The 60,948-nt window shown below is 48.7% G+C and overlaps 1 protein-coding gene across 2 annotated transcripts; it reads left to right on the forward strand.

Annotated features, from left to right (window-relative positions):
• The first annotated feature begins 23,275 nt into the window (after positions 1 to 23,275).
• On the forward strand, positions 23,276 to 58,601 carry JAG1 (jagged canonical Notch ligand 1). Of its 2 annotated transcripts, none has more exons than XM_057528571.1 (26): positions 23,276 to 23,825; positions 24,265 to 24,570; positions 33,142 to 33,193; positions 38,334 to 38,588; positions 40,255 to 40,315; positions 44,144 to 44,274; positions 44,509 to 44,628; positions 45,065 to 45,178; positions 46,561 to 46,674; positions 47,258 to 47,371; positions 47,784 to 47,830; positions 48,166 to 48,339; positions 48,741 to 48,840; positions 49,696 to 49,860; positions 50,340 to 50,453; positions 50,971 to 51,084; positions 51,167 to 51,280; positions 51,420 to 51,536; positions 52,026 to 52,053; positions 52,515 to 52,600; positions 53,723 to 53,836; positions 54,483 to 54,592; positions 54,677 to 54,910; positions 55,122 to 55,253; positions 55,443 to 55,593; positions 56,373 to 58,601. In XM_057528571.1, the coding sequence occupies exons 1-26, from the start codon at positions 23,745 to 23,747 to the stop codon at positions 56,828 to 56,830; spliced, it is 3,606 nt and encodes a 1,201-aa protein (XP_057384554.1). In that variant the 5' UTR covers positions 23,276 to 23,744; the 3' UTR covers positions 56,831 to 58,601. The 2 variants fall into 2 exon arrangements, with proteins under 2 accessions (XP_057384554.1, XP_007165320.2); XM_007165258.3 differs by having other exon boundaries at positions 23,278 to 23,825; positions 48,741 to 48,891.
• The last annotated feature ends 2,347 nt before the right edge of the window (positions 58,602 to 60,948 follow it).

A 60,948-nucleotide genomic window follows, 5' to 3' on the forward strand; every position in this document is an offset into this window, starting at 1 on the left:
CCTGTGGAACTGAGAATGGGTCACTGAGAAGGATCAGGGCTCAGCCACTCCAGTGGGCGAGACCCAGGATTCTGAGAAGGGGCTCTGGCGGCTGGTGCCAAGTGTCTGAGGGGGTGCGATGAAGCTGGTTCTGTTAGTGGGAAATAAACAGCAAACTGCAGTTAACTCCTGCTGCCACAGAGAACGAAGGATGCTCAGGTGATGCTCACCAAACCAGGAAACCCCTTCTCCCTCCTCCAGCCTTGCAGTCTCAACCTATCACCCCCTATTGGCAGCAACTGGCAAAGCTGAACCGGGATTAACAGGGTCTGAGTCCCAGCATCACAGAGTATGCAGGGGAGCTTAGAGCTGAGAGACAATAGCCTGATAACTGTCAAGGTTATTTTGAGCTATTGTTTCCAAGGAGTCTTATGTGGTCTCAGGAAAAGTTCTCACTTGGGACAGGCTGCCCATTGCCTAGAAATGTGACACCCACTGTACATTGAGCAGTTGGTGGTGACTCACTGATGTGTGTGTGTGTGTGTGTGTGTGTGTGTGTGTGTGTGTGTGTTGGTGGGGTGTAGGGTGAATTTTTGTTGGCTTTTCATGGCAAAATGGCCAGGGATGCTTTCCCCAACTGCAGAGGATGAAGGCTAGAGAAGGAAGAATGAAAGGGGCAGCTGAACGAGCAAGGATCCTGGGTGAGGGGAAGGAACTGAAGGATGCTGGGGACTCAGAGCCTTCTGATGGTTTTGAGAATGAAAAGTGCAGCAGGGTTGCCTGTTTCTATCTTCCTGGAACATCAACATTCCCAAGAAGTGATAACTCCTTGGATTTCCATGGAGCTGGGATGGGCCTGGCAAGCATGCTTTGTGGCTATTTCAGAGAGCGGTTTCCTGAGCTTTAAAAAGAGAAGATGGCCCATCCTTGAGGCCTCCTGGCAGCTGGAAGCCACAGCTCCAACCCCTATTGCGCAGGCCCTGTCAGCTCCCCCATCACTGTCAAGGCAGCACTGCCATGGGAGCTGAGATATGTCTCTCTTTCTCCCATGCTCTGGCTCTTTCAGGAAACAGAATGCATGATGCTTAGTGGAGAAAAATGCATAACTTTCAATGAAATTGAAAAGAAATTTTGAGGGAGAAGAAAATAAATCACTTGTCGGGCAGTGGAGAATAATTAGAACTTCCTCCTGAGGGTCACAGACCCCTGGAGATCCCTTCATATTTCTCAGTCAGCTCTAGCCCATGCTTCTACCATGTCTCAGGAAACCCCGAGAAGGTGCATTGGGAAATCCTGGCAATAATACACTTTTTACAGAAAGAAAATGATGGTAAAAAGAAGATACATTGTATACTGGGCCTTGGGCCACACTTCCTTGGCAATTCTTAGAACTCCAGGTTTTCTTAACATTTGAGATCAATGCCTACTCTAAAACTTGTCTTTAAAGAATTTGATTACATGTAGAACAACTGCTTTGCCTTAGTTCACACCCAGCTCTGAATCAAAACGAATTTAAAAGATTTTTTACAAGGAAAGCCTACTTCTCCTGCCTCTTTGTGGGGAGGGAATAATCAAACTATTATGGTTTGACATAGCATCCAATTTTGGAAGGCTCCCTATGGAGAAGAAGATAAAATTCAAGACATTATCCTGGCATTCAAGTCCATCCAGAGTCTGGCCACAATCTTCTCTCTCACTATCCCCAAACCTCTGTCACCCAAGCCTGTGTTTATGTTCTAGGCTTAAGTTTATATTCATAGACTTTCTTCCAATTTATACATTTTATCTCTTTATCAAAATGCTAACTCAACCTTCCATCCCCACCTCTTTTATGAGACCTTCTCCAACCAAACACTCCACCTATTGCTTCTTCCCTCTTCTGTACTACTCAGCATCAACTAGCTCTGATGATGATTGGCACTTCATCTGTCTTGGTTCCTCAGTGAAAATGTGAGATCCAAAGGCAAGAACCATGTTTTATACAGTTCCCTGAGCACCTAAGGCATCTTCAACTGGGAGCATATATGTGAATGCGCATGTCAGAGTTCTTGGTGGCAAACAACAGAAATTGACAGCAACGAAAATATAAGGTACCTAAGAATCTCACAAAAGATATGCAAGTATTTTATAGACAAATACAATATAGACAAATTCTTTATTGAAGGGTGTTAATAAATAACGTTAATAGACAAAGGAATATGCCATGTTCATGGATAGGAAGACAAAATCATAAAAATGTTAATCAGCAAATTAAAATACAATTTTAATGTAATTCCAACAAAAATGTCCATATGGTTTTTCATGAACCTTAATAGATTATAAAATCTACATAGAAGAGCAAAGGCCCAACACAGCCAAGTCATTCTTTAAGGAGAAGAATGAGGATGAATGGAGAAACTCATTTCCCAAATATCTAATATTTGTATGTGTAGTGATAGCGATGAATGCAGTGTAGTAATGCACAAGGATAAACAAAGGTCAATAGAACAGAATAGAGACTCTTGAAGCTGTCCCATTCATGCATGAAAATGTGGCATGTAACAGATGAGGCACTATAGATTATTGAGGAAACAACTATTTATGTTGCAGGTAGGACAGCTCATTACACACAAAAGTATATCCCTGCTCTACACTGTACACAAAAGTCTATTCCAGGTGGTCTAAAGGCCTAATGTTGACAATATCGGAGAATCTGTTTACGATTTGAGGGTAAGGAAGATTTTCCTAACAACATACCAAACCCCTCCACACAAATCACAAAAATAGAGATTAATACATTCAACTACATTAAAAGTTAACATTTCTGTATATTACAAGACACCATTAAAAAATAAAAAAGTCAAGCCACAGATTGGAAGAGGATATTTGCAGTGCTTGTCATGGTAAAGGATCACTATCCGGAATAGATAATTCACTCCTACAAATATGCAAGAGAAAGACAAACAATTCATAAGGGAGAAAAAAGTGGTCAAAAGATGCGATTTCCTGAAGAGGAAATTCAAATGTCCAGTCATCATCTGGAAAGGTAATCTTTTTTACAAGTAGTCAGGAAAGTGCAAATTGAAACAAAGTACCATTTCCCAGCCATCAAAATTCGGTAAAAATAAATAAATAATAAGTATGATATAGGAAGAATACGAAACAATAGGACACAGAATTATTATTACACAGTGGCAGGAGTGGAAATTGAGGCAACCACTCTGGAGAGCAACTTGGCACCGGCCAATACATTTGAAGATAAATATGCAGGGACCTGAAATTCTGCTCTGAGGAATAGACCCCAGGAAATGCTCCCAGGTGAGGCTAATGCTGCTAAAGGGGCAAGTTACTACAAATTACCTTAACAGTCATTGTCAACTCCCCTTTCCAAACAGAGGTAGTAAATGAGTTAGAAGCTCAACTAAATGTGCACTTAACACCTTGAGGTCTTTAAAGAGGATCCAACACCACCAAGCATTCATTCCAATGGTTCTCAGAAAGCAGAAGACACTTAACACTGACAGTTACTTTGACTTTTAAATAGTGAGTAATAGCAACCAATAGCAGTCCAGGTCTCCGGTAGCCACTCAGCACCTCACTATCAGAACACAGATAGGATTTTAAATGAGCTTAATTCCCAAAGATAAAATGTCGTAAGACTGGTTTTGCACCTTGCTAACTATGATTCAACTGAGACTTTGACCCAAAAAAACTTTAACACCAGGGAAGAGGACAGCCTCTGAATGAAGATGTCATCGGGTCAACAATTTTAAATCTGCACCTCACCTGGGAACACTCTTAAAAAGAACCAGGTTTGCCAGAGTGAAAAGGCCCAGCTTTTGACATGGAACGCTCAGAGATCACTGTGATTTGGGTTCCACCTTTACAGCTAGAACGGATTCATTAGTCTGTCCACTTTATACTGAGAAAGAGAGAGGCCAAGGCAACCGCCAAAAGGTGGGCTAAGCAAGGTTTCCAACAAGGGGCCTATCTTTTGTCCGTTGCTTTTAGTGGCTTCCAGTCTGACCTATTAAAGGTATACCCTTGGCTCAAAAAAAGGGGAAAGAAACTATAGCTTTGTATTCCCAACTCATGTATCTTTGCCTGCAATCTTGCATTCAATTTCAGTGTAATATGAAGAGGCCTATTCTTTTACAAAAAGTTCTCTCTTCCCACCAGGCTTGTTTGTTATTTTATGTCTTTCTGCATCATTTGTAGACTCTGCTTTGATCTGCATTCCTCCTGGATGTGGGGTTTCCTTTTCAGCTACCAAAAGGAAAGCTGGTTTGTTTGAAAATCTGTTTATTTGGATTTTTTTTTTTTTTTTTTGCTAGCCTAAAGTCCCTATCTTTATCAGGATGCGCAGAGCTCCGTGTCTGCCCGGCTCGAACATCACTCATTTTCCCTAAGGAAAAGGCAACTTGGATATCATACAACTTGCCCGGTTGTCTTTGGAATATTCTGGGAAAGAATATTCTGGGTTTAGAGGTTTCGGTTTAAAGCTTAAGAGAAGTGATTCTTTACCAGATGTATTTAATCAGCAGTGGAACTTTCAGGTTGAGACTGAGGGGGAAGAAAAAAGAAGAGTTTCCTCTCGTTATTTCTCAACTAGGAATTTTCTCAGCAAGCACTGGGAAGAACCTGCAACCTCCACAGAGCAAGGAAATCTAGAACTGGATGGCATCGCTCTCCCTGTCTAGGTCAGCATGGTCGTGTGGACCTATGGAAAAAGAAAGTCAAAGTCATACGAAGGTGACGATATCACTATATCACTGTCTCCAGAATATTTTCCTTTCAAGAGAAAAGTCAACACCTGACTCAGCATTGGGCTACTAGGTTGCAACTAACATCCGGGCTCTGATTAATGAACACTGGCTACGTGAAGAATCTTGGGTACATTAGGTCCCCTTGGGAAAAAGGAGCCACAGTCACATGATTAGGGATGACTTCCACAGCGTGGAAGGATGTGACACACATAGGGCATCATCAGAGAATGCATCTAAAGGTACCATGTGAGCATCAGATAATTGTCTTTAATGTGTCTGTCTGGGGGGATGGTGGAGGGGGATTACTTTTGGGGGACAGGGCAACCAAACCCATAGTTAACTACTTATGACTTATAAATGATATTGGCTCTCGACCAATATTTCTTCCCAGGGACAGTTCTTCGGAAGACTGAAGCAGTCTATAGACAAAACACAGGGAGGAAATAAAGGCTGTCTGAACAGGGAATACAGGAGACATTCTCCCACATCCTCCAAATGCTTCTTTGATGGGGAAACAGGATGTGTTCCCCAAGGAGCTTATGAGACAGTCACCTCACAGGATGGCAGTGGCCGGGACCCTCTCTTTGGAGGGTTAGCCAGCAGGATTCAATCTGGGAATCCAAACAAACTTAGGAAAACAATAGGCAGGACAAGGAAGGAATGGGAATTATTTGTCTGTTTTTAATAGAATCCTGCCTTCAAATTGCAGCTTTGCTCTAGGAAAAAAAAAAAAAAAATCACAGTTTTCTTTAAAGTTACACATGAACAGTTTCTGGCTTCAAAAGACAGAGATCAAAATAAACTCCAGTTGTTGCCTAAGAACCACCTCTTTTTGCGGGGACACTGGGCCTCACTCCATTTAGGCCACCTTGGGACAGGTGGTAAGTCTACAAAATAAGACTGGTTAAGTAAAATGACTCCACACTGAGATTTCTCAGCTATTCAAGCAGTGACAAACCCCAAATAGAAATTAAGATGAACTTGTTTATACCAAACTCTGGGCTGTTCTGATTTCTCAGCTTGGCCATCTGTAGAGGAACCTTTGAGTCTCCGAGAAGCAGCAGAAACTTACACCCCCCTTTGGGTACCAAACCTGAGAAGTCCACATGATTGAAGAAACTAGGACTATTTGTTAACCCAGAGAGCTTTTTTTAAAACAGAACATTGAGATTAGACTTTGCTCCTTAAAAAAGACATTCTATTCACATTATAAGTGTTGTTTGTCAGGTCCAGAAAGAGAGTGGGATGGGGTCAAACTGAACTGAGGATTTCATCCTGGCAGATCCAGGAGAAACAAGAGGATCTCCTGTGGAAAGTTTTGGTTTTGAGATACAAGCTACAAAGGAAGCTCAGCAGAGTGGACAAGATGGTCAAAATTTTGTTAAGAGCAGAAGCCTGTCTTCCTCTCAACCATCCCCCAGATGCGAAAAATATATATGTGTCATTGGCATACAGACTCTAAATTTACAAAATTTTATAGCAATTCTCATCCTCATCTTATGCCTTCATATCTCACGTGCTAAGATGTGACCCAATAAGAAATGGTGGCTCTCCTTGGAAGAACCTTGACATCACACACTGTGGTTTCCACAAAATCTCCTCCAGAAGGACCAACATCTGAGTCCTATTAATAAACTTCCACTGAGAAGCCCCAATGTGAGGCCAGAATTCCAACCCACAGTCCCTAGAGAATTTACTAAAGTTCAACCCTTCTCCTTGGAGGTAAGCAAAGGCACACACTCAGAAATCCTGAGAGGGGCTGGGGCAGGTTGCACAGAGTGTGGACCTCAGACCAGCAGCGACAGCATCTGGAAGCTTGTTAAAAAGCTGATTCTCAGGCTCCACCCCAGCCGTGTTGAATCCGCATTGCAGTGGGAGAGGGGAACGAATCTGTCTGACAAATTTTCAAAGCGATTCTTCTGTACATTTAACTGTGAGATCTTCGGGAGCATTTTGGCAGCTGTCGGAGAGATCAGCCCTGCAGGACTTTATAAATGCAAGGGTGTGGCAGGGGGGCAGGGAGAAGAGAGTGGGCCCCCAGGCCCCCTTTGGAATCGCCAGCGGGTCCTTAGGATGAGGCCATCCGTCCAACAGGGATGCATTAATTTTGATCTTTAGTGAAACACTGGACCCTGCCTGCCAGCCTTCTCATTTTTCCGGTGGTAATACAAAGGAAGTGCAGGTTCAAGGCCGGGAACCTAAACAACCCTCTCACATGAGAGTGGGCTCTTCACCGGCCTCAGGCTGAGCCTGTCTTGACTTCACACACACACACACGCACACACACACACGCTCAGCTCACTGTCCTTCCCCAGGTGCGTCCACTCAAGCCCAGGATGTGCCCACTGTCACTGACCATGGCTGAGCCCCCCACCCACTCTGCTGTGCTCTCATGGAGAATCGAGCTCCATCCAAAGGTCCCTGTTACTGCTACTCCAGACCCTTCAGTTTCAACTCAAACCAACCCAAGAAGTTCTTCATGCAGCAATTATTACATCACCTCCTGCCTCCCGGCCTGGTTACATTCTACGTCACTTCCTCTGAAAGTGCCAAGCAAACAGACTTCCTCAGAGAGAAGAAGTTTCTCGGAGCTCAAACATAGCCATCACCATGTCTTTCTTAAAGAGCTCCACTAGCCCTAGTTTCTGGAACTTTTAATATTTTTAGTTCCTACTCTACTCAATCAGAAAAACTTCACTATTTCTCATTCCCCTCTACCTCTTGATTGACGTTGACCTTTGGTCCCCACACCCCGTGTGTGATGATAATTGTAACTGCAGCTAAAACACATGGGGAGCTTACCCTGTGCCGAGCATTAAGCTAAGCATTTTACATACGTTCTTTCATTTTCCCAACCACCCTACTGAGAAAGCTACTATTATTATTTCCACTCTACCGATGGGGAAACTGAGGCTTCACTTGCCCAAGATGACAGAGCTAATCAATAGCAGAGCTGGGATTCTACCCCAAGTCTATCTTTGATTCTTTATGCTTTATTGCCTCTAGAGGCATAAGAGAAAATACATGTGAAAGTAAGTTGAACTTGCAAAACACGATCCACCAGAAACACATTCTTCTATGGGCACTCCCACGCTTTTGGAGTCCTCCGCTATTCAGTCCCATTCCCCATTTGACAAGTGTCAATGTGGCATTTTCTCAGTTTCTCTCTCACCACCACTGCAGATCCCAGTTGTTATGTGTCCTAAAGCTTCCTCTCACCTAGTTTTCCTGACCCATCACACCATAGGACACACATCTGATGGTCCCTCCGTGGTAGAGAAGGCTCTGGTTATGTCATTCGTTCATTTGCCTGCTTAGTAGATAGTTCGTCCAGAACCACGTTTCATCCTTGGCTACACATTGGAAGATTTAAACAGTCTCAGTGCCCAGGCTGCAACCTACACCAATTACATCAAGGTCTCTGGGGGTGGGACCCAGGCATCGATACTTTTCAAAATTCCCCAGGTGATTCTAATGTGTAACAAAGATCGGGAACACTGACTACAGGCTTCATCTTCCTGCTACTGTCCTAATATTTCTCAAGTACCTTATGATGACAAAACTCTCCAGGATGGCCCTTACACCTGTGTTTCTCCACTATGCCTCCTGGACCATCCTACATACAGTGGAAGCTTAATAAATATCACCTGCCAGGGGACTGAGTTTTTTCACAGGGGTCTTATAATAATTTTCCTCATAGGGAAGTCATCCTAAATTAGCCACCTGGGATCACTTATTCTCCAGATCCTACTTGGGTCCCAAAACAAACCAGAAGGAATTTATTCTTTGAAATACGAATACAATTTCCTATGTTATTTTCCTTTCTCTGTAACTGTATGAACTATGGAACTCTTATGAGGAGTTTTCCCCCAGCCTGGAAAGACCAGAGAAGATCTGGGAGCCTGTTACTACTGATAAGTATGAATGGGTGTTCTAGAATGAAAAGAGTAGGTTTGTTGATCATTCTGGATGTATCAGTATCTTAGGACCAAATTTCTTAAAATTAAAGAACTTGGCTCTAAGATCTCACACTTCTTGGTGCAGGAGAGAGACCCAAGATACATGGATGTGATTGGCCATGGGTAAAATGGTCTTAAGAGTTTTTTTTTCACCATGGTTAGGATAAAGTGTAAAAAAATTGGTAGATCCTTAACGTGAATGAGCTGTAGGTGAAAGACTACTCAAATCCCCTCAAACCATCTTTACTTTGCCTCTGCAATGTTGCTCTTTTCTGAAGTGAATGCACAGTAAAAGAAAGTCCAGGTGGTACTTTTCCTTGAAGACCTTATTTAACTCTCAAACAGGGGTTATGACTGGAGGCTTCTAGATTAGGGGAGAGTCAGCCTCCTGGATAGGATGTCAAATCATGTGACACCTTTCATCTCCCTTCCAACATATGAATTAAGCCCAGGTTTACCTCGGCCGACCGCACCTCAGTGAAAGAGCGAAGAGGATTTTCAACGGGATTAAATGATATGAATAGCATTCAGGTTTCTACTGGGGCCAGAGCTGCAGGGCGGGGCTGCTGCGGCAGCTGCTCCAAGGGGAGAATAAAGGATTTGCTGGAGCTTTGTGACTCCATGTATCTGCTGGGGATTGATCTGAGAGCCTTTCTTAGCCTCCTTTTGGGGGGAGGAGAAGGGCTTCTTTTCACAGTCACATTGTCTGGCAACAAAGCCTGACCCAGGAGAGTGGTGTTTGAGGGGCTGCACACTTGCTGGGGAGAGAGGTGGGCTCAAAGCCTCCCTCAGAGAGACGGCACAGAGCTTCAACAGGCGGGTCTAGAAGCTGGGGGGTGCTGGTGAAGGTAAGCCCAGCCTCCCTGACTTTCCCAGAGCCTCTGACCTCAGCCTTCTCCTGGGTGGCTCGTGCTCCTGGCAGTTCCCTCCCTGAGATCCCGAGGTGAAGGCTGTCTATACTGTGTGTGTCGACAGACTGGGGGCAGTGCCTGGCATGCAGCTCAGAAAGATCACTCAGCTATTGCTGCGGGCAGTGCAGAAACGGTGCCACCACTGTGGAAAATAGTTTGCAGTTTCTTACAAACATACACTTACCATGGAACCCAGCAATCCCACTCTTAGGTATTTACCTAAGACAAATGAAAACAGGTTGACACCAAAACTTGCCCTCAAATATTTATAGCAGCTCTCTTTGGAAGCGCCAGGAACCAAAACAACTCAAAGATCTCTCAGCAGGGGATGGATAAACACATTGCAGTACGTCCCTGCAATGGAGCATCACTCAGCAATAAAAAAGGAACCAACTGTTGACACACGGATTAACATGGATGAATCCCAAGTGCATTATGTTAAGTGAACGAAGCCAAACTCAAAACGTTGCCTGCTATGTGGCTCCGTCTATGTAACATTCTAGAAAAGGGAAAGCTATAGGGCTTGGGGGAAGGGGCTGAATACAAAGGGGCAGCACGAGGGGATGTGGGAGCTAAGGGAATATCCGCATCTTGACTGTAATGGTGATTACACGACTGTGTGCAGGAAAAAGAGTGAACGTTACAACTCCATCATGAAAGATGGGAAGAGAGGTTCTAGAGACTGTCATACAGAGTGAAGTAAGTCAGAAAGAGAAAAACAAATATCGTATACTAACACATGTATGTGGAACCTAGAAGAATGGTACAAATGAAACGGTTTGCAGAGCAGAAGTTGAGACACAGATGTAGAGAACAAACGTATGGACACCAAGGGGGGAAAGCGGCGGGGGGTGGGGGTGGTGGTGTGCTGAATTGGGCGATTGGGATTGACATGTATACACTGATGTGTATAAAATTGATGACTAATAAGAACCTGCTGTATAAAATAAATAAATTAAATTAAATTAAAAAATTAAAAAAGAAATACAATAGCAGGTGAAGTGATCTTTTTGTTAGATACCAGAACAATAGTAAACCTTGAGGGGAGTCACTAGAATGGGATCAGGGGGCCTCTGAGTGTCTGGCGATTTTCTGTGTCTTTATCTAGAAGCTAGGTATAGAGTGTATTCAGATTCTGAATTTTCTGAAATTTGTCATTTCCTTACAAACCGTGCAAGTTTTTAGTTGTTTTTTATACATAACAAAAAGTAAAAAATATAGACTAGGGAAGGTAATTATAAAAAAAAGAGAGAGGTTTTAAAACTCTCTGCCCTTGTAGCAGTTTTCACTATAATCCCACCCTCCCTCTTCCTGTCGGTGGTCACCAGGGATTGTTCTAGATTCCCATCACATGTTCCCGCAGTCGGTGACCAGGTGACTGTATCCCTGGTTGCTTCCGGGAGGCGATCACTTTAGCATACAGCGGTGGGTTTTCTTACTCTGATGGTCCCAATTCCTTCCCCTCAAATCTCCCTCCTTTCTCTCATGAAGAATGTGTGGCCTCGGCATCCCTCCTTGGACTCATTCTTTTAATACATCTCCCCCCTTTTGTTCCCTCTTCAAATTCTTCATTGACAAAATGAAAGGCAAATTGTATTGTGTGGATGACACCATTAAAGGACCATTCAGGACCTCTGCTTCCTGCCAAGGGACATCTCAGGCTTTGTGCTGATGCCAATGGCGTTGAGAGCATTGTTCCTCCAAGTGCGTTCTGGGACCAGCAGCATCAGTATTACCTGGGCTCTCATGAGTAGTGCAGACTCTCAGGCCTGCCCCAGGCCGATGAATAAGGAAGGATCTGTCTTTTAACAAGATGCTCAAGGATTCCCACTCCCTTTTAAAGTTGTCTTGCTCATATTCACTCACCAAGAATTTATTTTTAGCTATTCACATTTATTCTCATCAAGCTATATTCAATTTAGTTCGACTAGAAGCGACATCTTTCTTTCAGCACTCATATTTCATCGGTTTATGTAATAGTGAATTAAATGATGTAATTACAATAACAACTGGCATATACAGTTTTGGGAACTCATCCAAACTGACTATTGGAAAATATAACATCCTACCCCTCTTTGGAACAGAACTTAGTCTATTAGCTGCCAGAATTCTCCATGCTGTGGGTTACTGTCAGTATTTATTAAAGAAGGGATGAAGGACATAGGTCAATTCAATGACTAGGTTAAGCAAAGGATGTTACAAGAGTCTCTGTCATGACTTTTTTAGGGGAGCCTGCAAATAACTTATTTTTTAAGATAACTTGAGCAGATTTAAGGTTATTTGTACAATAAATGTCACTTGAGCTCACATTTCAGCTTGCTTTCTGAAGTGGAGGCTGCTGAGTTAAGCTTGGTTACCTCAGGCTATGCTTAGCTCACAAAAGTTTACTAGTGGCAATTACCACTCATTGCATGCTTGCAAGCAATTTCTGTGGTTCTGTTTTCTTTAAAATTTCATCCATGGCAACAGAAGCAAAAATAAACAAGTGCGACTACATCAAACTAAAAAGCTTCTGCACAGCAAGGGAAACCATCAATAAAATGAAAGGATAACCTACTGAATGGGAGAAAATAATTGCAAATCATATATTTGGTAAGGGGCTAATACCCAAAAGAACTCAAGACAACTCAATCGCAAAAAAAAAAGAAATCCAATTAAAAAATGGTCCGACGCTCTGAATAGACATTTTTCCAAAGAAGACATACAGAAGGCAAACAGGTACATGAAAATGTGCTCATTAATCATCAGGGAAATGCAAATCAAAACCGCAATGAGATATCACCTCACACCTATTAGAGTGGCTATTAATCAAAGAGACATCAGAAAGAAATAACAAGTGTCAACAAGGATATGGAGAAAAGGGGACACTTGTGCACGGTTGGTGAGAATGTGAATTGGTGCAGCCACTATGGAAAACGGTGTAGGGTTCCTCAAAAAACTAAAAATAGAACTGCTGTATGATCCAGCAACTCCACTTCTGGGTATTTGTCCAAAGAAAACAAAAACACTAATTCAAAAAGATGTTTGCACCCTCCAGGATCACTGCAGCATTATTTACAACAGCTAAGATATGAAAACAACCTAAGTGTCCATGGATGGATGAATGGCTAAAGAAACAGTGATATGTATATGTGTGTGTGTGTGTGTGTGTGTGTGTGTGTGTGTGTGTGTGTATATATATAATGGAATATTATTCAGCCATAAAAAAAGAATAAATCTTGCCATTTGTGGTAATATGGGTGGACATCAAGGGTATTATGCTAAGTGAAATAAATCAGACAAATACCATATGATCTCTCTTATATGTGGAATCTTAAAAAGCTCTTAGATACAGAGAACAGACTGGTGATTGCAAGAGGAGGAGTGTGGTGGAGGTAAGAAATGGGTGAACTGTTTTGGGGTTTTTTTTAGTTTAAATAAACTGAATAAAAATTTTTCAAAAATTTCACCCATGGAGGCCAGATTATCATCTACCGCCACAATAGTGCTGTATAACAAACCAGCTCCAAACAAGTTGACTTAAAAAGGAAGCAGTTGTTACTTCTCACAAGTCTGTGAGTCGGCTGGGATGTTCTGCTGATCTGGATCAATTAGGCTGAGGTCGGTTGGGCTTCCTGGTGTGTCTGGAGTCAACTGGCAGGTCCAATGAGACTGGTCAAGGAAGATCTTGGTTGGGACCACTCAGTTCTCCCACTCATAGTGTCTCATCCTCCTGCTGGTTAGCCCAGCTTGTCCCATGACCATGGCAGAGTCTTGAAGCAAGAGGGAAGCAAGTTCTCTGGGCCTGGGCTCCGAGCTGGCGCACCGTCACTTCTGCATTGATTCGTGGCCACAGCAAATCATGAGGCCAATACAGATCCACAAGGTGGGGAAATGGGCTGCAAGTCATGAGGCCAATACAGATCCACAAGGTGGAAAGGGCTGCAAACTCACATCCCCAAGGGGTAGAGATATGGGGCTGGGACAGGGGGTGGTGGTAAAGAGTTGGGGCGATTTTTTGCAATTCACCAGTCATAGGTTAATTTGTAATTTAAAAAAATATCCTAGAGGTAATTGAGTAATTTTCTAATTGCAACACCTTTGCTAAACAGGTCTACATAGAGTCTTTATTTTAATGAATATATATCAAATGTTTGCATAAGAATATACTGGATTGTTTGTATGACCACCTTACTCTAGGTGTTACTCGTGTGATTTTGATGTCCAGTTTATTCTCATGTCGCTACTAAAGGGTACTGCTTTAATTATGGGCTAATACGAAGAGGATTTAAAAAAAGAAAAACAGAACTGGACATAATATATAATGTTGGATTTGTGCCAGGTGAAGTATAAATGCAATTTTGAGAGCAGGAGAGGCTAGATGAAAACAGCTTGAGAAGTAAATTTTTTTCTTTTTATTGGTGTATAGTTGCTTTACAATGTTGTGTTAGTTTCTGCTGTACAACAAAGTGAATCAGCTATATGTATACATATATCCCCTCCCTCTTGGATCTCCCTCCCACCGACCCCCCCCATCCTACCCATCTAGGTCGTCACAGAGCACCAGGCTGAGCTCCCTGCGCTGTACACCAGGTTCCCACTAGCTATCTATTTTATACATGGTAGTGTATATATGTCAATCCCAATCTCCCAATTCATCCCACTATCCCCTCCCCTCCCCATGTCCACACGTCCGTTCTTTATGTCTGAGTCTCTATTCCTGCCCTGCAAGTAGGTTCATCTGTACCATTTTTCTAGATTCCACACACATGCGTTAGAGAAGTAAATTTAAACTTCCTGGGTCTAAGCTTATAACCTTATTACTATTATCTGCGGAGTGGAGGTCCAGGGTGGAGACAGGGGGAGGAAATCAAGATATTTAAAAAACATGAAGTCTAGTATCTTTTGATAGAAGATTAGTCATATTATCATGTCTTCTCATAAAATTTACATTTTTAAGAAAGCTGAATGGCTTATTTCACTACTTATTTTTTTAAAAAGGCTTTTTATAAGTAGCCTCCTTCACAAAAAATGGTGCTTATATCCCATTGGTTTTACTTCCCAGAGAAAGTTTACTGAGTTCATCAAAATCAGCACAGCACATTTACATGAGAGGAGAACTCCAATGAAAAAAAAAAAATGAAATCCACCGTGCTACTGACCTGGGTAATTACAGCCATGTAAACTGGAAGATCAGAGATCTCAGCAAGCTGTGTTGTTAGAGCCTACATTGGGTCAATCTTTGGGCAGGGCGTTTTGTGAACGTTTTTCTGAACAAGAACAATTAAATTGCTAGGAATTTAATCTGTAATCATCTCCCACACATGAGTTTATTCGGTGATTCAATAATGGTTGCTGAGCAGCTATTAAAAAACAAAAACAAACCAAAAAGCCACCGCACTAGATAGTTGGGGATCATCTTTGGATTAAGCAAAACTCTCAGAAAGACGTACACTTGGGACCATGTCATCTTCCTCCCTGGCCCCACCCCCATACCACTTTCTCTGAGCAGTGCTTTGGTGTCAGGCCCTCAATTTTCAGGTGCTTCATTCTGAGAAACAGTCCAATTTTTCAGAGCTCCATAAATGCAAGACCCAAGCCCCCCTAGATATTCGTAATCATACACTTCCACCTATGGGGATATCTTTCATCACAAAATGCCAGGAAAAGCTTTGCTCCATCTGAGGGACCAGCTTTTTGGCACTCTGAGATTAAAGTTAATCTTGTAGCTGACTCTGTTTTCTTGATCACTTTGGCTGTTGGCAAGCTCATCATCCAATTCTCAGCTCAACTCAGGTAGTTGTGCTTGACCCACCTGTCTTCATTTATTATTTTTCCTTCCTGATCTTGGTCTCCTACCTTCAGCTCCATTTTCCTTGGTCCTGATATTTATTATCAGGTCTTGATACTATTATATATTTTACCTGAAATCTTTTTTTAAGACTAGGCTGTTGTATATATACTTGGATAAATAAGTGAGAGAAATTCCCATTATGACTCTGAGCTCATGATGGGACCACCAAAATGTAGATTTGACTAACCAACACTTCCACCCAATGACACAGTGTTGCCACCATTCAGTGGAAAGAACATCTGATAACTTGTGCTTAACGAATGTGTAGACTGTTTCGGTTTCAGTGTGGGTTAGACCTTAATGTGCAGACGAATTACCTAGGGATCTTGTGAAATTGCAGATGCTGATTCGGAAGGTCTGGGGCAGGGGCCTGAGAGTTCGACTTTCTCTCAAGCTCCCAGGTGAAGCCAATGCTGCTGGTCTCAGGCGGCTTTCAGAGTAGCAAGGGAGAGAGTATAGTCACGGGCCAGAGCTAAGATGACCAACTCTGTGACACAGTTGACTTATTTGCTGCAGCCATTATGTAAATATGGGTGTGATTGAGCCTAAAAAGTCAGTTCAGGAAAGCAGATGGGTCCACGCTGTTCTCACCCTTGCACACCAGTCTCTGCTGATCCCCAGTCAGTGGTATCAACATCATATTTGTCTAAAACCAGCTCCTAGATTCTCAGGTAGAGACCTGAATTCCCACCCTACCTGTTTATTTTGTCGTTGCCTCCTAGAAATGAGGTTCCTAGGAAACCACCTAGTTCAATGTCCCATCCAGGATGGGGAATCCTCCTCTCTCCTGCTGCTGACAAGTGGTCCCAGCAGCCTCTGTCTAATTACCTTCAATAGTAGGGACTCACTACTTCCAAGGCAGCTTGTTACATTGCGGAATAGCTTTTATGGAAACAAAGTCTGTCATTCTGCTGAGTCAAAATCAACTTCCTTGTAACCTCCACCCACTAAGCTGACTCTGCCATTTGCAGCAGCCCAAGTCTGCTCCCTCTGACTCAAGTCAGCCTTTCCAATATTGCAGACAGCTGCTATGCCTCCTATTCCCTCCTCTCCAACTAGACACACCCCCAAAGTCCTTCAATTGCTCTGCTTAAAGATCTGCATATTTTGACCTTTCACCACCTTTTGGGTATGACCCAATTGGTCAATATACCACTTAAAATGGTTCCCAGCATATACCCAACATATTTGAAAGCAGGGTCTTGAAGAGATATTTGTAGACCCATGTTCATAGCAGCATCATTCACAATAGCCAAAATGACCGAAGTGTCCATCAGTGGATGAAGGGGTAAACAAAATGTAGCATACACATACAATGGGCCATTATTCAGCCTTACAAGGAAGGAAATTCTGACACATGCTACAACATGGATGAACCTTGAGGACATTATGCTAAATAAAATAAGACAGTCACTAAAAGACAAATGCTGTATGATTCCACTTACATGAAGTACCTAGAATAGTCAAATTTGTGGACAGAAAGTAGAGTGGTGATTGACAGGGGCTGGGGGAGGGGAGAAATGGGGAATTTTTTAATGGGTACAGAATTTCAGTTTGAGAAGATGAAAATGTTCTAAAGATTGGTTTCACAACAATGTGAAGGTAATTAACACCTTTGAACTGTACACTTAAAAATGTTTAAGATGGCAAATTTTAGGTTATGTGTATTTTACTGCAGTTTTTAAAAGATGGTGCCCAGAGCTGGTCAGAACCCTTCAGTCGTGTTAATGCTAGTGCAGAATATGCTGGGGCTATGATTTCTCCATGATCGCTAACCCCCTGCATTTCTAGTAATTCAGCCTCATACTGTGGCCCTACCCTTCTTAGTAGGCTGATTATACAATTAGGCATGTCACAGGTGTGGTCTATTAAAATCCCCACCTCCTCTGCACATGAATTACTGCCAAATTATCCTAAAATAATGTTATTGGCTTCCCTAGCTTTTACCTGCCTTTGAAAAAAATTACCACTTCACTGGATGCATCTTTTGGAAACTAAACTTTCACCTTTACAATCATTTGAAGTTTTCTATGTCCTAGTTTTATTTCCAAAAGAAAAAATCATCTTTGATAGGTTCTGAAATCGTTTCTGAATGATGCTTATGAAAATCTGTGTATCAGTAACCTATGTTATGATCAGTATCTAAGGATTTAGAAATTTATAGGTAGTCCTTGTGCCAGTATTTCTGTGCTCAAGCTAATGTTTCTTTAGCCATTGTTGACTGCTCTTGGCATAAAAACAATATGAAAAACAACAACTATTTACCTTCCAAATAAAAAAAAAGCTTAAGCAATGCAATTATCCACATTTTATGTCCTTAGTAACTTCTAATTTCGAGAAAGCCATCTGTAAAGAAATCACTGGCTTGAGAACAAAAATGTCAAACACAGACACAATCTTGTAATTTATTGAGAACCATTAACCCGAACATGAAATACTGGGATTAGAAGCCCTGTGGCTTTCGTGCTGTTCGCAGGTGTAATCACCTGTCTTTGACTCTCACACTTATGTATGTTTTGAAATTTTCTCAGATAACTGGATATATTTAGCTCTCCTTTTCTTGAGTTTCAACAACTACTTTGAATTTTTTTTTTTTTTCTTTTTTTGATATCTGGAGGCAGATTTGGGTTTGCACAGGTTTGGAAAGCTGAGTGCAAACAAGATGAAATGTTGCTCAAGAATGAATTGTATTGTGGTACTTTCCAAATGCTATCTCCTTCTGGAAGTGTAATTTCCAGAGCCTTTTAGGAGATGAAAAGGTTTGTAAGAGTTCAGTTACACTTTCAAATTATAGAAAATTGTTAGTTTCATTTAGATCAGTCAACTATACAAATGGGCCAATTTGGTTTCAAAAATATGATCTCAGAATATCTGTGGGTCAAGTCATTCAGGTGTCATTCATAGAACAGAAAACTCACTACGTCATCACCACAAAAAGGAGGGTGGATGAATCATTTACAGTTGTTTGAGAATGCCAATTTAACAGGAATTTACACCCAAGATTTTTATTTGCAGAGAAGACTCTCCACTGTAAGAAAAGAGGACATTTTATAAGTACTCTTTTCTCCCCAGTAAATTATGAAACTATAAAACTATATAAAACTATGAAAGGTCATTTTAAAAATCTTTGGTTTTAATTCAAGGAGTGAAATGAGGAAATTAGTCCCACAGTTCCTGGATTTTGCATCTTGGGTTTTTTGTGACTTTCTGTGATTGGCTTGTTAAAGGGGACGTGGACATGTAACTCTATTTGTCCTGATAGATTTCCAGATAATAACTGTGAAATAGGGTTGGGGCAAGACAGGCAAAATTATAAACACCTGAGCTCAAGGCAAAACCAGAACAATGTTTAAAACGAAGCTCATACAAAATTACTGTTGAAGATGCAAGAAATTCATAGTTCTAGTTTCCAAAGAAAATTAATTCAGATCTCTTTTGTATGTAAAATGAAGCTTTGAAAAAAAATGGTTGGAGCTACTCAATTCATACTTGGATGTATAAACCTGTGGCCTGGTTATGGTAGCTGTGGGAGCTATAACTTTATCCTGAGTTTTTGATGTCTAATTTGTTGCCCATAGGTGGTTCTTTTTTTTTCTTTTTCATGACTTCTTGTGATGTGGAAGAATAAGAATAATCCACGGAGGTGGCTGTATATTCAGATGCTGAGCTTCTCTGGGGAGTTGGCTAGACAGAGTTTACATTTTCTCACATAGTAATATGGTAGAGAGCTTGTAGGACACAGAAGTGTCCTTTGGATATATATACACTAATATGTATAAAATAGGTAACTAATAAGAACCTGCTGTATAACAAATAAATAAATAAGAAAAAAAAAGTGTCCTTTGGTCCTGCTGGAAAGGGACAGAAAGCTATCACATCTGCTTTTCTGTGGAAGGAGGCTCGTGAACTTGCACTAACTTCATCCTCAAAGAAAAAGGAAGATATTGAAGGATATTTTACATGTCCCTTCTCTATATTTGGACCTTTCTCTCTTACTTATTGGAAAGAAGAAAGGAATTACGGAGAAAAGGTGTGGGGGAATGGAACTACCTTCCTTGGGTTCACTACTACAATCTAAACTGTCATCATCCCTTACAAGCATGCCCTCTACTTTATTAAGCCCATTATTTTGTGTTATCCACTATATTATTGGCATCCTACACAACACCTGACACATCAATAACTATTTTCCTCAACATTTTATAGTGAAAAATTTTAAACATAGAGAAGTTTGAAAGAATTTTACATGAACACCAGTATGCCCACCACCTAGATCCTATCACTAACACTTTACTATTTTGCTTCTGCATATACCTATTGATCCAGCCATCCTTTATCCATCCATCAGTCCCTCTAATTTTTTATGCATTTCCAAGTTGAAAATATCATTTCTCTTCCCTCTAAATACTTCAGCACTCATGTAACTACTAACTCGAGTATTACATTTTTTTCTCTTTTGAACATGCAATGAAATGCACCAATCTTAAGTGTGCTGTTTAATGAATTCTGACAAGTGCAGACACCTGTGTAGCCCAAAGCCTTATCAAGAGACAGAACCTTATCCCCCCCCAAGAAGAGGCCTGAAGCCCATCCCAGCTCTTCTCCACCCTCCCATCTCCCCAAGCAATCAGTCTTTCGATATTTTTTTGACCATAGATTAGTTTTGCCTGTTCTACAACTTCATAGAAATGGATTCAGAAAGGATGTAGTCTTTTGTGTCTGGCTTCTTTCACTCAGCATGATATTTTTGAGATCATCCATGTTGTTGCATGTCACATAGTTCTCAGTAAATATTGATTTGCTGATTTTTATCACAGATTTTATTAACTAGAGATTTAAGTCAACTAAATGTATTTAAATACAGTTAGTATAGTTGAATGTCTTTTATTATGCCTTGGTTGGGGGGGGGCGTTCAGAACTGCTGTGTGTTGATGATTCAGCAAAGGTAGGGCAAGTTTTGTAGAAAAAGAAAAATGAGACATCATCTTTCTAAAATTAAAGAAGAAAGATACCCAAAGATGCTTACGATTTGAACACGTGAGACAGGCTAGACAGGAACTGGCCACCAGCCTCTGCCCTTCTTGCAGGTGTAAGTGTGATGGCTAAACGTAGCAGTTTTCACAGGAACATTTTTCTGGAATGGTCACTTACTATAGGCTACACCCAAAGGCAGGATGCAAAGTGGCCAAGGCGGAGTCTGTATATGTGAGTTTTTTCTGCAGTAGTTCCCCATTCTCCAGGGAGGGAGGCTGAGAACTGGCTGGGAGGAAGTAGAGGGTAGAGTGTCCACTTGATGTCTGTTGTGGGAAACGTGACTGGCTTTTTGGGGGAGTACCAACTAGTTGCAAGAGTCTCAACTGAAAATTTTCCAAAGAATCCCCTCTAGCCCACAACTGTCTTCTCCAAAAGTAGGTTCCCAAGCTCAGGAAGGGTGAGGGGCACCATGCTCTTTGGCATGAGAATTTCGTGTTTATTAGTGATTTGACATTTCGGTTAGGGTTAATCAGATAGTTTCCATCCCTCACAAATCTATGTTCTCTTATTATTCAAGGGGGCTAAACTCACCTGTGGCCTGGAGCTGACCTCGGCTTACATGCGCACCAGCTCCCTACCTGGAGGCATCTGCCATCTCAGGTAGCCCTCTCGAGTTAAGTCGGGTGGCTGGATCTAAACTCTTCAGCTAACCGCCTGGCTCCTTCCTGAGGGGTGTATGGGGAACAGGCCACAGGGGCACAGAATCAAAACAGGTTCAAATATGGGGAACTCCAAGGAGTGCACATTTGAAGACCTTACCAGCCCTTTGTGAATTTTTTTTTCCAGTACCAGCATTTTGCTTTTAAACCATTCCTTAGCACCCTAATTAGGGAAAATTTGGGGGTAGAGGTGAGAAGGGGCAGATAGGAGGTAGGGGAGATTGGTTTGTATGGAAACGTTGGTGAGAAAAGTCTAGATGGGATTACATATGCCAACTGGATGTCTTGCATTTAGTATAATTGGGAAGAGTGGGGACTGGGGTACATTAAAACACCCAGGTTGCTACTGCTTATGGTTCTGCTCTTGGATACGTCCTTTCCAAAATACGGACTAATTCTCTCATCAATGATCATCAAGATGGGACACATCACCATTAAGAAGGTGCCTTTCTGGGAATTCCCTGGCAGCCCAGAGGTTAGGCCTCGGTGCTTTCACTGCGGTCGCTGGGGTTCAGTCACTGGTCGGGGAACTAAGATCCTGCAAGCCACGTGGAAAGGTCAATAAATAAATAAATAACAACAAAGAGAGAAGGTGTCTTTCTTAGGCTGTTAAAATGCCAGAATTCCTAAACCATCCTTGGTGACTTTGAACCAATGTCAAGAGGTCAGTTAGCTGCTTTCTTTTATTCCCTAGCGTGATGAGATCTAGTACTGAAAATATTGTCCATGTTGATCCACCCATTAAACGCAGTAAATAAATAACCACAAATTAGCCAGTTTTATTTTCTCATAACTCAGCATGTTGGAAAATATTTTCCTTTCACCCTTGCAGCCCATCATGCCCCACGGTTTCGGAGGGTTTGAGCCACGATCCGGCCCCTTTTCCTCAGGACGTACCCAATATAGGGGTCAAAATTTTGTCCACCTTTCAGGGGAAATCAGTCTTTTCCCTAAAGAGATCTTCTCCAACACAGCAGCAGGTCCTCCCGCAGAGGGGTTGGCAGAGGCGTCTGCCAGCCCGCAGGTTTCCTTCGACCTTGGTTGTGACCTAGAGTGTCGCTGTTAATTGCGAGGCTCGCCTCAAGGTAGAAAATAGCATCGGTTTCCACTGCCACCCCAGAGAAGCCAAGTTCTGCTGCCGGGCGACGGCGGTGAGACAGTCTTCCAGGCTAGTCTCCGGCCACCCAGAGCTGCTCGGAGGCCGCCTACAGGTGCAATCCCGGCACTGCGGCCTGGGCAGCGGGACGGGGAGGGTGCGAGCCCCAGCCCATCTGCATCTCTGCCTGCCTCTCGCAAAGCCTGCGCAGGACCCTCCCTCCCCGCCCCTCGTGCCAGCCGCCCTCTGCCCCCGGCTTCCCCTCCTCTGCCCCGGCGCGGTTTGGAAAGGAAGCTGGGAGCCCTCCGAGGCTCCGCAGACTCGGGTTTGGGAGAGGGTAGGGCGCGGCCGAGGCTTCCCCTCGAATCTGCGGCCAGCCTGGCTCCGGGAACGTTTTTCAAAGTTCCCAGCAGCGCCTGCCCAGGTCGCCTCCGCGGGGCGAGCAGACGGCGGCCAGCGCGCCAGCCTCGCCGCCGCCGCCAGCCGCGCGCTCTGGGCGACTCTCTCGCTCGCTCGCGGGAAGCCGGCCCGGCTCCCGGCGGGCAGGCCCTCCTCCCGGGGCGAAAGCCGCAGCTGACGCAGGCGGCTCGGAAGGCGGAAGCTGCCCAGCTCCGACTGCTCAGGCAGCGCCGCGGGGCCTACACCTGGGGCCCCGACGGGCGGCCAGAGGCGCCCGGCCCGAGGTGCCCGAGGGGGCGGTCCGCGCGGGGGGCCCCGGGCGTCTAACTGGCTTAGCGCGTCCCAGAGCGACGGAGACCTCCCGTTCCTCCCCGCGCCCTACCCCCTACACCCTTCCCGCCTGGCCCAAAGCGCCCGAGGGCGGGGGTCTGCGCTGGGCCCCCCAGACGTCTACGCGGCCCTGCGCGTCCCTGAGCCCCCTGCCCCTTCCAAGTTCCTCCCTGTACTCCCCCACCCCATCCAACGGGAGGGAAGGGGCGTGTCGAGGGTGGACACGCCCCTCATGAATATTAATAAGCGCGCATGCGCCTGCCAGGCGCGCTGGGTAGAGGTGGCTAGCCCCGGCCGCGGCTCCCAGACGGGCTCTCTGAGTCCCTCTCCGAGAGCCGGGCGGGCACGCGTCATTGTGTTACCTGCGACCGGCCCGCGAGCTGGGTTCGGGTTGTTTTTTTTTTTCCTCCCCTCCCTCCCTCCTCTCTAAGCAGCTGATCTGAAAGGGAATAAAAGGCTGCGCATAATCATAATAATAAAAGAAGGGGAGCTCGAGAGAAGGAAAGAAAGCCGGGAGGTGGAAGAGGAGGGGGAGCGCCTCAAAGAAGCAATCAGAATAATAAAAGGAGGCCGGGCTCTTTGCCTTCTGGAACGGGCCGCTCTTGAAAGGGCTTTTGAAAAGTGGTGTTGTTTTCCAGTCGTGCATGCTCCAATCGGCGGAGTATATTAGAGCCGGGACGCGGCGGCCGCAGGGGCAGCGGCGACGGCAGCACCGGCGGCAGCACCAGCGGCAGCACCAGCGCGAGCAGCAGCGGCGGCGGCGGCGGCGTCCCGAGTGCCCGCGGCGCGCGGTGCAGCGATGCGGTCCCCACGGACGCGCGGCCGGCCCGGGCGCCCCCTGAGCCTCCTGCTCGCCCTGCTCTGCGCCCTGCGAGCCAAGGTAAGAGCCCGCCGGGCCACTCTCCCGACCCGTCCTCTTCTTTCCCTCGCGGCGCCCCGGACGCCTGCGGTTGAGCGTCTGGGAGCGGGCTCGGTAGCCCTGGGGCGCCGGCTCCCGCCCCGGCCCCTGCGCCCGAGAAGCTGCACCTGGGCTGGGGGAGCCCCCTGGCTCCTAAATGTACCCTCCAGGCTGGGCAGAGCGCGCGTTCGCTCCGCTCTTGCTCCCGGGGGGGGGGAGGGCAATCGTATCGGTTTGCTCCCACACTCTAGCCTCTCAAGCCCGGGAATCACGTTGAGTCCTTGCACCTAGTTTTGTAAAATTATTTTCACTTGGCGCCAAGGGCTCGTCGGGGCGGGCGGGGAGGGAGTCGCCACTTCCACCCTCGAAGAAAACAACTTTCCCCTGCGCTGACCTCCCTCCCTCCCTCTCTCGCCGGCAGGTGTGCGGGGCCTCCGGCCAGTTCGAGTTGGAGATCCTTTCCATGCAGAACGTGAACGGGGAGCTGCAAAACGGGAACTGCTGCGGCGGCGCCCGGAACCCGGGGGACCGCAAGTGCTCTCGCGACGAGTGTGACACGTACTTCAAAGTGTGCCTCAAGGAGTACCAGTCGCGCGTCACGGCCGGGGGGCCCTGCAGCTTCGGCTCGGGGTCCACGCCTGTCATCGGGGGCAACACCTTCAACCTCAAGGCCAGTCGCGGCAACGAACGCAACCGCATCGTGCTGCCTTTCAGTTTTGCCTGGCCGGTGAGTGCCGGCCGGGGGGCGGCCGGGCCGTGGTTTGCACCCGTGGGCCGAGCTCTGCTTTCTCTTGAGAGAGGAGAGGGGATTTAAAGGGCCTTGGCTGGAAGCTCGGCACTAACCCGGGATGTCTCTGTGGTGGCAGGGTTAGGGAGCCGAGGCTCTGTAGCTAGATCTCGGCAGGCCCCAGCCCCAGAGCTTTTTGCTAAGCGCTCGAAAGTGGGACCCCAGAGCGGGTGGTGGGGCAAGGCTCCTAGGAAGGCCGGTTGAAACTTGCAACTTGAAGGCCCGAGAGTAACCGCCCGAGCCAAGAGGTCATTATAGATGATCTTTGCTCAACCTATTAAACCTGATGCGCCGGGGAAGGCGGCTCGGCACAGTTCTGGCCTCCGAACGCCGTCCAAATTGGCACCCTCGCGTTTCCCGTGAGCAGCCGGGAGGGCGGGTGTGTCCTTCCTGGAGGGTGTGGGGAGCCCACTTCCCGCTGCTCCCCGGGAGATTTCGGTGCGTGCGGGGGCGCGCTCTGGGCTGAGTGTAAGGCCCGGGGACGGCCGCCGCCGGGGGGCGGCCGGGCTTTCCCCAGAGCTGTGGGCGCGAGAGCCATCCGCCCCCTGCCGGCCCCTTCCTGCCCTCGCCCCCGCGCGGCGTAGCCCTTGTGGCCTCAACTTCCAGCGGTTCCCGGGCTCTGGAACAGCTGTGTTTGCAAACTTCCCCGGGAAGGGCGGGGGTGCGCCCTCGTCCGGTGGGCGCGCGGGCCCCGCGAGCGTCGGGGGGCGTGCCGAGGCCTGGAAGGGGCGGCCCGAGCGAGGCAGCCCATGCGGGTGCAAGTGCACAGACCCACGACTCCGGAGCCGCTCGAGGCCCGGGCCCCGCTGGCAGACCCTGCACCGAGGCCCTGGCAACGTCTCGAAATGGGTGGAAGGAAGATGAGTGTGATTGCAGAAGGGGAGGAAAGGGGAAAATGTTGGTGCCCTCTGCCCCGCTCCTGCCGTCCAGGAGGCGTGACTCAGTACCAGGACTGGGGCTTGGCCCGGTCTGTGCTGGGCGGGTGGGTGGTGAGAGGGGGGAGGTCGGTGCCCTGGGGAATACTCTTCGCCACGTGCTCTGATGGGGCGCACTCTGCTGCCTCCTATCGCGGGCTAGGGCTGGAATCGCAACTGTGGGAAGGGAGGGGAGAGAGTCGGCCTTGGAGTGTGTGAGAAGCTTGGGGTGGCTCTCAAGGCCCGTGTTGACTGGGGCTGGCGTTATAAAGTGCCCTCTGCCTGGGTGAGATGAGACATTTATCAGAAACATACCAGTAAAAGGGGCTTATAAAAACCTGTGGTTTGTGGAATTCTCTGAGAATGGAGGACTGAGTCTGTTGTGGGATCTCATTTTTACAAAGAGTGTTTATCTTGTTTGTTAATCCCCTTTAGGGAGAACTTTAAGCTAAAGAGGTTGGCCACTTTTTAATCTGGCTGGGCCCAAGTTGACTGTGACGACTGACTGCCCTTGCCCGTGTCCGAGTGTCTGGAGGTAGGGGGAAGGGGCCTGCAGGTGGTTCCACCCGCCTGGAGGATCAGTCCGGAGCCCCTCGCTTTTCACAAGACCATAAAAGGAATCTTATTACTGATGTGGAAAAGCTGCAGGGCTGGCTGAGGTTCATCTTGGAGAGGAGGGTCAGAGAAACGGCTGGGGTGAACACAGGGAGGCTTGCTCTCCTGGCTGGCTGGGGAAAGTGACCCAGAAGGTGTGTCTGCCTCCTTTTGACACTTGGCAGAGAGCCCGAGATGGGGAAGAGCGGCAGTGGTGTGTGAGGGCAGGGAGACGATTGATTTGCTGGTGCTCGTCTGTGGTTTCAGGCCCCACGGGTCACCAACCATGAAATAGACTCTCGGCTTTTCTAGAATGGGGGAGACGGCTGGAGCTCACACTGAGAGTGTGGTTCTTTTGAAGCTGGGCCAAATGCCTGCGTCCCTCATAAACAAGTCCCCACCCCACTGCCCCAAAAAGGCCTGCTGTGCAGCGTAAGCTTGACTTCCCAAGAGAGAGTGGAGGTGGGGTGTGCCGTGTTATTTTCCCCAGCACGGTTGGAGAAACACCACTGTCTGTAACTTTCAAGAATGATTCCAGTGTGAGTGTTAACTGAAGTGAAAGCACTTAGGTAGCTGGATTAGTACTGAAGTAGATCGCACAGCTTCATTCAGTTTGGCAATTAAATATTAATGAGTGTGTATTTAAAGCTGATGTCTTAAATAGGTAATAGCTGAACTTGGTATAGAATTCAAGATGGAACAAGGAGGATACAGGGTTTAAAAAAACCAAAAAACAAACCACCTTGGACTTCCCGGCCCCTAAGCTTCTAACCCTTAGGCAGCCACAATTAGCGTCCACGTGGTTCCTCCCAAGTTTGCTGACAGTGGCAGAGAGGTGGTTCAGGGTGCACAAAAGAAGGTCACTTTAGAAGGTGGTGTAATTATGTGTTTTGTCTGGAATTATGACCCCAATCAAACAACTGCTTGTGTTCTGAAAAGGAAGAGGAGAAAACGATTTGGTCAGATATGAAGTGTAATCCACAGGCCAGTGTCCTTGTGAGAAGCTCTGTGCTGTGGGCCTGCCCTCCAGACAGTATCTGATTGTGTCCCACTTGGGGTCCACTGCCGCAGCCTGGTGATGGTTTTCTTTCGTGGCTTCTAATGAGCATAGCGGTACTGCTCGGAGGGGCTTGACTTGAAGCAACTAGCCTGATTTATGATCCTCCAATCAGGGGACCCAGTGATAAGACCATACATTATCGGAGGTAATTAGGCTCAACAGGAAATGATTGGGGAATAACCATTTAGAAATCACTGAAATGGTTAAGTTGCACTTCCCAAAATTAGTACTAAATCCCAGGAGTGCCTGCTAATTAAAAATACATTAGTGTAATTACCACTACCCAGCCCCAAAAGCTTTTTAGGAAATCCAGAACCCCAGTTAGCTGTACTGATGCTTTGCTGGCCCTGGAGTGAAGTGAATCTGGAGAAATTTGGGGGGAAGCAGTTCAGGTACCTGGTCTCTCGGCCTCATATTTAAATGCCATTGACATTGATAAAAGGCTTGCTGAGATCAACTTCCATCTTTTAGGAAAACGCAGTGAAGTGTGATTCTTGCATACCAGAGGGATGCCAGCTTTGGCCCCGTTCACACTTGAGGCCTGAATGACCAACGGCCAGGGGTTTAGGTAAATTGGATGCTATAAGGTTAGTCGCAGACTATAACTGACATGCCCTTGCCTTTATGCCTTCCTCTGTGCTTTCGGGTCCCTAGGCCTCCGCAGATGGGGTAGCCACGTGGAGGGATGGGATTCTCATTTGAACTGGCTCCTTTCTGCAGTCAGAATGTGCCACCCACGTGGTCAGCATGCGTGCATACAAATAGCACACGTGTGTACGTGCTCAGAGCAAGGGACTTTCTGTGTATGGGGAAAACACCCTTTGCCCTAAGATACCTACCTCGAACTAAAGTGATGAAATGATATGTCTGCATTGCAAAACCAGGCTGGAGAGAAAGTTGAGTGATGCTTGCTTTGTACTAAGTGTCTGCAGAATGGCTGCTCCCCACATGGAATCCCTATTCAAGGTACTTGGTTTCTAATAGTTCTTTCCTCTTCCAGGTGTAACCTCTGTGTGCTCGTCCTCCTTGTTGTCTTGTTTCTTAGCAACTTATTCAAACCTCCAGTACTTATAGGAGTTTACAACCCACCAGCTCCACACCCGTAATTCTACAGGGACTTCAAACATTTTTCAAGAATGGTGAAGCTTTTGGCATGGAGGCTCTTTGGGGGAGTTGGATGGGTAAGGAGGAGAGGCAGCAGCTACTTACAAAGCATGTAGCCTCCCAGAAAGCCAGCAATCTGAGTGCTGCCTAAAATCTTTACAGCAAATAGTTGTAAGGGACCTTTTGGATGGAAGGTATGTGGAAAGTTTAGCATAGAGGAGAAATGTTATTCATGAAAAAAACGAAGCCAAGGCAACAGGGAGTCTTCACGTCCTGATCTGAAAACAGGAATGCAAACAGAGGCCTTGGCCGGATTCATGGCAGCCACTGGCCCATTGTAGGAGGGCCAGAACCTGGTTCCAATGCCAGACTTTCAAGATTAGTTACAGTGTAAGAATGCGTAATCTCTGGATGTGCGTACAGTCAGCATGGTCATCCATAAAGGCAAATATTCCTGAGAACTCCCCCTTGGTAAATGTTCAGAGACATGTTCCCTCTGCCCCTTCAACCCCCATGGTGAGGTTCCAAGCTGCTCCAGCTTTTAAATGCATTAAAAAAAAAAAAATTAGCCGTAAACAAACCTAACCTAGTTTCCAACTTTAGGAAGATGCTTGTTTTAGTATGCATGGGAAGTGATGATTCTTGTGTTTTCTAGAATGGTAGAGGCGGAGGGGTAGGGTTCTGGGTTCAGAAATGTCCTGCCTCTAGCTTGGCATGGGGCGGGGGTGAGGGGCTGTGTTGTGACTTCTTGCTGGTTTCTGATCACCGCGTGCACTACCCTGCCCTGTGGCCCTTGTTTCTGTGGCACCAGTGACATTTGTCTCTGGTGCATTGCATGTGCTGGGAGGACACAACAGCGTGGCTCGCGGTGGTTAAAAGTGGCACATAAATAGTCAAACATTCAAGGCCCTCTACCAGCTCAGCCCAGTCTTTATGCGCTTCTGGTAAATGAGTAGAAAGGCATCTTGTTCAGGCTTGCTCTGTGTGAACCGGACGGTTGTGCTTGGCTGGTTTCTCGGTATTCTATCTATTAACCTCGCCACCCTTTTGTAACTGGTGCATTTAATTATCAGTGGGATGCTTTTCAAACAGGTAGGGGTAATGATGGGAAAGGGGGTGGGGGGCCTCTCATTGAGAGTCTCAAATCTGGATATGAGCTTCGGGGCCCCGCTTGGTGAGTCTTTGAGGTGGGCTTTCATGAGAAAATCACCCTTTGTTACCAGATCAGACTCTATTGAAATGTCAAGCCCTGCAGACTAAATTGCTTTCTGTGACTGAGGTCTCAGCTGGGATGCCATGGGGTGGTTGTCCTCCCTCCGTGCCTCACCTTGCCCAAACCCTGCAACACTTGAATCGTCGGGGCGAGCGTGCATGTACCCACTCATGACATCTCTGGAGCCTTTATTGAATATGTTTGTGCTTGGAATGTTTTATACTCCGGCCACCCAGACGCAGGCAGGACAATAGTGTGGCCGAATTGACTGAAATGAGGATTACAGGGAATAATGCAGCCTCTCCACAAATAATGCAGATACAGGGCCAGCCTCAGGAAGCGACAGTTGAGTCAGCAGAGCACAGGGCCCCAGACCGACCTGGGGCCGATGACTCTGTACAATGGCCCTGTGGGCGCTCCCAGGGCGCGCTCCCTGCCGCCTGCCCTGCAGCCCAGGCTTTTGGATGCCGCACGTGTGCCGTTTGCATGGTGGGCTGTTTGGCAGGAGGGGAAGCAGCAGCTTCTCAGGGCTTGGTTTGGCTGCCACTGTTGCCAGGAAGAGGAAGCTCTCAGCTGCCAGCACAATTACCTTTGTTTCTCACATCCCCCCTTCTTAATATGGCAATTAAGTGCTTACCACTCCACCTGGTGCCAAGGTAACCACCATGGGGCTGGATGGGCGCGGAAAACAGGCCTCCCGCAGCCCCAGTGCCAAGGGCGGGAGGAGGCGCCGGGGGCCCTTCGATGCCAGGACCCTCCTGGAGGTAGAATTCCATGGGTGTCCTCCCCAGAGGTCCTCCTGAAAGCTGACCATTGCTCCTTCCTGCTGCACGAGAGTGAGAACCAGCTGCCGTGTTGCCAGGTTTCCCTGGAGCTGGGAAGGACAGAAGCGATTCACACTGTGAACCCAGACTGAAGATCTGCTGGCCGCCCATCCCTCCTGCTTTACCCCCAGTCCATTTTTCTGGAAAAATTTAAGGAAAAATAGATGAATGCCAGGTAGCTTTTTATAAGAATCCTGTTCTCATAGTTTGAAACCAAGAAAAATCCAGGTGTTTGCTGTCTTTTATGTTTTTTGCGGGTTGGTTTTTTTTTTGTATGAACTTGTTAATAAGTTGAAACACCTGCCCGTCATCTCGCCTGCACCCCTTCCCAAGCTGTGAGAAGGGCCCTGGGACTTGGCCTCTCTAGGGTTAGGTTTGCATGGCCGCTTGGGTGTGATGTGATTGTAGCGGAATGCCGGTTTGGGGCCTGGTAGCCGGCCTTGATGGCATAAGGTGCGCGTGGTCTGGATCCCGGAGTCTGGATGTACATTCTGGGATGTACAGAGGTCAAGCGTGGGCCTGGGAAAAATTAAAGTTCCCTAGCAACTAATAATCATTGCCAAATTATCTCGATTGTTGATCTATAGTGTGGGGATGGAGTGGGAGCTTAAGAGCGCCTCCTAATAGGAGCCTTGGAGAGAATCCTTTTCTCTGAAGGCTGGGTGGGAGGAATCCTCCTGCCCCAGGAGGCGAGTCCTAGAACCACAGTCCCTTCTCTGAAACAAGGGAGAGAGACGGTCCAGGAATGCCGCTTGACTTTTCTACCAATGCCTCGTTGCCAGCGCCGCAGCCCCCAGCCCCTGCCCCACCTTCGCCTCCTAGAAGGCCGTTCATGGGGAAATCATGATGCCAGCTGGTGTCAAGGGCTCTGTACTCCTCTTTCCCCTCAAGGTGGGGCATGTTGGTCAGCGACTTCTGAGGTCTCCCAGTTCTGGGAGGATGAGTCCGGGAGAGAGCGTGGCCTTCTAGGATCTTGTGCAAGAACCAAGGACGTCCTCTCCCTTGAGCTTTAAGCAGAGTTACTGCTGTCACGCCAGCTCGGTCCCGGGATGCCTTCCCTTTCCGTGGGGTTGTGGGCATTATGTGTTTAGTGCTCGTACAAGTCTGAACAAACTCCCGGGTACCAGTGCATTTAATCAGAGGATTAATTACAACAATATGTGGAAGTGGAGAACGTGGGTCTTGACGTGACCAGCAAATGAAGGGCTTCATTATCCAGAATCAGCCCCACATCTGGCCTCATTTGGACTTGGCTCTCATGTCAAATCAGTAGAGAAACCTAACTTCTTGGTGCTCTCAGGGAAGAGTCCGGTAATTTGTAGGAAGTCCTAAGAAACACAGAGGCAGTAAATAAGGTGTAACTTTCACTAATAAAACACCAGTGACGACAGCAATGAATTTGGACCTCTGGCCACTTGCGGGAGAGGGCTGGGTATGTGCCCCGGCTTGCCCGGTTTTGCTTGCTTTTCTGAGCATTTTCCCACAGTTATCAGTGAGCGAAATGGAATCCTACTCTGCTTTGAGTATGAAACATATTTCGGCTGAATTCCAAGGCGGGGTCTATCACAGGATATTTTTATGTTCAGAGACCTGCTGGGTCGCTGTGTGAGCAGTAAGCTTGCTTTGAGTTATGAATGAAGTTCCTTTTTTTTTTTTTTTTTCTTCCCCCCTCTGTTTTTGCCTTCACCTTGTAGGTGGCACGGTATTATTTGATCAATATACGCTACTATTTCCGACGTACTGGTACCTGCCATTGACAAGGCGGGGATACATAAAAGGGTTCATGTGCCTTTCCTCCCTACCCTCCACCCCTTCGGATACATTTCCCCAGCACCAAGATAGCAGAAGTTTTCTTGAAACCCTGGTGTTTTGTGAGACTGACCTCATTCTAAATTACAAATGAAGATTTGAGTAAAAGTGGGAATTTGCTAATGGCTTGGATTTGGGGGGGGGGGGGCGGGGAGGAGGTGGAATTCTGAGATAAGCCTGGAAGATAAAAGGTACCTTCAGTAGAATGGCTGGCATCCCGCCAGTGTCCAGGGAATTTGTTTAGTTAGTGGACCCTGATTATTCCTGGAATGTTAGATCTTATTGACAGATAAGTTTATCAATAAATACAACCCATGGGGTGCAGCTCTTTCTTCCTTTTATACTGTGGTCCCTAGAGTCTGCCCCCCCTGCACCCCCAAGTTAGGTTACCGCCTTTGTCTTCAGAGTCTATTTGCACCTACCCACCCCTCCTGCTTCCTAGAGTCACCTGATACTTGTGGGAGCCGAGATGGTCTCACACAGACAGGGCTTTCAAAGGGGTTCTGCAAAGGAAAAGGGGCCTCCCTGGGGACCTCCCCACCAGGGCCCAGAGTGTAACAGCAATCCCCAGCCCTCCTCACTGGGTGAGCGCCTCCACTCCCAGGTACCAACACCTGGTTAGGTTAGCTTAGCATCAATTCTTTGTGTGGTTTTCTCAAGCACCAGGGTTAGAGTCTGGAAAGTTTGGGAAAAGCATACGCAAAGTGTGCACAAGTATAGAGAGGTGGCATTTCTTGGTCGGGACTTCAGGCTGCCTGCACGAGGACCACGGTGGGCCCGGTGTCTTTTGCCACCCTGGGGTGGGTGCTAGGGGGAGGGGTGGGGAGTCGGTCTGGACCTAAACGCCCAAGACCTCACTTCGACAGCAAATACAGTTTCCATTTTGGCCGCATGGTTTTGTTTGGCAGGGCGTGCAGGGAGGCCGAGAAGGCCTGACCTTTGCGAGCTGACCCCCGTTTCTGAATACTGAGCTGTTGTTTATCTGTGTTACAGAGGTCCTACACTTTGCTTGTGGAGGCGTGGGATTCCAGCAATGACACTGTCCGTAAGTATCACAGCCATGGGCTGAGCGCGTGAGTCTGGAAGCACAGAGCTTGGCACCCGGTGCTTGTCAGAGCTGGATAGAGCTGTCCCCAGGCTGCTTCAGAGCTCTTCTGCCACTGCCCCCGCCCCCCCCCTCGCCCCCCCCCCCCCACTACCCAGACCTCAACGTGGAGTCTTTTTCCATCACTTCCCCTAGAATTTTCGCTTGGAATATTAAGTGGCCAGGACAGATCGCCAGTTAACTCAGTCCCTGAATACAGCCCCTAGATTATTTTTGGGATAGAGATCTTAATGGTTTTACAACTCTAAAACCTTGTAGACTCGCGAAAGGATCAAAGTAGTGACTTTTTAAAAGTCCATTTAAACTTTAAGTGAGCATTTAATCTCTCATCGGAAAGATAAAGCCCGCAGAGGTGGCTTTGGGCTCTAAAGACCAACCTTGAATTTCACTCGTTGGGCAGGTGAGCCCCCAGCCGGTCAGGGTTTCCCACACTGTGCGTGACTGGCGTTCCAGTGCCTCACGGCCATCACACTGGCCTTGTCCCCTTCTGAAAGGTGGCTCTGTTCTCAGCGCAGGCTGCTTTTCAGGGCCGCTGGGGGTGGGCGGGTGCTGGGGTCGGGGGGAAGCCCTAGAGGATGCTGGTAGAAACGGCGGCATCTGTCTGGCTTAGAACGGAGTCTTTGCTCTTGGATTGTAACTTCAAGATACGTTTCCCCTCCCTCGCTGAGACTGCCAGCCAGTTCCCTTTTTGCCAGCAGGATCTGGGTGGTTGTCATGGGAAAACTTGATTCACGCTGAAATCCGAGTCTGCGCAAGAGGAGGGGTTGACCGGCCTGGTGTCTCTGTGCGCGACCCCCCACCCCCACCCCGATCCCATCCCTCTGCGTGTCTCATCCTCTCTGACCCTTGGTGTGTTTGCTGCTAAGAACATTACCCCCTCTTCTCGCCTTGCTTTTTTCTTCCTGACTCTGGGACTGGTGAATGACCAGAGAGGGCACAGGGAGGGCCTGGAATCCAAGAGGCAGCCGCTGCCCAACTGTCTCGCTGGCCCACCTTGAGCCACACGATCACTGCTGAGCCCCTGTTGCCAGAAGCTCCAGGCCGTTTGGGTCACTCCTTGTGCTTTGGCATCTGAAGTCCAGATCCGTGGACCTTCCTCCCCGAGTGATACCCCCGTCCTGCTGTTGGTGGAGGGAGGGGAGGCAGTGACCTGCCTGGGCTGTGGCTGATGCCAGTCAGGGTCACGGGCACCTGTTTGTTCTCTGTTCCCTCCCCTGCCACACGCGTTGGGGGCTGGGTGAGCGTTATGTCACTGACCTGCTTACAGTGGTAACTGTACATTGGGAAGATGGGGGATGGGGAGGGGAAGACAGGCTCTTCAGATGTCCTGGTGCAGATGTTAACACAGTCTGGCTGGTGGCGTGAGCATCCTTGAGGTTGACCCTGGCTCCTGGTAAGAGCTGGGTTAGGACACCTGTCAGGGTGTGCAAGGGGTCCCTAGTGTTTGCAGGGCCCTTCCTGGGCCTTCCACCAGCCCACGGGTCAGGTAGCTGTTCCTCCGGAAGCTGGTGCCCCTCCAGAGCTGCCCACGGTTGTCTGCCCCATTTTGGGGTTCTGGAGCCTCTCCTCTCTTCCTGGGAGGTAAAATCACTGGAAGGACACAGGAAGACTTGGGGTAGAGATAATAAAGGGCTTTCAGACCTCTACTCTTGAAGAGAGGGGTTGCCTCAAAGTCACGGAATGCCCACTGCAGGGCACTGAGCCTCACTTCTGTGACCCTGGTGAGGAGGAATGGGGGTTTGCTGGGAGTGGCTTATCCACGTGCTTGTCCAGCCTCCCTTTTGCGATGCTTCCAAGGTATCTCGGATTCCAGCGTATTCAGAACCAAATGTGTCATCTTCCCTCCCCAAAAGCAGAGCCTGCCTAGGGCCCTTTATGGATGACTGGCACCAGCATTTGAACACCCAGTACCATAAGCCAGAAATCGGGACAGCACCCCCTGTGTACCACCGTCTCTTAGCATCCGTATCTAATCCACCTCCAAGTTCTGAAAATCTTATGTCCAGTGCCCCACACCCAATCCTGATGCCTCCCTCCACCTCCCCTGCTGTTACCCTGGTCCATGTCACCATCTGCTTACGCCTGAATTCTTACAGTAGAGGCTGAATTAATGCACCCCTATCTACTCTGGTCTACCTCCAGCGCTTTCTCCATTCTCCTGCCATCTTGATCTTTTCAGAGCATAAAGTTTGAGTGTCACCTTTACTGAGAGCCACTTGGTAACTTCCTGTTGCCCTTGGGACAGATCTTTGTGTGGCCCCAAAGCCCCTTGCATGGCCCAGTCTTGTCTCCCTGCCAGCTCCATCTCACATGCCACATCTGTCATATCTATATTCTCTCAAACCCCACCAGTCAACTTTCTGTCCTCAAATGCATCACATTCTCTCCTGCCTCAGGGCCTTTGCACATGCTGTTCGCACTACCTGGAATGTTTTGCTTTTACTCCCTTCACCCTCTGTCCCTCCCAAGGCACTGTCCTCCATGAGGGCAGACGCTGAGGATGTGTAGCAACCCAACTGGGGTTGGCTGCTCCTTGGGGACCAAACAAGGCTTCAGATTAGAGGGAGAGCCCTGAGCTTGGGAACAGAGAATTCCTTCTCACGTCAGCTCTGCAATGAACCCTCGGGAGCAGAGCCTGGCCCAAGTGAAACCCAGGTGATGTACATGTGTTAGAAAGTATTTTCTGAGGCCAGCGCTCCAAGGTCATTGCTATTGCATTTCAGGACTGCACTATATAAGGGTGCAGATTTTACTCTCTCCCCCAGAGCAAATGATTTCAGTTTCTCGTTCTGATCAATAGATATGTAAACACAGGTTGGCATACTTAGGACCAGGTTTTCCTTATACTGTAGCCTTCTTGGTTAAGCCTTCTTGGTTAAGGTTTGTGGTTGGCGTGGTTCCAGGATTCTGCTCAGACTCGCCTCTCATCCCCTCCTGCTTGGCCTGCAAGGCTGTTGTGGGTTCTTCGTGCTCCATCTTCATGCAGTTCGAGGTTGTAGGAAGGCCTGGTAATATCCCCTTCTAATCTTAAAGCTGGGCTAGCAGCTGACTACCCCAGAAACACTGGTAATGCCCTGAGCTGATAGGAAGTGTGATTCAGGCGACAGCAGCTTAGAAGAAGCATCTCTGTAACCCAGATGCCAGAAAGCGTGTCACAGACACGCTCAACTCCCTCTGGGCCCTTAGGAAAAATCTGTCATGCAGGTGTGAAGTTAGTTACACAGACCTGTTAGCCCCATTGAGGATTCTGAAATGATGTCTTCACACCATTTCCCGGAAGTAGAAAGCATACCAAACTACTGACTGACATGTCAGCCTGTGCCTTTAGGATTACCCCGGACTCTTGTCTGAATTGTTTGTTGTTGTAGCCTGCCTGAGAAGGAGCCATGGCTAGTGTGTTTAAGTAATCCCTTTATTAAGATCTCATCATCACATGGTAATAGCTCACTACACTTTTTCATTGAACCAGCAGAGCAAGCACACAGTTAATGCAGGGACATTTTTGTCATTCTTTGGCCTGTGTTTATTTGCAAAACTCAGGTTAGGAAAGCGTCCTCTGCAAGTGCTTCCTGCGTGCCGGGAGTGTAGGTCTGCAGGTATGCGGGCTTGTTCAAGGCCCGTCTTGCCCACAGGTAAAGAGCCCAGAGGGTGAGGGCTGGGACGCTGTTGGAAGTGGAGTGTGGCTGAATCTGCCTAGGAGTGCCCGTCTCCTGGTCACCTGTGGGGTTTGCCTAGCCTTGCAGATGAGCACAGGCCCTAGGCCTAGAAAAACAGGGGTGTGGGTGGATAAGAATCACAAAGACACTGCAAGCAGGTCCTAACGGTCTCTCCAAGGTGGCCTTGAATTTGACAAGGCATCAAGGGTTGGTGCTGGCAGGTTTAAGAAAACAAACACAGGACCAGGGTGGGTGCTGACTGGGGCCTCATTTCCTTTTCACGCCCCTCCCCTGAACTCCTGGCACCTGGAGTTTGGAGCTATTTTTGTACCTGTCTCTTCTCATACTAAGTGATAGGTGACCCCAGGGCAGGGACCACTTCTTCCTCCTGGAGCTGTTTGGGCCCCAGGCGTGTCTCTTTTCCTCAGTAGGCAGTCTTTAAGGAGCCTGACTTGGCTCCAAAAAACCCTCAGTCTACCTGTCTGTAAAGTGGGATGAATGCTTTTCCCATCTGCCTTCTGGGCAAAGGTGAAAGGTGAAATGCATCAAGTTCATGGTATTGTTATTTAAATGCCAGCTTAAGAGGTGGCAAAGTTTATAATTAAAAAAAAATTACTCTCTGGCTTCCAGTGAAGAGTTTAGAAATAGACACAGCCTTTCTAAAGCAAGACACAAAACTCTAAAACCAGAAAAGAAAGATTGCTAACCTTTACCTGGAATAATGAAATTTCTTCAAGAATAGCCTTCCATAAGGGGCCACTTTCTATCACATGTAAAGAGCTTTTGCAAACCAGTATGACCAAACAGCCCAATAGAAAAGTTGGCAAAGGAGAGAAACAGATTGAAGTTCACAGGAGCCGATACACATGGTTTTGTCAAAAGGGTGCCTCACTATCACTTAATTAAATACCCATTAAATCAGAAAGTCTGATAACGCAGTGTTGGCACTGCTGTTGTGAAACAGTTTCCTTTGCTGGCGGGAGGGCAGACAGATGGGGCTTCTGTTCCTGGTGGTTTGGGTTTTCTGGGTGGAAGCGTGTTGGTCGTGTGTGTCTTCTTCGATCCAGCACTTCCATTTCTGGGATATTTCTTTCTTCTAGAACCACATACAGGCAAATATATTCAAGGATGTTCCCTGTGGCTTTGCTTAATAGCCAAAGGCCAAAACAACCTCAGTGCACATGTTGGGAACTAGGTAAATTATTTCACTTTATTTCCAGACGAAGAAATACTACATGCCCAGTAAAAAGGATAAATGTATGATGGGGAGGGAGATGAATGGCTCATTTTTTGCCCTTTTGTGTTGTTTGAATTTGTGCCGTGTGCATTTGTTGTTATTAAAAGTTGTCAAAATGGTCGGGAGAGAAAGCTCTGATGTCTGATGTAAATGTTGGTGTGATTAATCCTTTTTTTTTTGCCTCTAGAACCCGACAGCATTATTGAAAAGGCTTCTCATTCAGGCATGATCAACCCCAGCCGGCAGTGGCAGACGCTGAAGCAGAACACGGGGGTTGCCCACTTTGAGTATCAGATCCGCGTGACCTGTGATGACTATTACTATGGCTTCGGCTGCAATAAGTTCTGCCGACCCAGAGACGACTTCTTTGGCCACTATGCCTGCGACCAGAATGGCAACAAAACTTGCATGGAAGGCTGGATGGGCCCTGAATGTAACAAAGGTGTGTGTGGGCGTGCCTGGTGGGTTAACCAGCTCCTGATGGCTGTCACTTTGGGTGTCATGTTCTCACCCCCCTGCCATCAGGTGGCTTTCTTGGGTATGGTGAGATTTGGGCTGTTTTCTAGGCCTGAAGCACAAAGATGCTGTTGGTACCCCCTCCCCCAGACGCTCTGAGCATTGGCTGCTAACATCTCCTTCTCTGGAGCGTTGTCCTTGGCCAAGCAGGTGCCACTCCACACCCCGTCCCTCCAGCTCACAGTCTGTGAATGGCTGACATGGGCGTAAGAAGGCCACAGCCCCCTTTGTGTTAACTCTGGGCTACAGTTCACACTCCAGAGTTTCCCCTGGAATCAGGCTGAGGCCAAGCTCCTGCTGAGACCACGTTCTTGCTCAGCTTCTTCCCCTGCCCATCTGCTGCCCTCTACCTCTTTCTCTGTACCCGAACCCCCTTCTCAGGCTCTGCTTTTTAAGGCATCCGACGCAAAACAGATGCCAAGTGGGACTGGGTTAGCCCAGCCAATGTCTGAACAGCTTGTGAAAAATGACAGCCCTTGGGCTCAGGGTGGCCTTACGGCAGCTTTCACTGGGCATCTCTGGGGGCCGTGGTATTGAGGGGAGGGGGCGAGTGGTGAACTGAACGCCTCCACAGTGGGATAAACTTCCAGACCTCCTGTCTACTGTCCCAGCCCCGTCTATTAGAATACAGGGAGTTATCACATATGCACAGATGTTCACAGAATTATCTGTGGTCTTTACCTTTACAAAGCTTCTAATTCATAGCAAATTGGTGGATAATTCTAGTTAACCATGTAAGAGGCCCTCACGAACGTTAACGCACTCTGCTTAGTTCACATAATTTGGTAAATTCCTTTAAGATAAACTCAAGTTGAAAAACGAATTTTTGAACTGTGACTGAAGGGTAGGGCAAAGAGAGGAATTTGCAGGTCTCCTGGGCAATATTGCTTTCTTAAATAATTAAAGACAAGACTGAAAAGGATGGCCTTTCTGGGATCCAAATGAAAGGATTGAGAAAACATATTTTAAATAGTTGGTGTCCTAAAAATCAGTAACAATTACTTAAAAAGTATCTGCCTACTATTTTTTAATGTCTGTTCAAAAACTTTTTTCAATAAAGGAAGCAGAATTGTGTTGTGTGGATACTTTGCAAAAAATAAAAAGTACCACCAGATCTGGCCCCTGGATTAGCCTGCCAAGTGAAGCTGGCCTGGTTGGCTTTGTGAGTCCCATGGGATTTTTGAGACACCAGGCATTTGGTCAGAGGGTTCTGAGGAGGCTGGGGTACCGAGTGGGGAAGATGACAGAGTTGAGGAAGGATTAGACCTCCTTTTTGCTTTTGGCGAGGGTGGGAATTGACCGGGAGCAGCGTAGCTATTGTTCAGAGACTCCGTAAAGCTCCCCTTCCCCCACCTGCTTGCCTGCATTTTGTCCCCACATGCTAGCATGTTTGAGGATCTGCTAGCATGGCCTTGAAGTTTAAAGCTGGGTTTGTTCTTGGGGCACCTCAGTGGGCTTGATATGAGATCTCTTGAAATAGTGGATTTTGTCGGCTTAATGGATGAGGCCATTCTCATGATGGTGGCAGTGCAAGAAACTGGCAGTGTGCTGACACATCCTTCTGTGTTTTTTGTTTTTTTGTTTTTTTACAGCTATCTGCCGGCAGGGCTGCAGCCCCAAGCATGGGTCTTGCAAACTCCCAGGTGACTGCAGGTAAACAACTAAACTCTTTTTTTTTTTCCTGCTAATAATGATCCCTTTAATACAAGAGGAGGACTGACTTTATTGTGAATACGCCTCTTTTTCTTTGGAGGACAAGAAAGCGTTACCAAAAAAAAAATTTTTTTTTTCAAGTAGGCACATCCGAAGCTTATTAAATTATACCAGCTGTCCGGTGAAATGCACACGCTTCTCTCTTGGGGGAAAAAAAAAAAACTCTTCTGGGCACAGTCAGTGACTTCATGTATTAACGGTTCTGTAAATTGATAACTCGTTTTTATAATCTTCCCCTTAAAGTGCTAATGGACTAGATGGAGGGCTGTGGGTTTGGTTTTTGCTGCGGTCTCTCTCCTCCTCCTCCACCCCCCAGCCCCTGCCCGGTTTGCTGTCTCCCAGCCCTCCCCCACTTTTCCCATCAATAGGGGAAAGTGGAGCATTCTTTAGAATGGGATTAGGACAATCTCCTGGCCCCTTTGCAGGCGGGAGCCTGGCCGGTGCTGAGAGGTTAATGGCTGCGCTGGAATTTTGTCAGTTGAGCCTGATGAATGTAGACTTTTGCTGCTGGCCTTTGAAGTCTGTTCTTTTATGGTCCCGGACAATGCAAGAAGCCAAATGGAGACCTCCCCCACGGCTTCCCGATTACAGTTTTTGGAACTTCTTGAAATGTACATCATGCCAATCTGGGAAAGGCTTGTTTCAGGAAATACTGTTGGTGTCTGTGGCATTTTGACATGATCGCCCACTTTACTCTCCTCCCAAATCTGAAGGATTAGCAGATTTAATGTGACACTCAATGGTTCCTTTGGGCCTGTCATGTTTTCCCCCAAAGCTACCCCAGTTTGAGCCCGGGGAAGCTTACGAATCCTTAGCCTAAACCAGTGCATCTCAAACTGACGTTACCTGGGGCTCCTGTGATGACGCAGATCCTGATTCCATAGCTTGGGGTGGGCTCAAGTCTCTGCATTTCTAACAGGCCCCCAGCGGTGCTGCTGTTGCTGGGGGGACCGTACTTTGGGATTCACTGCCCCCAAACCTCAATACTCAGAGTGTCATTCCCCGAGTTAACCAGGGACGTGTGGAAATGCAGGTTGCTGGGTGCCACCCCACACCCATGGAACCCCAGTCCATAGGTTGGGCCCAGAAATCTGCATTTCGACAGGCTGAGCACAGCCACAGGATTTTGCCGCTCCGAAAATCCTGAAGACTGCCGTGGTCCTCTGTACCTTTGTGCACCCGCCGCCGCAGCTCCCCTCCCATGCAGCGGGGAGCTCTGAGCTCTGGGGCTTGAAGCTGAAGTGGGAATCAGGGCAGCTGGAAGTAAAACAAAACCAGGCTGGCCTGAAATTGTCTCTTCCTGCACCTCAGAAAGATAAGTTTACTTTCTGGAAGACTGAAGGGCTTCGCCTGCGAACCCCCATCGCTGGTGGCAGCCGACTGTGGTGTTTAACAGCGTTACTGTCGAGCTTGGGGGCAGGCTCTTCTTTGTGAAGGTTGTTCCGGAGAGTCAGATCAGCCGTGCTCTCAGGGACTCTGGCTGTGCCCGCTTCGTGCTCAGCTCAGATGAATATCAGCCGAGGGCGACCGCGATTTCTGCTCCTGTCATCAGAATAAACACACTGCTGCCTGGGGAGGGCCCTCCCAGCCAGAACAGCAGGCTTTGTTTCCAGAATTTAGGCCTTTCTCTTTCGAAGTCTCCCTCCCACTCCCTGCCTGGACTCGCAGGCCCTTATTTACTTAAGGTGTGACTTTCCCACACATCATTTGCATGGTCTCCCAGGCCATCTCCTTCTCCTTCCCTTGAAAGAAAAATCAAAACAGAACCTTCTCGCCAAGGAAGTTCTGGTTGCGTCCTGCTCCAGAAATAGCTGATGGCAAGTTACCTGTCAGTTGTCCTTTGGATCATGTATTACAGAGGTGTGTTTTGTCTCGTTTTTTCCCCCACATGAGAAAGCTTTACTGCTTCTCTTGCTCCCAGGTCGACCTGGAATCCCTTTTTCTGGGTGCACAGTCTTGCTTTATTGCGAGCCTGCCAATAATATCAGACTCAATTATGAATCATCCTATGAGGAAAGTCACTTCAATTTCTCATGAGAACCTTAATCATGTATTATTAAACTGGGATAACCTTGTGGCTGCCTCTTTTAGGGTCAGTATTTTTATTTGTTTTCTTTTGAAGTCATCCAGGGCCTCTTGTGGTTCCTTTCTTGTGCTTGGGTATCCAGCTCTCACTAATTAAGAGCTGAGGCGGGTCCTCAGCTGTCTCTTATTCCTTTTATTAAGCAAATTGAAGAGGTGTAGTGATCCTTCATCTGGAAGGGAATGAGGGAAAGACAGTAAGAATAATGCTATTTCCCAATCAGTTCCTTCTTAATATCTACCTTTCAAACTAAGAATATCAGTCTTTTACCAAAGGCATCCCCGTGACCTCCCACTAACTTTTGAGTGTCCACTCTTTAAAAAATTTCTATCAGAGGATTTACTTTGTTCTTATTTTACTCCTTTAATAGTCCCTTGTCATTTAGACCAGAGTTTCGTTTCAGATAAACCAGAATCCTCTGTCTGATTTTTAAACCACACAGCCTGGTAGCTCTTTGTATTGGGGCGTGGATGGCTTGCTTTTAGAAGTTAGGAAGTGGTGAGTCAGAATTCTCAGGGGCTGAGTTGACTCTCGGCCGTGGATGATTAGCGATTAGCTGGATCCCTGTAATTTTCCCATGACAAGGATTTTTAGCCCACCTCCAGCTCTCTGGACGCAGAAAGCCTTTCCTTCTTTGCGGGGGAGGCGATTCTGACCATGGCTTTCCCGGGTCCCCGTCATGGAAATATTTGCTGGTCGCTGTTTCTGGCTCACCCCACCTTCACTCCACTGTGGGCTGCCCGCCCCCCCCAGCCCCGAGACCAGCTCCTGTTTGCTAGAGCTTGATTTCTGAGAAGGCAGTTAGAGTTTCAGAGGGCTTGAAACTTGAGGGGAGAGTAGCTGAGCCCCTGCCCCAGGTGAAGGTGTATGTTTGTGTTTTTGTTTGGGGATCAAAGGCACCATTTGGCCTCCAAAGAGTCCGATTAATGAGGCGCTTATAAAGGAAACTCGACTCCCTTCCCCAGTATGAGATAAACCAAGTTGACTTTGTGTGTGTGTGTGCAAAGTGAGAAATAACTATAAAATAAATTAGCCTAAGTAGCCACGAGGGGGGGTCATAAATCATGTACGGAAATGGTTCCAAGTGCTGTTGCTTTCCTCGTCCTCCCTGCAGAAATGGGTCCAGAGATCCTACCCCATCTCTCCAAGGAAGGGTGCCCCCTCTCCCTCCTTGTTTGATTTCAGGGAGCCTCCTTGGGAGGCAGTTTCCTGCCGCACTTGGTGTCTTGGTGCATTTTTGTGTGCTGGGGTCGTGACTTGCTGCTGAGACACAGCCCAGCCAAGCTGCTGTGTAAAACTTGGCCAAAGGGCTGCGTCTGCAGATGCTTTCGCATGGCTATTGTTGTCACTGCAGGGAGAGCCCTTTCCTTCCCCCCAGGGGTTGATTTATTCCAAGCCCCCGCCCTGGGCTCATGGGGGAGCCTGAGAAGAGAGAGGGGCTTTGTGGAGGGCAGCCCCGCGCTGGCCTCTCCCCAAACAGCCCCCCTTTTGTTGGGAGTCGCCTGGGAGGGGACCTCAGTCCAACTGGGAAAATGTTTGCTTAGAGGGAACCCCTGGACAGACCTTGACAGTCTACCATCCTGTCGCCAGAAACAGCAAGCCTGGGCTTTGCATCCTTGTGTTTTTCTGGCTCCGATCTCCTGCAAGTTCTAAAGGGTAAAGCAGGGTTTGCTGTGTGTCCCCAGGTGCCAGTATGGCTGGCAGGGCCTGTACTGTGACAAGTGCATCCCACACCCAGGGTGCGTCCACGGCACCTGTAACGAGCCCTGGCAGTGCCTCTGTGAGACTAACTGGGGTGGTCAGCTCTGCGACAAAGGTATGTCTGGGGAGGGCCTGGGCGGACCTGGAGGTCGGGGGTGGGGTGTCGGTGATTTGGTTTGTACTTTTATTTATTTTTATTTGCAGGGGCTTTTATTCTAAATCTGTTTGAATTTGCCTTTAACCCTGTGAATCTGGGTCTGTTTCCCTCGGTTTTAGTTTTTTAAGAGGAATGGGTCTAGGAACACAGTCTTTCTGGTCTTTGAGTGACTTCTTTGGGGTCTTTTTGCAGATCTCAACTACTGCGGGACCCACCAGCCGTGTCTCAATGGGGGAACTTGTAGCAACACGGGGCCTGACAAATATCAGTGTTCATGCCCCGAGGGGTACTCAGGACCCAACTGTGAAATTGGTAAGTGGTCCAGGCGCAGTGAGATCCCTTTGTCTAATTTTTCTGTATACTCAGCTTAAATACACTTAGGGACGCGTAAAAAGGTGAAAATATCCTCCAACGTTAAGACCTGTCCTCCCAGCAGTTCCGTGGGTCTTTGAAACCTCTGGCCAGTTGCTCAGGTGGTTTGGGAGCTGCTGATTGCATCGGGGGCGGCGTGTTCAGGGCAGTGACCCAGCTCCCAGGTCAGAAGCTCCGAGAAATGGGGCGGGAGAGCTTAGCAAGAAAGATGACTTCCTTTCCACCCCAGGCACAGCAGGGTTACGTCCCACACCTGCTTTGATTTCTTGAAACAAGCTTGAGCTAGTGGCCCAGGAGTGGGATTTGGTTGCCCAGGAGAGTGTTAGGTAGCCTCTCGGTGGGCACCCCTTGCTGACTGCCATGCTGGTGTCCGCAGCGGAACACGCCTGCCTCTCTGATCCCTGCCACAACAGAGGCAGCTGCAAGGAGACCTCCCTGGGGTTTGAGTGTGAGTGTTCTCCGGGCTGGACCGGCCCCACGTGCTCCACAAGTAAGTCTGCGTTTTGGCCTGTGTCCTTTCTTGGCGGGGGGAGGGGGGTATTGTGTCAAGATACAGGGTTGTGGGTCCCACGTCGGTCTCAGTGATGGGTCTGTTTCGGTGGGAGGGGGTCTGGTGGGGAGCCTGGCCTGAGCTTCCGGCCTCTGCCCTCGGAAGTCTCCTGGCACCCTCATCCTAAGGCACCCTGCTAAGTTAGCACATGCATCTCCCACTGGAAGAAACTCGCTCGTGGGGTAGCTGCGTCCTTTTCCCTGGACTTGTGCCTCCTCTGAACTGAATCACGGTTATTCTCCTCGAAGCTGTACAGAGGATGCCTGCGGGGGAGGTCGTCACTACTGAATTTCATGGTGGGGACAAATTTTGAAAGAGGGACCAGGGCTACAGAGTGACAGTGGCTGCGGGACTTGGCCGCACACCGGGACTACCCCAGTGCTTCCCAGTACAGGTCTCTGGGTCCTATGGTTTCCCTTTGGAATTGGGGAGTTCGTACCTTCCACAGGCTCCTGGGGACTTCCCTGGTGGTGCAACAGTTAGGACTCCGAGCTTCCAGTGCAGGGAACACAGGTTCGATCCCTGGTCGGGGAACTAGGATCCCACGTGCCATGCAGTGCAGCAAAAACAAAAAACAAAACACACACAAGCTCCTGGATTTCAGAGGTGCAGCCAGGCCCGAGGTCCACGGTCATCAGCCCCCTGAGAACAGCATGCGACACGGTTAAGGAGCTGGGTTCCGGGGTTGGATCACCTGGGCTGGCACCATGGCCCCGTCACCCGTCACCACTTGTGGGACTGTGGTCACTGCCAACCTGTGCCCTGTTTAAACGGGAGAGTAGCAATTCCCACCTCCTAGGGGTGTGAAGGCTCGGTGAGCGGGTTCAGGAGGAGAGCCTGGCACCTCCTACACGGGCAGGAGATGAATCGCTAAGAGGCCTCTGGAGTCTAGCGCAGAAGCGGGAGGTTGGGTACCCCAGGCATGTGATTTTGGGAAAAGTCTGTGAGTAAATAAGAATATGATTTTTTTTTTCACCAGCGAAGAAATTATTTTTCCTTACCTCTCCTTAGTTACCTCTGCTCCGTGATGAAACTTTTCTTTAAAAATAAAGGGTAGGCAGAGAGAGATGTCCTGAGTTGCCGAGGGCTGATGCTCCGGGGATCCAGCTGGCTCTCCCGCCCGCTCAGGTTGCGGATTAAATGAACTGGGCCAGTGGGGGATTTAAAGCTAAAATCAGGCCTTATCGTCATCGTAGCAGTCACTTGCAGCAGGTGTCTGGCTCTTAAGTGAAGGCCCCTCATGTGAGGGGTGGTATTAAATTATCTAATTGTCAAATGGATTGAGATTAAATTGCCAACCCTCTCCTCTTTTTGTCGAACAGACATTGATGACTGTTCTCCAAATAACTGTTCCCACGGGGGCACCTGCCAGGACTTGGTTAACGGATTTAAGTGCGTGTGCCCGCCCCAGTGGACGGGCAAAACGTGCCAGTTAGGTAAGAGAATTCCTGCACTGGGGCTGGCTTGATCTGAGCGATTAAGGGAGATGTGCATGTGGCCAGCGGTGCGAGTTTGCATGCCATCGTACCAAGAAGTCATTTATTATCTAGGGTCCAGCCAGCGGGCCTGGGAGAAATAACTCGCATGCAAATGGCCTGGCTCTTTGAGGCCCTGTGGGAAAGTCGTGGGATTCCTTGAACCATGTCAATCGTCTGTCCAAGGAGTGTTCAGCTGGGTTCCAAACGGGGATGATCTCATGAGGAATGAGCTGTCTGCATTCTTTTTTGCCGCTATTAAATCCCAGCAACTAGGCTGCGCTGGGTTTTGCACAGAAGTGCCTAGTGGCTTTCTGCTGTCCTGTTGGGGGTTAGTTGTTAACAGCAGCTGGAACATTATCAATCAGCATTCCTTATTGGAGCATGGCTAGGGGAAAGGGTTCAGATGTTCAAAGTAGTATCTCTTATTTAGCTAGCGTATTAAAATGTCTCGTTTCAGACAAACTATTGGTATGGCTTTTTTTTTGAGGGAGGAGGTGGGGTAGGACCCCATTTCTCACTGTTCATCCTCTCTGTTTTTCAGATGCAAATGAATGCGAGGCCAAACCTTGTGTAAATGCCAAATCCTGTAAGAATCTGATTGCCAGCTACTACTGTGATTGCCTCCCGGGCTGGATGGGTCAGAATTGTGACATAAGTGAGTGAGACTGTTTCAATTTTGATTTTCATGAAACTGGGGTGTTGAAGGTGTTTGCCAGCCGTACTCAGGCTCCAGGTCTAAGACTTGAGTAGTGGAAGGAAATCCTTATAGAGGGAATGTTTTTGGAGAGGGAGTGATGGGCACAGAAATGAAAACATACACGTTATCAGGCTCATTAGCTGGTAAAACGGCCGTACTCTGATAAGGGTGGCTAAAACAATGATGTGAAGTTTCAGTACCTCAGTCTGGAAGAACTAGGGAGTGTTCCCACCAATAACCTTATTTCACGGGAAGCACACAAGAAATCTGATTGGAGGTTTTTATCTGTCCTGAGCAGAGAAGGCTTTTCAATTAAGCCCAATTTCAATGTAAATTGCCCCTCCAATACGGTGACTTGTTTATTTTTTAGATATTAATGACTGCCTCGGCCAATGTCAGAATGACGCCTCCTGTCGGGTATGTAAATCTTTGCTTATATCAAAACCTTAGTGATAGACAACAAGCCTTAAGATTTATGTGACCCTGGGAAAGCTCTGTCCCTGGGAGATTTAAAAATGCAGGTGAAAAGTGCGTCTCTGGAAGTTTCACTCAGGCTCTTGTTACCCCAGCCTCCCGGGAGTCATCTTGAAGGCATGCACATAGAAATTCCTCTCTCACATTTGGAGAGGTTTGGCATCTCTTGCAGTGAATCAGCTGAACCGCAGCAGTCACGCTGAACCACTGAAGCCCTGTGTTTGTGGAGCACCTAGAAAAAAAGCATGTGTTTCTCCCCCCCCTTCTCCTCCCTCCAGGATTTGGTTAATGGTTATCGCTGTATCTGTCCACCTGGCTATGCAGGCGATCACTGTGAGACAGACATCGATGAGTGTGCCAGCAACCCCTGTCTCAACGGGGGTCACTGTCAGAACGAAATCAACAGATTCCAGTGTCTGTGTCCCACTGGTTTCTCTGGAAACCTCTGTCAGGTGAGCCGGGCTAGAGCGTCCGATGGCCAAGTTTTCACAGGCAGTCTCCCCCCGCTCCCTTCCCATTCCCCGACACTGTCTGGACCCTCCTATTGACTAGGGATCTCTGCTAGACACACGCCGTGGAAGGAGGGTGATGAGTGATTTTCTTCCCGGTGTCCGGTAGCCTGTCGATTTCTCTTTGTCCGTTTCATCCCAGACCCAGCACTCTCTCTCCTTCTGCCCTGTTGTCTCAAATGCGTACCTGGACAGTCGCTAGGACACAACTGTAAATCATGCTGGGTGTTCTCCTAACAGAAGCAGACGGAAGGGTCAAATTCCAGTGGCCGCTGCCCCAGAGGAGTCATAATCACGCCTTTGTTTTACTTTGTGTCCCCCTCCCCTGCCCCTGGTCCTCGCAGCTGGACATCGATTATTGCGAGCCCAACCCCTGCCAGAATGGTGCCCAGTGCTACAACCGTGCCAGCGACTATTTCTGCAAGTGTCCCGAGGACTATGAAGGCAAGAACTGCTCCCACCTTAAAGACCACTGCCGCACCACCCCCTGTGAAGGTACCTCCCTCCCCGCCAGGGTTCTGGCTTGTCTTCAAGGCTGCTCTCCTCTGCCCGTTCGTCACTGCCCCGTGACACTCGGAGGGAAGCCAGAACACGTGGAAACAACCTATTCAGGCCCACCAGTCAGGGGAACCATACCTGCAAGTAGCCCAGGGCAGAGAAGGGAATTCATTTAGCATCCCTGTTCTGGGGGACGCTCATGTGCAAGGCCGAGATGGATTCCTCAGGGCACCTCTGCCAGTACAACTTTCTGCCTCGGTGATATCTGCACCGTCAGGTACAGTAGCCTCGGGACACGTGTGGCCCGGAGCGTTTAGTGTGTGACCAGGGCAACTAGAAGCCCTGATTTACTTACTTTTCATTCACTTAAATTTAAACGGCCGCCTGTGGCTGCTGTGTGAGGTGGCTCAGGCTTCCAGGTTCTGTAAGTTTGTCCTGCAGCCATAAGTGCCCTTACGTCGAGGGAAAGGCTGTTCCTCCTCCTTAGCCAGCTTCCAGCAAATTCGGTAGATGTATCAGTAGAGGGAGGATGAACAGGGCCCGCAGACACGTGGGCTCCTTGGCTCCATGGGGAGAAAACGCCTAAAAAAAAAAAAAATCTCTCTGCCTGGGGTCTCGGCTTTGCCTGTCCCAGCATGACACGGCACGTTGCCAGTCTTGGCCCCCGAGGTGCTGGCTTCTTACCCTCATTAGCCGACGGGTGCCTGGCTCCAGGAGAGCAGGCGTGGCATGGGTCCTGGGCTCAGGAACACCGGGTCTTCGGGTCCCTGGCGGGGATCTGACCCCAAGTCTGTCTCGCAGTGATTGACAGCTGCACGGTGGCCATGGCCTCCAATGACACGCCTGAAGGGGTGCGCTATATTTCCTCCAATGTCTGCGGTCCCCACGGGAAGTGCAAGAGTCAGTCGGGAGGCAAATTCACCTGTGACTGTAACAAAGGCTTCACTGGAACGTACTGCCATGAAAGTAAGACCCCGCATCCTCGGGGAATGGGCCGAGGTCCCCCCAACCCTGCCCCGGCCCAGCTGGGGGGCATCTGGAATCATTTCAGGAGAGACCAGTCCAGGTTTACCATCTACAATCTAAGACTGAGGTCATGTTTAACTTACGAGATCACTGACGCCTCTCAAGTCTTCAGCACGTTTATTTTAGAATGTTCTGGAACCTTACTAGATCGGGGTGGTCCTCTTTCCCTAGGAGTTTCCTCCCCACTCTCACCAAGTAGCTTAGTGCGAGGACATTAAATAAAAGGGACGGGGTGCTCTCTGGAGGCCCCTGCTTGATAAAACTGCCTGCCGGATTCAGAAACAGTCCTGACGGAGTTAAATGTTGAGGTGCCCAGTGTATTTTCTCAGGAGGGGCAGGGAAACCCATGGAACAGTGCTTGGCGGTGGCATTACTTTTCCTTCACTTACCTGTGTTTCTGTTTGTTTTTCCTTTCACAGATATTAACGACTGTGAGAGCAACCCCTGTAAAAATGGTGGCACTTGCATCGATGGTGTCAACTCCTACAAGTGTATCTGCAGTGGTGGCTGGGAGGGCGCCTACTGTGAGACCAGTGAGTCAGGGGTCCTTTGGGGACAGACAGCTCTGGGGGGTGTGGGCAGGACAGAATCCACGTGGGAAGCCATTCTTCTTTGTGGAAATATCTGGGAGTAAGACCCCGACAATTCCTGCCCTGGGACGGCATGGCCTGTTTTTTTTTTTGTTTTTTTTTTTTGGCCTATTTGCATGTGTTGATGCTGACGCCAGCCAGCAGGAAGGGACTTCTGCGGAGGAGCTTATAGAATTAGACCCTGTAATTAGGATGATAGATATCCCCGCTTGCAGGAAAAGCGATCATCTTTCTGTTTGGGTTGTCGTTTCTGCCCATCTTGACTTTAACTTCCGTGGCCTGTCGGGGGCTCCTTTATTCCTGGGAAAGGGTGACCGTGTTTAAGTCCCCAGGTGGCTCTGCTGGTTTTGAACTGGGCGTGGAAAGCAGGGGATGAGGGTGGAGAGATGCAGTTCTCAGGCGTCGCGGGGCGTGGATGGGCCTGGGAGCGTCTTCAGCCGGGCGTCTCCTCTGATTGCAGATATTAACGACTGCAGCCAGAACCCCTGCCACAACGGGGGCTCGTGTCGTGACCTGGTCAACGACTTTTACTGCGACTGTAAAAACGGGTGGAAAGGCAAGACCTGCCACTCACGTAAGTGGTGGCCGGCCGGGATCCTGCCCTGTCTTCCGTGAGCAGGGCCGGCCAGGGGCTCACGCCGGATCTTCTCCTCCAGGTGACAGCCAGTGTGACGAGGCTACGTGCAACAATGGTGGCACCTGCTATGACGAGGGGGACGCTTTCAAGTGCATGTGTCCCGGAGGCTGGGAAGGAACGACCTGTAACATAGGTACCTTTCTGCCCTCCCTGGGCTTCGCAGGGGCCGTGGGCCTGTGAGCCTATGCCTGTTTCCCGGGACCTGGTTTCTGCCCCTCCAGACTGTTGCTGGATCCTCAGGGAGGGTGGTCCTGTCTGCTCTTATCTCGTAGCCCGAAACAGTAGCTGCCTGCCTAACCCCTGCCACAATGGGGGCACCTGTGTGGTCAACGGCGAGTCCTTCACGTGTGTCTGCAAAGAAGGCTGGGAGGGGCCCATCTGTACGCAGAGTGAGTGTTTCCCCCCCCCGCTTGCCACCGTGAACTCTCTGAGGGCTGCAGGAGTCCATCCTGACACCCCCAGGGACTGGCAATGGAAACCAGAAGCAGAGCTGTTTGATGTCTGCTTCTGCATCACCTGGGTCTGTTCTAATGACTTGATGGGATGCAGCCCTGACCTGGGCATGAGAAAGTCGCCGAGGAGATAAGTGGAGACAGATGGCGTCGTGGTTCCCAGCTCCGGTCTGACCAGCAGCCTGTCTCCATCCATTCTCACACCCCCTGCCCACCCCACCCAGGGCCTCTTCCTGTGTACATGTGTCCCACGGCGAATGGGACCAAGTGTGGTGTGGGCCTGGTTCCAATTGAGCAGGGGTCTTAAGCTCCTTCTGCCGGTGTTAACAACAGCTTTATCATCTGGGTATCGTGGGAAATCACTGGTGTTTTTACTTAGGGCTAAGAAGGCCTCACTGTTAAGTTGTCTTTTTTTTTACTTTGCAGATACCAATGACTGCAGTCCTCATCCCTGGTAAGCATGGCCACCTTTTAAGCCGGCACTTGTTGGCTGTGACACGTGTGGGCATCTCCTGGGGATCTTGTTTGAAGTGCAGGTTCAGATGCGGGCGGTCTGGGGGCTGCGGCACATTCCTCCTCTCCGACAAGCTCCCAGGCAACGCCGATCCTGCTGGTCCGTGGACCACACTTGAATTAGTCAGGTTGTGTCCTCATTTAGAGCAGTGATTCTCAACCTTGGCTGCACGCGAGAATCACCCGGGGAGCGTTTATAAGTTCCAGTGCCTGGGCTGCAACCGAGACCTGTGATATTAGACTCGCTGGGGGTGGGACCCAGGCATCAGTGTTTTTAAAGCTCCCAGGCAGTGGTGCGTGTGAGCAGGGGTGAGAGCCGCCGATTGTAACTGGCACGGCTACCTTTGAACTGGCAGGGGGAGTGGTGGACTGGTGGTGACCGAGGGGTCTTTGCTTTCATAGCTACAACAGTGGCACGTGCGTGGATGGAGAGAACTGGTACCGCTGTGAGTGCGCCCCCGGCTTCGCTGGGCCCGACTGCAGGATAAGTAAGGACCACCTCCGACTGGGTCTCCCCACTCCAAACCCTCAGCCTGAGAGTTTTCATCTTTAAAATAATTATGGCCATGGTTCTAAGTAGCCTTGACAAGTAACCTCCTGCCTCCAGCTGGGATTAAGATGGCCCTGGCTGGACTCTCCCTCCCAGGTACCTGCCGGCCCCTCTCTGGGGGACACAGCCCTCCTTGCTCTAGGGGAGAGAGCGTCAGACACAGAATTTGGTGATTAATCTACTCTGAGGTCCTAAGGAAAGAGTGTGCCTGTCCCCGTGACTAACATGAAATTATGGGCAAGCGGACATTGCCACAGCCGTGCCGGTGGGGGACAGAGCTAAGGCCACAGAAGGGACTGGGGCTGCGGTTTCCAGGGCTTGATCAGGCCCCGGTGAAATGACTAAACAAAATGGAGGCAGGCAATGCAGTTTTTCAGGAAGTTCACAGTTTATTCTTTATTTTGAGCCTTTTCCCTACTTTTTTTACATGCCCTTTCTTTTGCCAAAAAAGGTGATAGATTAGTTGTACTTCTTTGTGTTCTTGTCCCTAAAGCATTTAAAGTTTTACTGGTCCTTGAGGTCCCCAAGTCTGGGACTTCAAGAACTACTAGATGGGGGAACTGTGTATCTGTTTCATGTTTCTGAATCGGGAGTCGGCAAATTATGGCCTGGGGGCCAAAATAAAGTTTGATTGACACACAGCCACACCCTTGTTGATGTACCATCTAGGGCTGCTTTCATGCTGCAACAGAGTTGGGCAGTCGTGACAGAGACTACATGGCCTGCAAAGCCGAAACTACTTACTAGCTGACCCTTTTCAAGATCTTTGCCAGCCCTTGTTCTAAATTGTACTATCAAAGAAAAAGGAACCTGAGTTAAAAATTGCTGCTTCCCCATATGATTCTCAGCTGTTAGAAATCAGGCTAGCGGTGGTCCTTGTGGGGCAGTGACTGGAGACTTTGGGAGTACTGATGATCTGTTTATTTGGGTGCTGGTCATGTGATGAAAATGCATTAAGCTTATACTTAGAAATCTTATCTGTGTACGTTTTTTCAGTAAAAACTTAGAAAAACATTGCTGCCTCCCACTGGGGCCTAAGCTCGAACTCCATTTTTCCTAGACATCAACGAATGCCAGTCTTCACCTTGTGCCTTCGGGGCAACCTGTGTGGATGAGATCAATGGGTACCGGTGTGTCTGCCCCCCAGGGCACAGTGGTGCTAAATGCCAGGAAGGTACGTGGGCCGGGCCCAGCTGCCCGTGTGTCCTGCGGGCTGAGCAGGCACTGCAGTCACTGCTTTGACTGTCCGTGAGTGGACAGTATGCTCAGGGAGAGAACACGGAGGGGACATCCACTTGGGACCACGGGGACGGGGAAAGCTGAGGGGGGGTCCCATGAAAACAGGGTAGCTGTTGGTTTTAGCCAGCTGTTGCCACAGCTATGCTGTGTGACAACCATCCCCGATCTCCGTGCGTACAACAAGTATTGGTGTTGCTCGTGGGCACAAAGGGCAGAAGCAGAGCGATGGATGCCTCGGCTTGGGTGCCCAGGTCTGTGTGCCACCCCATCCTCCTTGGACCAGCACTGTATCCAGGGCGTGTCCTTTTCCTGGCAAACGGCAGGCTCTCAAGGGGCCAAGCTCACCCGGGAGAGACTCTGCTCACATCGCATCCCAACGCACTGCACTGACCAAAGCCGGTCACGTGGCAGGTGCAAAGGCCACTGGGGAAGGAGGGACGCTTGCCCATCGTGGGAGCAACTGTGTTGTCACAGGGCAAGGGGCAACAGGTGTAATCACTTCCCGACGGGCAGGGAGTGAAGAATCAGGAGAACCGTCTCCAGAAAAGGCAACTCCTCCCACTCACGAGTCTCCACCTCAGTTTCAGGGAGATCTTGCATCACCGTGGGGAGCGTGATACCTGATGGGGCCAAGTGGGACGATGACTGCAACACCTGCCAGTGCCTGGACGGGAGGATCGCCTGCTCGAAGGTAGGCGTGGCCCCAGCCGCCGGCGTTCTGGTTCTGGAACTGCCAACGAGCGTCTCCTGAGCTCTTCTCTGTCTGTCTCTGCAGGTGTGGTGTGGTCCCCGCCCTTGCTCGCTGCACAAAGGGCACAGCGAGTGCCCCAGCGGGCAGAGCTGCATCCCCATCCTGGACGCCCAGTGCTTCGTGCGCCCCTGCACTGGTGTGGGTGAGTGCCGGTCCTCCAGCCTCCAGCCCGTGAAGACCAAGTGTGCCTCCGACCCCTACTACCAGGACAACTGTGCCAACATCACGTTCACCTTCAACAAGGAGATGATGTCGCCGGTACGGAACACCTTGCTGGCTTTGGAGAGGTGGGGTGTGTCTGCCTGCCCTAAAGCAGGGGCAAGTCAAGCTTGGATCTCCTCCCCCTTAGCCTAGATTCTTGTCTTACACCAGAGCTCAGCTTCTGAATATAGCTTCACTTTCAAGCAAACAGCAGCCTTTTTTCCTTCTGCTCTTTTACATGTGTGTGAATTAAAAAATCTCGTTCTAGGGTCTCACCACAGAGCACATTTGCAGCGAATTGCGGAATTTGAATATTTTGAAGAATGTTTCTGCTGAATATTCAATCTACATAGCTTGCGAGCCTTCCCCTTCTGCAAACAATGAAATACACGTGGCCATTGTGAGTATGAGACCCATGCACGCTTAGTTGTTTGATTGAGAAGTAGCTCAGAAACTTCACTTAGCCAGTGTCCAGGTGAGCAGATACATTGAAGGAGAGCTTGACATACACGTGTGGTCAAATAATTTTGAATAAAGGTGACTGTAGAGTGTCCCTGACCCTCTGGTCTGATGAGTCTTCCTTTTCCAGTCTGCTGAAGACATCCGGGATGATGGAAACCCAATCAAGGAAATCACCGACAAAATTATAGATCTTGTTAGTAAACGAGAAGGGAACAGCTCACTGATAGCCGCCGTTGCAGAAGTGAGAGTTCAGAGGCGTCCTCTGAAGAACAGAACAGGTAGGTGGCGGGGACGGTGGTCCCTTTCTGTGAGGACCATCCGTCCATCTCATCAATAAGACCAATACAACCGGCGTCCAGTAAAACCGCCAGGGTGGGGAGTTACTTGACAGTTCCCTACTCAAGGATCCCCCATGTTTAACTGAGAAAACAGAGGCCGGCTGACGTGACCAAGGTCACATGGCAAAGGGCAGAGGCGGCCCTGACTTGTTCCCCTGCCTGCAAGCTGTGCTCTGGCAGGCGGGCACCCTTCCAGGCACGCATTGTCTCTGGGCGCCGGGAAGAGCATGGCTGTGCCTTGAGCGCGTGTCTGTGCGGAGCCTGTCCTGTGCTCCGGTATCGGGGGACAGCCCGTCCTAAGCACTGAGACACGGGTTTGATAGATGGCTCGATGGCCCTGCAGGATGTCCAGGGTCCCCCGTGGATGCCCCGAGCATCACCGTTCTAGTGAAGCGACTTGCCGGGCGCAGGACCACTGGGGGCATTTGAGCCGTCCATGCCGGGACCCTCTTTCTGATGGTTCTGAAAACCGGCTCCTCTAATGAGCTGCCTAAGTAGCCAGACTCCCCGTGACCGGCCCAGATGCTGCTCCGCACCAAGGCAGGAGCCTCTACGGGCTGCTGCTCGGCCTGGTCTCTCCAGGGATGCTGGATCTCTGAGGATGCTGGGAGGTGATGATGTGTGGTTGGGAAAGGGACTCGTCCCCACGCGCCCTTCTTAGGGACCAAGGACAGGGGAGCCGTGGGCGCGGGGTTCACGGGGGTGCCCCTGCCTTGCAGATTTCCTGGTGCCCCTGCTGAGCTCGGTCCTGACCGTGGCCTGGGTCTGCTGCCTGGTGACCGCCTTCTACTGGTGCGTGCGCAAGCGGCGGAAGCCCGGCAGCCACGCGCGCTCGGCCTCTGAGGAGAGCACCACCAACAACGTGCGGGAGCAGCTGAACCAGATCAAGAACCCCATTGAGAAGCACGGGGCCAACACGGTCCCCATCAAGGACTACGAGAACAAGAACTCCAAAATGTCCAAAATAAGGACACACAACTCGGAGGTGGAAGAGGATGACATGGACAAGCACCAGCAGAAAGCCCGCTTCGCCAGGCAGGCCACGTACACACTGGTCGACAGAGAGGAGAAGTCCCCCCACGGCACGCCGGCCAAGCACCCGAACTGGACAAACAAACAGGACAACAGAGACCTGGAGAGCGCGCAGAGCCTGAACCGCATGGAGTACATCGTATAGCAGACGGCGGGCGGAGTCTGAGGGCGCCCGGGGTTCCTGAAGCTTCTCCAGCTGTCCTGTCATGTTCCGGTCCCAGGCTGTCCTTGACGTAGAATCCCTGTGTTAATTTAAGTTCTGACAAGCTGGCTTACACTGGCAATGGTAGTTTCTGTGGTTGGCTGGGCAGCACTGCATCGCACAGCTATGCAAACACCAGGCCCCGGGGCCCTGGGGCCCCGCACCTGTCGGATCAGGCTCCCAGGAGAACACCCGGCCCCCCGAGGCCTCCAGCCTCCACTTCTGCCAGATGTCCCGATGGTGATGCAGTCTTAGGATCATAGTTTTTATTTATATTTATTGACTCTTGAGTTGTTTTTGTATATTGGTTTTATGATGACGTCCAAGTAGTTCTGTATTTGAAAAGTGCCTTTGCAGCTCAGAACCACAGCAACTATCACAAATGAGTTTATTATTTATTTTTTTTATTGTATTTTGTTGTTGTTGTTGGGGGAGGGGGACTTTGATGTCAGCAGTTGCTGGTAAAATGAAGAATTTAAAGAGGAAAAATGTGTCAAAAGTAGAATTTTGTATAGTTCTGTAAATAATTCTTTTTTATTAATCACTGTGTATATTTGATTTATTAACTTAATAATCAAGAGCCTTAAGACATCATTCCTTTTTATTTATATGTACGTGTTTAGAATTGAAGGTTTTTGATAGCGTTGTAAGCGTATGGCTTTATTTTTTTGACCTTATTTTCTTATTACGTGTTGCCTATAAGCCAAAATTAAGGTGTTTGAAAATAGTTTATTTTAAGACAATAGGATGGCCTTCTGTGCCTGGAATACTGGTGGAGTTTTTTTTTTTTTTTTTTTTTTTTTTCGTACGACGTCAGATGTTTAAAACCCCGACTGAGGCAGTTTGAGAGTTAGTCTAGAACAAGTTTTTTTGTTTTTTTGGGTTTTTTTTTTGCTTTAGACTTGAAAGAGACAGGCAGGTGATCTGCTACCGAGCAGTTTAAGGGAACAAGCTGAGCTATGACTAAACGTAGCCAAAACGTGAGTGGTTGAAGATCATTAAAGATATCAAATTAATTGTGTGAAGTTGGAAGCACACCAATCTTATCTTGTAAATTCTGATTTCTTTTCACCATTCGTAATGTAAGACTGAACCACTTGTAGATTTGATTTTTTGTTGTTATCTACTGCATTTAGGGAGTATTCTCATAAGCTAGTTGAATACTTGAACCGTAAAATGTCCAGAAAGGTCACTGTTTAGATTTGCCAGAGTCCACTGCCTGCCTTAAGTGAGGAAATCAAAATGCTATGACGAAATTTAAGATCAAAAAGACTTACTAAAAACTGATTTCGTTGGTTCACCGTTAAGACCGTGAAGATCCTTTGTATTGTCCTGTTAGTGTTATATGAACATAAACATACATCTTTGATGTGTTGTTCCTGGCAATAAATTTTGAAGTCATTATTTATTAAATTTTTTTGTACGAAAACACGGACCAGTGTGGCCTCTTCTGAGCTTACGTAGTTCTGCCTGGCTCTGCCTTGTGCCTTTGCCACCGCCCTGGGTCTGTCCTGGTGACTGGGGTGTGAGAAGTAGGCTGTGCTTGACAGGGGCCCCCATCAAGAACGGAAAGCCTTTTCAGCCATAACATTCTTGAAACCCCGAGGGGCTGCTGTGAAGCTGGAGCTGTGAGCCCCGTCTTGGGGGCCTAGATGCCCTTGTTATTCGACAGCAAGTGTGAATACTGCTTGAATAAACACCACTGGATTAATGGCCTGCAGTGTGGACTGAATTGTTTTGAGCACTTGCGGGGAACGCCCACCGCAGTAAAAGGGTTTTAAATAGCTTGGAATTGGTGCTGGGGGATAAGGAGGGAGCCTGGAGGCTTTCTCTCTTTTTTTTTTCCCCTGGCTGATTGGATGAATGTGGATGTCCTGCCTTCACTGCAGACCACACCCTTGTGGCTTTTGTGCACCTTGTGCCTCTGGGCTGGTCTCCGCAGGAGGTGGTGGTTACAAGCTTCTGGGGTGAGGGTCCTTCTGCTCCTCACCACCTTGCTCCTAGGGAGTGCGCGAGTGGCTCCCGTGCGCCCTTGGGGGTGCCGGGTGCCTGGCCTTCCGTGAGGTGCCAGAGCCGGGCTGCTCCTATCTCTAAAGGGCAGGTAAGCTGTGGTTATTGCTCGTGGCTGCGGGGGGCCAGAGGCCAACAAGCCTGCCCCACATGGCGGGGCGGGGTGGAGTGGGGGAAGCTTTGCCTCTGGCATCTCGGCACTGAGGGAGGAACCACCAGTGACAGGCACGTGGACAGCTTCCAGCGGCTTTGAGGAGTTGCCAGGAGTTCCCTCCTCTGGTTAGGAAGCCATAGCTTACCCTCCTCGGAGCTGTGACACCTAGGCTGTCACCCCCCTCCAGTCTTCATAGGATAACTCCAGCTGGAGGGATGAACTGAGCGGAGGGAAAAGCTACGGGGATGTTTATCTTTCTTCATTCTTGGGAAGCTTCTCTTTCTACCAGGCTAGGAGGTGTGTACGGATGGGCATCTTGGTTAAGAATGGATGGCGGGTTGAAGTGTCCCTGGTTCCTTGTGCACGAGCGGAGGCCACCAGGGGAATCGGTCTGGGACAGAGTTTTGGCTTGGGGAGGGAGCACGAAGGACCTGGACTGTGACGGGTCTGGGTTTCCATGGTGTCTCCCTGTCCTGGTACGGCACCCTCCCCCCCATCACTGCTCTGCGGGGTCGGGTCAGAGGGAGGGAGCAGTGCTTTCCTGCTACAGACCCCACGAGCAGGACAGTCTGAGTTCAAATGCTACCTTGCCCTGGTGGTTTGTAAATTTGGATTCTGCAGGACCCAGAATTCCCTGGGTAGTTGCCAAAGGCTTGTGTGCCAAGAAGAAAGTTTAATGAGCCTCTGCAATTCTTTATTCCAGGAGGGAAATGATCTTGTGATTGTTATTTTTAAGGAGCCTTCTATGCAGGACACGCTGGGTAGTGGAAAGGATGAGATGGTCTCATCTGGACACGGCTCAAAGCCAGGACCTTGGTCGTTAAAGGGCGGTTGTCCCCTTTCTCCAGGCCCTGGTTATCCTGGGGGCAGGAATGTGCAAAAGAAGGGACTTAGAACCTTCCCCGTCCCCTGGGAATGTTCTGTGCTCTCTGTAAGCAGGCCCTGGAAAAGGAAGAATTTTCCGTCCAGAAACATGGCTAACTAGAACTCCAGCATTAGAACATATATATACCATGAAACTCCGGGAAAGCATCAGCTCAAAGTTGGTTGCTTTAGGACGGGACACTGTCCTGGGATTCTAGACCTATGTAACACGGAGTTAGAACGGGGGGGGTATATCTTAACTAAAAGCCCAGTGAGACTGGGTGATGAGCAGAAGCGGAACTTGTAAGCTGGGGCGGGGGGGGGGGGTGGTTCTCTTAAATGCAGAGTCCCAGGCCTGGCCCATGATTCATAAGCGGGGCCTGGGAACCTGTATTTTCAACAAGCTGTCCCCTCCTCCCCCAATCCTCCCTGGTTTAGGTACAGCAAACTTTGAGAACAGCTTCACTAACATACTAATGTACAAGCTCTTCCATTAATTCCAAGGCTTTTCCTCCTTGTTAAACTGAATTAAGTAGTCTGGAAGCTGGTTTGTTGCTCAATTGCCACCTGACATCATTTTTAAGTAAATTAATGACACCGCCCCTTGAACAAGTTGTGGTGTAAGAGCTTCATTTTATTGGCTGATCTGAGGGGGTCAGTGAGTCAAAGTTAACTTATTTGGTAATATTTCTTAGGTAGCAAAGAGCCCAAGGAACCAGATTGTGGGTTTCCCACATTTCTGAACAGCATACACCTGTCGACCCCAAAGTGAGCAAGTGTGCGGCTAAAAACCAGTTGCCTTTAAAGAAAAAAAAAGAAAAAGTCCCACCGGCCTGCAGAGGTTTGCAACTTGGGCTGAGCAAAGTTCCAGCAAAGTTTCCGCTTCGACGGCGGCTTTCTTTCTTGCCTCTACTGGGAATGAGAAACAGGAGTTCAGAGGTTCCCGGGCTGGGAAGACACACAAGTACTGGGTTATGGGAAGTCTCCTCCTGCTAATGTGTATTTATACTTTGCAAACTCTGATTCATCTGAG

This window comes from Balaenoptera acutorostrata, chromosome 15, assembly GCF_949987535.1.
Source record: "Balaenoptera acutorostrata chromosome 15, mBalAcu1.1, whole genome shotgun sequence".
Lineage (NCBI taxonomy): Eukaryota > Metazoa > Chordata > Mammalia > Artiodactyla > Balaenopteridae > Balaenoptera > Balaenoptera acutorostrata.

Excerpts from the sequence above, each read along its gene's own strand:
- JAG1 (XM_007165258.3), top strand. The coding sequence starts at position 23,745 with ATGCGGTCCCCACGGACGCGCGGCCGGCCCGGGCGCCCCCTGAGCCTC. Across the intron at positions 24,571-33,141 it reads CTTTCAGTTTTGCCTGGCCG|AGGTCCTACACTTTGCTTGT; the intron begins GTGAGTGCCGGC and ends TCTGTGTTACAG. Across the intron at positions 44,275-44,508 it reads TGGTCAGCTCTGCGACAAAG|ATCTCAACTACTGCGGGACC; the intron begins GTATGTCTGGGG and ends GTCTTTTTGCAG.